General features: G+C 38.3%; 2 protein-coding genes across 2 annotated transcripts; both read left to right on the top strand.

Annotated features, from left to right (window-relative positions):
• Positions 1-17,411: 17,411 nt before the first annotated feature.
• On the top strand, positions 17,412-30,421 carry NMI (N-myc and STAT interactor; the record flags this gene model as incomplete). The annotated part of the gene is made up of 7 exons (XM_084256127.1): positions 17,412-17,456; positions 18,484-18,579; positions 21,372-21,534; positions 25,593-25,699; positions 25,787-25,973; positions 29,427-29,533; positions 30,239-30,421. The coding sequence occupies 7 exons, from the start codon at positions 17,412-17,414 to the stop codon at positions 30,419-30,421; spliced, it is 888 nt and encodes a 295-aa protein (XP_084112253.1).
• A 6,916-nt stretch (positions 30,422-37,337) lies between these two features.
• RBM43 (RNA binding motif protein 43) lies at positions 37,338-48,413 on the top strand (the record flags this gene model as incomplete). The annotated part of the gene is made up of 6 exons (XM_084256021.1): positions 37,338-37,412; positions 39,345-39,808; positions 40,190-40,382; positions 45,172-45,382; positions 46,936-47,024; positions 47,652-48,413. 6 exons carry the CDS (start codon positions 37,338-37,340, stop codon positions 48,411-48,413), a joined length of 1,794 nt encoding a protein of 597 aa, XP_084112147.1.
• Between the last annotated feature and the right edge of the window lie 3,713 nt (positions 48,414-52,126).

Here is a 52,126-nt window from a genome sequence, read left to right as displayed (position 1 = left end):
ACAGGAAATTAGAATGTGTAAGGCTAATTGGACTGAAATCACTAAGGCGATTAATGTAAAGTTTTGGGAAATTGGGTTCAAAAGTCAGATGTATTTTACTCTGGTTGGATTTTTATCTTAAATCCAAAGTTGGGTTTATAAGGTTTATAAGTGTGTGTTGGAGGAAAATTGTGGATATGAATTTGTAAAAACAGTGCCAAACTCAGGAATGTTTTTCTTCCTCTTTCATGTTCTTCTCTATTTTTCTTTTTCAGTTACTTTTACATGGAATAATCAAGTTCTCACTAAAACATTTTGAGTGATAATCCTGTAATCCACAGCTATGTTAAAGTCTTATCCTTCTTTCTGGACCTGGAAAAATTGCCACTGTTCTACTTAGTAGTTTTTCAAATATTTCCAGATTTCATGTCATAGCCTATAATTCTTTAAGGTGTTTTTTTTTTTTTTTTTAAATTTTCAGACATAGTTGCTATTCTTCCAGGGAGGAGGACATCTTAGGGGCAGGACTGTGTATAAATAGGAAAAGAGAGAGGTCAAGGGCATAAATTATTTCATGCTACCTTATTCAACAAATAGTCACAGTTACTCTGTGTAAGACTCACCACCTGAGTAACTGTGGTAGCCACTCTTCCCACAATGACCACAAGTCTGGTGGAGAGAGTGGACATAAGTGCTAAAACAGTGGGCTTGACTCTACGTAGACTCGGTGCCCAATAACCAAGAAGATTGTTGGAGAAAAGTTGTGTTTTTCATTCAAACACAAAGGATTGCCACATGTCAAGAAATAGCAAAAGATGGCCAATCATTTATCCCCTCATGCCTTCCTCTTCCTCCTCTTCTTAACTTGCTGCTTTTGGTAGTTTGGTCCTGAAAGCATGTTGTACATTATCTGCAGAAGAGGACCAGGGAAATTGGTTCTTCTAACACCCTTTCCCTGAATCCCTTAATTTCACACTGCCTTCATGGTGTTTTTGGTATAGATCTATTCACATGTTGGGCAGGGCACTGCATTACATTGAATGACATATGGAGAATTAATTTTCAGACACTTTTTTATACCATCACATTTATCAAAGTAGATGAAAAATAAGGCTGTTGTTGTGTTGCAGCCTCCTCAACTACAGCCCCTTTCTTCTACATTTGTCCAGAGAAGTGATGCAATTTCTTCAAAAATTTCTTGGAAAACAGTAACTTTTTTATTTCTCCCAGGGATATTACTTTGGTTTATAGCCAGAAAAACATAGATTGGCTCTTGTTTTAATTAGCATTTATTGAACAATTTTTTCCATATTATTTTCTTCTGGGATTCTTTTCACCATACATGTCTAATATCTAATGTTTTTGTAGTAGTAGCATGCTGCAAGAAGGTTCAGACAAGTGGCAACCCAGAGATTAATAAAAGGTAAAAGATTTTCTACTTTTTTCCAAGAAATTTTTATGAAATTTGAGAAAGTGTGATTTTTCCATAATTTCTTATCTGTACCATAGCAGGAATTTCCCTTGTGAATAAGATCTCTTCTTTCTTCCAGAAAATAAGTTTGTTGCAAGGAGGCTATTTAACTACGTCAGGGAGCTGACGGAACTCCCATTTCTTTGAGTCATGTCGCGTAACTCAGTGGGAGTCAATTCCACAGAATTTTAGTGACAATGATCTCACTATTTTATGCTTCATGTCTACATTTTGATTTATGTACCAAGGTTGCTTTCCCTGATGAACAAAGTTGTCTAAGAAACATGTTCTTGCATTCTGCAATGTCCCTTTTTCTTGTCACTTAGACATGAATCATACTTTTCATACTTGGCATGTGGTACTTACTAATTAGTTCAACCAGTCAAAGAAGGTCCTACTCCATATTTTTACTGGCACTTATTTGACATCTGTCTGCAGCTATTAACTGGTAATGTGTGCACTTTAACTGAAACCCTCAGTCAATAGCAATACAACATTCCTGGAGGAGACTGGACCATCATAGCAAGCATGAGGGTCCTGCTGCTCTTCTGTTTCTCAGTTAGAGACAAGGAGATAGGCACTTAGATAATATTGTCCCAAGAATGAAAAAAATGAAAGTTCTCCTAAAGTATTTACCTCATTGGATGACCAAGGAAGGATCAAATTTGTGTCTTTAGTAATTGACTGTGGGGCTTTGGTGTGGTCTAAGCCATTTGTCTTGTGCCAAGATAACTCAAAGCCTTATTTAAAATGTTTGGACCACCGGGTCTCCCGTGGTGGCAAAGGTGGTTGAGCACAGCGCTGTGAAGCTATCTGCAGCCTCTGCAGTGTGGGTTCAATCCTGGCCGGTCGGCAAGAATCCCACATGGCATGGCAGACCACTCCTGCCTCACCCACTGTTCCCCTCAGCAGTGTTTTTCAGTCAGTCTGCCTGTTCTGTTCTCTGCTCTGTCTCTGGTGAATTCTTCACCCTCCTGCGTGTCTGACCTGTAGCCCGGTTCTTGTATGTATGAATAAATAAATCTTTAAAAATAAATGTTTGGATCACCTATAAAGCCCTTCCATACTTAAGTTTACCAGGACATTTGGGTAGGAATGGAGTTGATGGACTCTATTGTTTATAAAATCAAGAGTACTGATAAAAGAAATGAAGTTTTAAAAGCTTCTTCTTCTATTTTGGTGCTGAATTTCGTGTGTGTGTGTGTGTGTGTATATATATATATATATATATATAGATATATATATATATAATTGATTTATAGTAAGACACACCTGAAACCTTTATAATGTTACACTACACTATTACTTCAACAAAAAATTTTAAGAGAGAGATTCTAGTCCTGACATGGCTCAGGGTGATCCTAAACCAAATTCACTCGAGTGTACATCGGATGGAATGTCAATCTGGCTATTAGTTTATGCAGACCATGTTAGATGGGGGACATTGCCGTACACTTGTTTACTTCATGGCATGAAAAAATTATACCTCTAACATGCAAAACAAACAAATAGAGGCTCATTATTTAGCTTGATTTTTTAACTTCATAAAGTTCCATTTAAGTTATCCTTAACCCAGGATCCATGAATTCTCAGGAATCTATAGATGACTTAGAAGATAAGTGAGATCCTTGATATCTTATACCTAATTTTCTGATGTTATCAATATTTCTGGGATGAGGGCCCTTAGTTCTTATCAGTCTCAAAAATATCTGTCACTCTCTCAGTCTCTAAGTGATTTGAAATGACAATATTATGATATATGAAGTTCCCAATTATTCAATCAACTAACTTTCATTAATACATATAGGATAATTGCCTACATATGGCAATATATTTGACACTTAGGGAGAGACAAAATGCAATACAACTCTTGTTTCAGAAGATTATCATCTTCTGTGACAAATTGCACAATAGTTCCCCAAAAGAAAATTAAGCTTGCAAAGTTGGAAATGTGGCTAGTAAGTGATACGGGTAAAACATGCTAAGCTAATTTAGTGGGTGGTATCGCTGCCCTTGGGGGTTGTTGACAAGGAGTTTAAGTTGAGCCTGGAGATACATCAGCAAAGCCTGAGATTAAAATTTAGTCATATGCTCAATTTAGTCCATATCAGACATATGTTAATTATTGAAATTGTTTTTGTGCCAATTGATTAGTTTTCGGTAATCAGTTACAAAGCTGTGCTTCTATGGCTTTGGCTGTATCTGTCACTCTAACAGGAATCCCCAGCCTTTCCCTCTAACTTTCTAGGATCCAGCAACTGAAGGATTAATAGCTGACCCCAAAAGAATTTGGTAGGGCATCACTCCAGCACTCTCCTTGGGCACTCTGGTGGTTATCAGTGTTCATGCTGATTAGTTTTTAGTTTTGTGAATATCGCCACTGCATTTAAAGTGTGATATGGGGCCTCCCCAGTGGCGCAGCGGTTGAGCGCTGGGTTGCGAAGCTGCCTGCAGCCTCTGCAGCGCCGGTTCAATCCCCGGCTGCTCCCCGGCCACCTGAGGAGGGTCCCACATGGCACGCAGACCTCTCCTGCCGCCCGCTGCTCCCCTCAGCAGTGTACTTCGGTCCTTCTGCCTGCTCTGCTCCCCGCTCTGGCTCTGGTGAATTCTCTCACCCTCCTGTGCTTCTGACTGTACCCAGTGCTTGTATAAATAAATAAATAAATGTTTAAAAAAAAAAAAAAGAAAAGAAAAATCTTTAAAAAAAAAAATAAAGTGTGATATGTGTTTGTTGAAAATTCACTTGTACAATTGTGTGACTGAAATAATATTAAGGAGAGGGGGAATACATCAAGAGAAGGAGATGGTGAAAAAGAGGAGGAGCACTTTATTGATAAGACTATTCTGGAGTTGGGCAGTTCCCGTTACATACAGAGAAGGGATGTAATGGATGATAAAGCTAAAAGGCAAGCTGTACCTAGCCTGTTGTGGAAACAGCTGGTGTTGGAAATTGTTGGAAATACAGGAAGAAAGGTATGTCTTATACTCTGGAGTTTGGACTGTGTGCATTAGATGCCGTCTACAAGACTTGTTCTTACTTGTCTTGTCCAATTCCAGACAAACAACAAAACAAGTTTGGCAGCCCAGAATACATAATGTGCATAGTTCCAAGGAATAGCAGGAGGTGTTATACAGTGCATGTTCACTATATGCAATTGCCTTGTCCCCATGGATACTAAATTTTATTTATTTATTTTAAAAGGTTATTTATTTATTTATTTATTTATTTATTTATTTATGTGTAGAAGAACTGGGGTGTAGGCGAGAAATGCAGAGTTAGAGATTCACCAGAGACAGAGTGGGGAGCAGAACAGGCAGATCTACTGAAATACACTGCTGACGGGGGCAGCAGGTGAGACAGGAAAGGTCTGCTCTGCCATGTGAGTTAGCTCCCTGGCTGGGGCTGGAACTCAAGCCATTGTGGTGGTAGTCCTCATCAGGACTTAAGCCCTAGGCCACCAGGGAAGCCCACCTAAATTTTATTTAAATAATTTTAAAATTTCAAATCATCTAGTTAATTTTTCCTATTCTACCATCACCTCTGAAAATCAACTCTTAATATTTGAAGCTTAAAACCAGATGACAATGTTAATATTAGGAGTATTACTTTATTTTTATTTACTCTTTATAAATCATTTTTATGTTTGTTAGTTCATTTAATCCTTATGAAATACCCTATTTTTGTAGCAAACATTATTATCTTTATTTTACATTTGAGGAACCTGGAAACTGAGCATCAGAAAGTTTAAGGGAAATAATATGAGAACTCACATTTTTGAGCACTGAGTATGTGCTAGACAAATTCCACATGCCCAAGTTCACAGAGCTAGTAAGGGTCAGAGCAGAGATTCAGTCAGGTTCTCCTGGCAATTTTAAAGTGGTTCAATTTCCATGACAAGTCAACCAACCAGCTGTTTTCATACGTGAGAGAACTTCACTTTAGAGTGTTGACATCAAAATTAGACTTTTTCCTCAAAGTGTTGAAAAACAGTTGAGGTCAACCTCCCAAAAGGCAATAATATTTCCACTCCAATTCATAAAGTTACCAAGCAATAAGATCTGAAGGACATTTTTTTTTTGTTTTATTTTTCTTGGGGGATGAAGCTTGTTTTTATTTATAATTTTTCTGGAGGAGTTTAAGTCCTTAGAGGGATGTCTCTGGCTCTATTAATCCAACATAATCAAACTACCCCATGCAGATATTATGCTATTAAAATGAGAGTTGCATGTGAGATCATTCTATCTTGTTATATTATACACTAGGACAAACCATTTAGAATAAATTGAATAATTAATGAAAGAGAAAAGAATATTCCTTTCAAGGTTTCCAGATACACTAATCTTATTCTTTTATTCTGGCTTTTCCTTACTTCCTTCCCACTTTTTTAGGGGGCATCATTTTGACCTGTTTCACCCTAATGGTTTATTCCTTCCTTTCCATTTCAGAAGAGTGGTAATGGCAGCTTAGCTGAAGACAAAGATCTATTGCTCTCTGAAGGAGGTGGCATGGAAGACAGGAACAGCTGTTCTTTCTACCAAGGGCACCTAGAAATGTCTTGCCTTCCATCTGTGTACCACTAATCAGAATGGCAAATAGGAAGAGGGGTTTGTGTTCCCTGACTGAGCCAGAATGGGGACCACAGACCACTAGAAGACTGTTTCTGCTCACTCTTTGATCTTTATGTGAACTGGTTAATATAATAACTTGCTACTCAAAAAGTAATCCAAGAATTAGCACTATTGGGCCTCCCCTGGTGGCGCAGGCGGTTGAGCACAGTGCTGTGAAGCTGTCTGCAGCCTCTATAGTGTGGATTTGATCCTGGCTGGACAGCGAGAAACCCACATAGCATGGCAGAACTCTCCTGTCTTGCCTGCTGCTCCCTTCAGCAGTGTATTTCAGTCAGTCTGCCTGTTCTGTTCCCCACTCTGTCTCTGGTGATGCCTCTCACCCTCCTGTGCATCTGGCCTGTACCCTGGTTCTTATATGTGTGAATAAATAAATCTTAAAAAAAGAAAAAAAGAATTAGCACTATTAGCATCATCTAGCAATGCTGGGAATGCAGATGCTCCATCTCAATCCTATGTGATCAGGTTCTGCATTTTAAGGAAATAGCCAGCTGATTTGGATGGGCATTACAGTCTGAGAAGCACTGGTCTACAGGAGATCCTTTTGCTCAATTTTTCTTTCTTGTAACTGTGAGACACATTTCAAAGGCAATCACTCATAGGCATATACTATACTGAGATAACTTAGCAGAAATTGTGTCCCTCCAAACAACAAGGTTCACTTAGACAAACCAGAAAACAAATTTAACTTAGGAGTAATTGAGTTTTTTTGCCTGGTATGTTTTTAATACCTTGAATAGATTAGTGAACTTCCTTGTTGCAATGACTTGATCTCTCTTGCAGAGTACCATTCAAACCCGGGAAATAATCAGAAACAATTACTCAAGCACCAACCCAAATCTTGTTTCTTGGTATTTCTGAATTACTTATACAGCCCCTGAGACAAAAACAAACCACGATTTTCCAATTCAAAAAATGAAATTGTCAAACAAAATAAATTTCTTCTGTTTTGTTAGCTGTTTCACTATGTTAATGTATGTTCTTTTAAAAGCTGAAATCCTTGAATAGTCACATTAATTTATCTGGATGTTTTGCTCTACACTTACACTGGGGTATTTGTTATAACGTAATCAGAGTTTAATATTTCAATGTTTCCAACATTCCAAGGCCACGTTCTGTTTAAAGTGTCTCTGAGAATCTTATTCTTTGAATTGTTTCTCCCCTGTGATTTTATGTTCAAGTCAAATGATTGGGTTTACCATACCATCAGTTCATCCTAAGAGAATTCTATCAGAAGCAGTATTCAGTTTGCAATTAAACAAGTAAAACCAAAAAAGCAATATTCTTATTTATCCTTAAAATAGTTTTCTTACTGTAATATTGAGGTTTACTGCTTAGTATCTTACAGACTTGGATATTCAGTATAAATGCTTATTTTTAAGCCTCTATTTTATGAGAAAAACACTTAATTGTTCCCCTTTCTAGCACTGTTAAAGACAGTAGTTTCATTCTGTAAATACTTTAACAAAAAAAAAAATTTCAGACAGATTATGTTTATATGATAAATCAGTGGCACAGGCAAGATTTAAGAAAATAATATTCTTCATTCTCTAATTCTATTATTTTTATTTTACTTGAATTTTAATTTCTAAAACTTTGATCTGTCTCTAATATTTTATCTATACAGACATATTCACACACATTGATATGAAAGTCAGAGAGATGATAACACTGGGTCCTACTCTTGGGTTTAGGCACTGGTTAAAAATAAGTATGTAGTAGCACTTGGTGTAGTCACTATGTGATAACTGTAAGTGACACAAAGAGATTTTTTTAAAAAATGGTTAATCTTGAAAGTATTTACCTAGGTAGAAAGATAAAGGAGAAGAAATGTTCAAGAAAAAAATTTAAAAAAATTTCACTAATGGATAAAGTGGTAATGGCTACTATTTATCATAGGTAAGACACTGTTCTTAGTCTTTGACATGAAACAATATCTCATTCACAATAACTCCATTTCACAGATGAGAAAACTAGACTGAGAAACTTCAGTAACTTGAAATTGCTATTCAAACCAACATTTGATATCAAAAACATGCTCTTGATTATTTAATATTGGGGTCTTTATTTTAAGGGATGGGGTCTTTATTTTCCTTTACTTTAAAAAAAATCTGTTCTCTGTCCCCCCCCAACACACACACTTATTGACATATAATTAACACAACATTGTATGAGTTTAAGGAGTACAGCATGATATAATACACTTACATATTGCAAAATGTGTGTGTGTGTGTTTGAATCTATAATTTACAGGGTAGTTTAGGAATTCATTGCCATCTGGTGGGGGAGATAAATGTGTGACACAATATACATGTCATAACAGTGTGGTGTAGACTTACATGAGATACCCAGGGTATCTAATGTGGGACATAATATTGATTGAGTATGTGAGAGACAGTCAAGTAAATAATAACTTTTATATTAGCAGATAGCATAATTTAGTGTAGGAGAGGAAACAATTTCCCTTGACCCTCAACTGACTCTGACTGAGTCTAAAAATTAAATGGACAAATCAGTTTAATAGCAAAAAGTTTTCAAACTTATTTTATGTTTTACATAACAAAGGAGACTTACTAACAGAATAAAGATGTAAAGAAATAATTAGATCTGAGTATTTTTGTGCTGGGTTTGATCAAGAGTGGGCAGTTGTAGAGGAATATGATAGGTGAAGGAGTACAAGGTAAGTGTAATAAATGTGTGTGGGGGGTTGAATTTTAGCAACTCATGTTATGGTTCTTGTTGGTGTTGCTCTGGTCCTTTATTTTCTGAGATTAGAATACTCCTTTCCTCTAGGTGTAGGGAGGGCACCTCTCACAGAAGTGCTTTATGACCTGTTCCAGAGGAAGGAATGGAAATAGGGACAGGGCTACCTTCCTGCTACTTCTGTTTTCGCAGTCAACTTCTCAATCAACTGCTTAAAATAAACAATATGCCAAGGTGCCATATATTAGGATATTGTGTCCTGAACCACATCTTTAGTCAAGCATTACAAATTGGCCCATTGGAAATGTCAAGATTTTAATAGCTGCTCCATGAAGAAAAAAAAGGGACTTAATGATTAAATTAGTTTGATAAATTCAAGATTATACAAACTTTTAAATGGGTGCTTAAACTTCCCCCTGCAATACTTCTTAAACCTCATAATGTGCTGATGTGCACTGTGAGTCTCCAAAGGTAAATTCATGTAGAGCATTTGGTAATCACTTGTGGCCATGGATTCCTTCACTGCGCACAACAGAACAGTGTGTAGACATGGATTTCACAGTCAAGAGTTGAGTACGGCCTCAGCGTCATCACACAGGAGCTGCTTGATTTGGGCTAACCTTTTTAAGTTTTAAATTCCTTATCTGCAAAGCAAGCATAATACCTTATTTGGCAAAATAAACAGGTTTATAAAGTGCCCAGGAATTCTCACAAGATGTTATCAATTACAGTTATTAATAAGAATATGTTCAGGAGTGGAATTCATCTTTAGAACCCCTGCACTTTGTAGAGTATAGGAGCTGAAGCTGAGTTGAATCCAGACTTTTACATATGGCTCAACTTTAGCATGTGGGTAGCTAGAAAGGCTTCTCTACTACATTCTTTGCCGTTTCACAGTAGCTGAATCAAGATGAGGTCAGTCCTGTTCTGGGAATGACCCTGTTGCTTAGTGTCTTCTTATAAAAAACAAAAATGAAGCAAAAGAAAAAATGAAGTTAAACTAAATGACATGTAGAGTTCATGCTCTCTAAAGTTCTAAGATTAAACAGAAGTAATTCTTAAGTCACAGCAGATGAAAATTTGTGCCAACTGAAAAGATGAAGCACAAGGAAGTCCTTATTATACACTCTTTAATTCAGGAAGGCCAATTTAAACTGATTCCCATGAATGTTCTTCATAGAACGAATTTGACCTCTGTTAATCTGTTGTTTTTAAATACTGTATCAGTTGTTATGAATAACTGCTTAGCTCTCTAAGCTAGAATTTATGACTGGAAATCATTTTTATACATCCCTGCCTTGACCCCTAGAGAAGACCAGGTTTGTGTAGGCTTAAGAAACACACAATTCTTTAAATAAGTCAGGTGCTTTTATTTTCAAAGGAAAAGATCACAATAAGTGAATTTATTTGCATGTTTCACAGCAAAATAAAAGATTACAAGAAAACTTTTCAAGAGCCATGGGCAACAGAAACCAATTGAATACCACAGTTTTCCCAACTTCATGACTCAGAAGACATTGCAAAAGACACAAAGAAAAGTTGATCTTGTGCTGGTTGTAAAAATTTATAGATTACGGTTATAAAGACCAATAAATTCCAATGAGAGTTACAATTTGGAAGACAGTCTACTTTGATTTTATTTGATTTTAATCCACTTTTCAACAATAGGTCTAGTTATGCACACAAAGAGGGTGGTTTATAGAGTAGGTACTAAAAAATTAGTGTTTATGGGAACGTCAGGCATATTTTTGGCATAGATACCTTTAAACCAAAAACAAAACAATCACTTTATAAAAATCGAAAGTGAAAATAGTCAGGCTAGTGCAGCTCCCAGCCCCGGCGCAGCAGCACGACGCTTCCGGGCAAGGTGGGCGCCCTGGGCCCTGGAACCCCGCGCTCGCAGGGCTAAGGTAAGTGAGTGGGGCTCTCAGTTCGCCAGGTGCCATCCCTGCTCCTCGTAGTCCCGGGCTAGAGCGGCCCGGCTGGGGAGGGAGGCTGGTTCCGCGGGGCCGGGACCGCGCGGTGTCAGCGCCAAGGGGGCAGCGGTTCTGAGCCCCACACCTGTCCTGCAGCTGGGTAGTGACAGCGGCATCTCTGGGGGGCGGGGGTTGGGGGGCGGGGAGGCGCGCCTGTCTCCCTGCCCGCGATCCCTTTTTTGTGCTGTCCAGGCCTCTGACCCTTTTCTTCTAAGTTTTCTTCTTTAGGGAAATTGAAACTAAAAATGGTTTGTGTTTCCCTACGGTTCTTGTAGCGTGTCTGGAGATAGTTGTAAGGAAAACGGATTCCTTAAGGAGCCTTACGCTGCTTGGCAGGCTCAGAGTTTGTTCTTGGCAGAGGTGCAGTTTGGCTGTAGAGCCTCATTTTTCAGAAAATGTAGGGAAACTAGGAGGTTTCCCAGTCAGTGTAACATGCTTACGTTCATAAAACAAAAACAAAACAACAAAATGCCACCAATCCAATCCTAACTGTGTTTCACAATCTTTCTAATCACCTCCTCCTTACCCTCATTTACTTTCTTTTAGCTGCCAGGCATGCATATTGAAAGATTTTACTCAATTGGGCATCACAGTGATATAAGAATATTAGGAAAGTAAGTGGTAGATAAGAGATTTTTTTCATAAACTGCCATAACAAATTACGAAGTGGATTTAAAAAACCCCACAAATTTATTATTTTAAATATATCTTAAAAGTCTGACCCACTAGACTAAAATCAAGGTGTCTACAGGGTTAACTTCTTTTCTAGAAGCTATTGGGATGAATGTGCTTTCTTGCCTTTTCCAGATTCTTCAGGCTGCTGACCTTCCTTGGCTCAGTGGTGCCATTGTAGATCTTGAAACCCAGTAACTACACGTTTCTGACCAATCTTCTGGGATCACATCTTATTTTGACTACTCTTCTGCCTTCCTCTTTCCCTTTAAAGAGCCCTGATGATTACATTGGGTCCCAGGGATAATCCAGAATGAACTCCTTATTTTAAAATCATCTGATTAGCAACCTTAATTCAATCCACAAAATTAATTCTCCTTTGCAGTGTAATCTAACATTCACAGATTGAGGGGATAGGACATGGGGATCATTCAGGGGGTTATTACTCTGCCTACTACCTGTTTCTATTTTTTTTCTTTTTTTTTTTTTTAACTTATTTGTTTTTCTGTTTGCATTTATATCCCATATGAAGACACAAGTATCTGGATATCAAAGAAATTCTGTAGTAAACCATTTACATGAGTTAAATGTAACGAGAGCTTTTATTTTAAGCTCTAAAGAATATTGACTTTAAAAAAGCAATTCAATGAGGGCTTCCCTGGTGTCGCAAGGGGTTAAGCACTGCACTATGAAGCAATCCACAGCCTTTGCAGCACAAGTTCTATCCCCGGCCAGGGAGAAACCCACATGGCAAGGCAGACCTCTCCTGTCTCGCCCACTGCTCCCCTCAGCAGTGTATTTCAGTCAGTCTGCCTATTCTGTTCCCCACTATGTCTCTGGTGAATCCTCTCACCCCCTGCATCTCTGGCCTGTACCCCAGTTCTTATATGCATAAATAAATAAATCTTTAAAAAAAAAAGCAATTCAGTGACATGGGAATTCCTAATTTTATGGAAACATAGTAAGAGAGCTTCATATACATGGAAGTCCTGAGCAGAACAAATACCTGGGTCAAGACACCCCATGATCCTATACACATTGAATGTTTTCAGTGTGTAAGTTGGCATTGTGCTCTGAACAGATGAAAGAAGTGTATGTGTCCTTGGCCTCAAGATCATGACCATCTAATCATGGAAAATTGCACAGATACACAAATAGTTAAAACTCCTCACAAGAGAAAGAATTGATGTCCTTTGGAGGAAACAGAATAGGCATTAGAAATTTGGGGAGGAATTTGAAGAAGAATAGAATTTCATTTGGTGGAAACTAAGGTTGGGAGGGGAGTAAGGAGAGAGACCCTTTGAGTGTCCAGTGTAGTTGGGGGACTTAGTCCAGTAGTTGTCTAAGTAAGGCCAGAAAGTAAGTTGGAGTTAGCATTGTATAAGCCTTGGATGAATGTTGAATACCATTTAAGAATTCTGTTGTTGGTGCAGTAGGGAGCTACTTATATTATGAAACTTTATTTTTTTATTCTGAAACCAAGTAGAATTAAACTTTTCTTTTTCCCAAATTATTTAAGAATAAGCTTCCAACTTCATGACATTACCTTGAAATTCTTGAGGAAATATATGCAAAAGGTGTTTTTAAAAGATGTTCTCAACATAACCAAAGTAGAATAATCAGGATATAATATTGCCAGCTGATTCTTGGATCTAATTTAAATTTTGCCAATTGTCCTCATAATATCCTGTGTAAGAATCATGTTCAGAATCATGAATTGCATTTAGTTTTGATATCTCATTGGTTTCCTTCTGTCCAGAATAATCTCTTAGTTTTTCCTTAACTTTTATGAACTTGATATTTTGAAGAGAATTGGCCAGCTTGTCTAATGTTTCCTCATGCTTGGATTCAGATTATGCATCTTTGGCAGGAACATCACAGAAGTCTTGCTGTGTTAGTGCACCTTCTCAAATGGCAGATGATTTTGAGTTATCTCATTATTTACTTTGATTATTTCATCATGGTGGCATCTGTCTGACTTTTTTACTGTCGAGTGACTCTTTTTCCCTTTAGAAATAAATGAGTGTTCTGTGGGGAAAGTATTTTGAAACTAACTAAATGGTCCTTTCCACATAACAATTTTAATTTATTTATGCCAGTTTGGACTCATAGTTTTTATTTTACTCAGTGCATTTAACCATACTGTCATTATTTTTATGCTTAACTTATTCACAGATTTGGCCAGTGAGAACCTCTTTCACTTGAAGTCTGTTGTCCTTTTTACTTGTCCTCACCATTCTTTGACCACTTCCTTGCTTTCTGGCATGATAAGTCACAGAATTTCTATAGTTTTCCTATCCTGGAATCAGCCATATCTCATAAAAAACCTTGATTTCATGTAGTAGAAAATGGTAATAGAAACCAAATTCTTGATGCTAGGTGTGCACTGCTATTGTTTTTATTTTCAGATTGGCTCATCATACAAGCTAGGGAGTAGATACATAGATAGAGGCTATATATGTGCACATGCATGAATACACATATTATATCTATACCTCTTTATCTTTCTAATACTCTATCTTTTGGAAATCATGAGGATTAAACCGATATCTCCTGTTTCAGTTCACAATATTCATTATAGTTTTCTGCCTAGAGTTTTGGTTCAAGATGAAGGTCTAGGATGAACCTAAATTCACCTCCTTCCACAGACCCAACAAGCATGCAGCTATATATGGAATAATTTACATATTTGGATTTCAAAGCCCAAATCAAATAGAATAAAGCAAATAATTAAAACAACAAAAGATAAAAGGACAGCACACAGAAAGGTAGGCCAAATTGAGATAGATTTTCACCAAGGGAGATACTCCCCACTCCCAGGCAGTGGTGAATCTGGGTTGGGAAGAATCTTGAAGGTACAAAACTTATCCCTGGTGAGTGAGGGGTGGCAGGTAGGCTCTGCCCTGGGTACCCTAACCCTTTGATTCTGCACAGTGAAGACAAGACCTAGTGTTAAGGATTAGTAGAAAAGCCAAAGAACTATATGTAGGAAATAGAGAACCTGCCCTTCAAGGACCCACATAGAGACTCACTTGCCCTGGGACTCAATACAGCAGGCTTCTCTTATTTTGCCCACTGCTCTCCTCAGCAGTGTATTTCAGTACATCTGCCTGTTCTGCTCCCCACTCTGTCTTATGTGAATCCTCTCACTCCCCCGCACATCTCTGGCCTGGACCCCAGCTCTTGTATGCATAAATAAATCAACAAATCTTTAAAAAATAGAGACACTTCTTGAGAGCCTAGCTCAGGTGACCAAGGGATTTTGCTGCCAGAATGCATGGGATATCACCTGCACAAGGCCAATCCCTCCAGACTAAGAGAGATAGTAGAGCTGCCTAATACATAACACCAACACTGAGAATCAGGCAAAATGAGGAGACATAAGAACATGTCCCAAATGAAAGAGTAAGAATAAACCTCTAGAAAAAGACCTTAAAGAAATGAAAATAACTGAGGGAGAGTTCAAAATAACAGTTATAAATATACTCACTGAAATCAGGAGAAAAAAATGATTGGACTAGAAAATTTAAGAAAAATCCTAACAGAACTTACAGAACTGAGAAATACAAGGATAGAATTGAAAAATACAGTAGACATGCCCAACAGCAGACAAAAGGAAATAGGAGCTGATAAAGAGGTGCAAGACAGAGCAATAAAATTCACCCAGAGTAACTAAATGAAAAAAGTGAAGATACCTTAAGGAACTTCTGGGACAACTTCATAGGGAATAGTATACATAGAGGATTTCCAGAAGAAGAGAGAGAAAGGGCCAGAAAAATTATTTGAAAAAATGATGACTGAATGCTTTGCTAATCAGGGGAAAAAAAGGGACAGGTACCAGAAGCCCAGAGAATTCCAAATGAGAGGAACCCCTAAAGAATAGTTTATTCCCTGTCCTTATTAATAATTACCCCCTCTTGGAGTAAAAAACCTGGCTTCTATTATCCTTCACATATTTACCAAGGAACCCTGATTCATTTTGTTAGCTTGTGACCAAGGGGTTCCCTGGAGCTCCCAAACTTGCATGCTATATAAGGATACTGCCATCCATGCTACAAAGGCAAAGCAGACTCTTAGTGTGAAAGATCTTTAAGAGAATTAGTGGATTAGAGGATTTCCTGATAAAATATTCCCATAAAACACCCCCAATTATCCATCCCTTTGTGGGCAAATACCCAGCCAAATAGTGTTGGCCTGAAGTGGGGCTGCTGATGCTTGAAAGCATGCTACCATCTATGGCATTTTCTGGAGGAGAAACACAAAAAATTAGTGAAAGGGGCCAGGCAAGTGCTCAAAATGAACAAAATAGAAGAACAAATTAAAATAACAGCTGCCATTGTCTCTGCCAAGGACAACCTTCTGTGTGTCTCTCACCTACGTGTCTCTTGTGAATCCTCTCCCTCCCTTCCCCCTGCCCCATCTCTGGTCTGGACCCCAGCTCAGAGAATTCCAAATGAGAGGAACCCATGTATCTATTAAGTATCTCCTCCAGGAATCTCCTTCCATATCTCTTGATTCCCCAGGTACAAGTCAAAACCAGAGAAGCCAGAGCACTTTTTACATGCCTACCTCCCTGTGTTATATGCCTTACCTGGCCCCTCAACTATGCCCCTTAGTTCCCAGTAGCTAGTCCCAGGTGGCTACATGTAAGCAGTGGTGGGGAAAATGGTAGCTCCCTAACAGTTGTATTGATTGATTTGAAATAAATTAGAAATAAATAAATAAATTAGAAATAAATTGATTAGAAATAAACAATTGTATTGATTAGATTAGAAATAAAGATCTGGGTGCTATTTGATCCCCTCTTTTTTTGTCACTGCTTGTGTTCACAGTGGGTAAAATTAAGATGTGACTTTTAGCTAGTTTTCTATTTTTTTTAAAAAAAACTAAATCTTTCCTATTTTTCTTACAGGAATAGACAGCTGGAATTTAGAAGATTACATTATAGACAGGTTATTAGAATACTTTTGAGAACATAAAAACTGTGGTCATATTCCTTGCTTCATTTTTGATCTGGCACTTCTTCCTCTCAGTAAGTTCATATGCAGGCAAGCATTCTTAATTTTTTTTGTGTCTTGGATTCCTCACCAATCTGATAAAAATCTATAGCCTTTTCTGAAAGGAAAATAAGCTTTTGAAAAGTATAAGACAAAATACATAGAATTACAATGGATATGTATTATTTTCAAATATCAGTAAAAACAAATATTTGAATAGTAATGTATATTAATATCCTACAACATATCATAAGACCTAGTCGTGAGCTTATAACTACCATAATTTTGAAGCAAGGTTAAACATCAACAATACTTCAAGATATATGCAACGGTTATAATATTTATGAAGATATCTGTGTTATCTTAGTGGTTTTGTCACAGATGCTGCAAATCCTATGTGACTTGTTGTCTATTTTCATACTTGAAGAGATTGCTACGTTTCAGTTAGAGGTTATTAGAAATAAAGATGTAATTTTTGTTTCCTATCCATGGGCTTGGACTCCAGAGGAGCGTGAAATGCCAGAGATCTCCTACAACTGTGGAAGAAGCATGTTTTGGAGTCTTTTTCACTTGTATTCACATTCTGAGAGTACAGTAGTGAGAACTAAATTAAATGAAAACCTTTGAAAAAGACTAGAAACCAAAACAGTAATCTTTTAAAATGTAGCATCATATTATGATTGAGGTGTGAACTACAAAAGAATGTTAATGCCCACTATTTTCTATTGTGCTATAAAAAGCAAAAGATTTTTAGAACCATTTTATATATGTATAGGTGTAAAAGTTATTTGAAATATGAATTCCTTTGGATATTAGCTACATGATAGCAAAGACTTCGATGATAGGACAGAGATATAGCAAAGAAAACGTTTCTTTTGTAAAAGAGTAAAAGTTGTTACTTTTTGAATTTGTGTGTATGTACTATTTTTTAAATATTTATTTTTATAGCAACTGATGGCAGTTGGGTATAACACACACTTTCTTAACATGAATTGCCTAGAAGATGGATTAATGGAAGATGAAGAAAAACAGGTAAAAAGGAAAATTACTGGGAATTATTATAATTAACTTATATCTATTAATTTTATAATGAAGCATGTTTTATTTGTCTTTTTCCACCATTACCTTGAATTGGGAGTATATTAGGGTTTTCAAACTTTATTACTTCCATTATTCAAACCTTAAAAGAGATATCTTTCTACTTTTTCTTTCACAAGACTTTGAATATTAACTGCTTTTTTCACTCCTTTGATTTGCAGCTGGAAGTTAAGAGCTCAAACCCTGGAGAGAAGGGAGGCTCAGGTAGTTAATTCACTTATCCACAGCCATATGCTTTTCTTGACAAGGCAGCTATGCTGTGGGAATCAGAAATTTTCTTCTATTGCCCTCGAGTAACATGTCCACAATTACAGTGCAATTAAAAGTCATATTTTAGTCACAAAAAGGAAAAGAGTTGGTAGAGCACTGAATTAAAATTGAGAAGATCTAGGTCTCAATCCTTGTTGTACTGTAAAAATTTCTATGACTTTGGTCTCATGTAAAAGATGAGACCTTGTTGGTGTTGGCTGTGGTTGGAGAATAGAAAAGTGATGATGTAAAGCATTCAACAAATGTATTATTCATGTGATCACATTTTATTCTTATACTGTCTAATGCCTTTCTTTGCCTTGCTCAGGATGAGGGAGATTTTGTTTTATTCATTCATTTGAAAAAATGAATTCAGCATCTCCCTAGTGGCCTAGGGGTTAAGTCTCAACACTATCATGCTGTCACCACTGTGGCATGAGTTTAATCCACAGCCAGAGAGCTAACCCACATATGGTGCAGCAGACCTCTCCTATTTTGCCTGATGCTCCCCTTAGCAGTGTATTTTAGTACCTCCACCTGTTCTGCTCCTCACTCTGTTCTGGTGAATCCTCTTACCCTCTGCACCTCTAGTCTACACTCCAGTTCTTTTATGCATAAATAAATCTTTGAAAAAAACCTAAAATTTCTTAATTAAAAAAAAACAAGTTCAGAGGCTGTTTAATTTTTTACTACTCATTGATTTTTCTTTTAGATGTTAATTGATGAAATTGCAAAAGAAAATATTCAGCTAAGGGAGGCGATCCAAAAACTTGAAGCTGAGTTACAGGATACCACCAGAAACTCCCAGGTAAATCCTTTATTTTATGTATCATATTTTTGATGGATACCCATTTTTTAGGAAAAGCAATTTAATTATAAAACTTCACTTTTAGGGCCTCTCTAGTGGTGCAGGGGTTAAAGTCTCAGCTCTATCAAGCTATAGCTGTCTCACTCACTGCTCTCCTCAGCAGTGTATTTCAGTAAATCCACCTGTTCTGCTCCCTACTCTTCTCTGATGAACCCTCTCAACCCCTACCCCTCTGGCCTACACCCCACTTCTTGTATGCATAAATAAATTTTTAAAAATTCCTTAAAAAATTCACTTTTAAAACATTATTGTCATATGTAACACCAAACTGAACACAACCCAAATGTTCCTCCCTAGTAAGATAGATTAATAAACTGGGGTGCATTCCCACAGTGGAATACTGCACTGCAATGTGAATGAATGAGCATAACTATATGTAGCAACTTGGATCAATTTCATAACTGTAACCTTGGACCAAAAAAGACAAGATAGGACATACTATATGCTACCTTTTTAACAAAGGACAAAACCAGAATGTTAGAAGTTAACATACTAGTTAACTGCCTTTGGGGTAGGTAAGAACTGGAAGGGAACCCCACAAAGGTCTCTATGATGTTGGTCATTTTTTTCTTTTTATTGAGCTGAGTGCTGGTCACCTGTGTGTGAAACACTTTGCAGAATTTCATTTTGCTGTACACTTAGGATAATGTGCTTTAAAATATTTATGTAGGGCCTCCCTGGTGGCGCAGCGGTTGAGCGCTGGGTTGTGAAGCTGTCCGCGGCCTCTGCGACGCCGGTTCGATCCCCAGCTGCTCCCCGGCCACCAGAGGAGGGTCCCACATGGCACGCAGACCTCTCCTGCCGCCCGCTGCTTCCCTCAGCAGTGTGCTTCGGTCCTTCTGCCTGCTCTGCTCCCCGCTCTGGCTCTGGTGAATTCTCTCACCCTCCTGTGCTTCTGACTGTACCCAGTGCATGTATAAACAAAAACAAACAAACAAATAAATGAATATATAAAAACATGCCTCTATTAAAAAAAAAAGAGAGACCAACAAATAAAATATTTATGTATATGTTAATAAGTAACAAAAAGCAGTCATTTTCAACCATTTTGGGATCAAATTCTTGTTCTCTTTTTGAAGTTCTTTTCTTGTTATCCTCATTAATGATGAAATAGTAATTTAATTGAATTTCACAGTTTAAAAAAATTGGATGTGGGACATCCCTGGTGGCACAAGGGTTTGAGCACAGCACTATGAACCACATGGTGCAGTAGACCTCTCCTGCCTCGCCCGCTGCTCCCCTCAGCAGTGTATTTCAGTAGATCTGCCTGTTCTGCTCCCCACTCTGTCTCTGGTGAATCCTTTCATCCCCCTCACCTCTGGTCTGTATCCCAGTTCTTATATACATAATAAATCTAAAAAAAATTTAAAAAATTGGATGTGTATCTTCCCCTTTTTAATGCTTTCCTAAATTTCCTTATATTTGAATTTGGCACAACTTTCACTCCTTTTTTCATCATAACAAATCATGTTAAAAAAATACTTTCCTTGGATTATTTAAAGGTTAAAGTGTGGTTCACCTTTTTTTTCTTTCTGTTAAGGGGGATAGGATATTGAATATCAGGAAGTGAAATTTCCTGTGTTTATAAGACCTAGCCTGTGATGAATCTGGTTACTTCTTAGACAGGAACAAGAATCATTTAATCTCAGAACTCAAAGCCTTTGACAAACCATCCAGCTTAGTTGACCTACTTTAGCGAGGACTGAAATTCTGGTCCAGAAAGTGTAAGTGAACTGCTCTCTGACATAGAGTGCTCAGGACTAGAATCAGATACTCTCACATCCACTCCATAAAGCTCTTGATTTCTCAATATTTACTAGATATTTTCACATTATTGGCAAACACTGCCTTTCCTCAGACATTGCAGATTGTTCTGAAATTGGATTTATGATAGTCAGAAATTCTACTGAAGTTACATGTAAAAATAAAAAGTAAATATAAAATTAGAATCAAATGATTCATTGAATATTTCAAATTCCTTTGCCATGGGGTTTTATTTTATTTTTACTTTATTGCAGCATGTAAAATAACCACGAAAACTTTAGAAATGCAAATACCCAGTTTGTTTATTTGTGTGCAGATATGCATGATTGTAAGCAGCTAGGTATAACCACTGAACTTTTATCTTCTAGATTAAAAATCATGTCAATAGTGTCCCTTCAATTTTTTTATAACCCTTAGTTGTGGTCATGGCTAAAAATTTCTTGGGCAGGTGCTTGGCTGGGAAGGGAAAATTTCTAATTAATAAATTTTAAATTATATAATGTGAAATCTTTCTTTTTGTATGAAATTATCTGGGTCTACTATCAAATAATCATTGTATATATCCAATTCTATTTCATGCCACTTTGTAGTGACAGTATAATGTTTAATGACTCCCATGTGAGATAGACTATTACTGGCATAGTTATTTAAAAGGTGCTTACTTACAGGAATGATGTAAGCTTTAGAATCAAACATCATACAATATTCACTAATTAAAACATTGATTAGACAAAGTGAGAGATTATATGCTTATGATTTTGTCTGTGAAATAATATTAAGGGATCAGCATTTGATTATATTGCTGAGTACTTACCAGGGAAGAGGCAATGCTAAAAATATTAAATAAGACCAGATTCAGTTCTAAAATCAGTGGAGAATGAATTATTGAATGATGAAATCATATTATCATTGGGTGACTTCAGTTATTTCTTGTCTTGATAATAATCAAACAGTTCTGTTTGAATTAGATTAAAGAGGATATTCCTGAAATGAATTTGAAATTCACAACTACAGAGTATCCTGAGAATGATGGCCAGTTTTTCAATGTCTCCTGCTCTTTTCAAGTGAGCTCGAAAGTTCCTTATGAGCTACAACAAGGACAAGCTCTTGTCACCTTTGAAAAAGAGGAAGGTATGACTGACTTTTAGAAATTTAACTGTGTTACTTTTGGAAAGTACTTGGGTTTTCAAAAACCTTTCATAGATATTTGGCTCTTTATGTTTTCTATATGTATCATTTCATCTCATCTTTTTACTAACAACCTGAGGTGGGTATGATTAGTCCCATTTTACAGATAAGGAAAGTGACTCTGAAATGTTAAGCAACTTGAATATGATTACTTATTCTGAAAGTACTAACTCTAAGACTCAAGCCAACTGTTGTTATGTCCAGTACCACCATCTTTGTTCTCCATGTGCTCCCTCCAAATGATGGCACTGATAATCATGTTTGAAGGTTGTAGAGCTACGCACAATTCTCAGAGACTTCTTGGCTCTCCCTGGTGCCACAGGGGGGTAAGTCTCAGCACTATGAACCTATCAGCAGCCACTGCAGCATGAGTTCAATCCCCAGCTAGGGAGCTACCCACCTGGTGCAGCAGACCTTTCCTGTCTCGCCCGCTGTTCCCTTCAACAGTGTATTTTAGCCAGTCTGCCTGTTCTGTTTCCCCACTCTGATTCTGGTGAATCCTCTCACCTCCCCACACCTCTGGCCCACACCCCAGCTCTTGTATGCATAAATAAATAAATCTTAAAAAAAAACAATTCTCAGAGTGCTCCTGGGCATTTCTTCATTTTATACTCATAGAACTATATGAAAGGAACAGGATAAGACAGTTGCTGTTTATTTTGAATAACCAAGAAAAGGGATTTCTAGGTGTTTAACTGATTTGTCTAAGGCCACACAATCTGTAAATGGACATAGACTAGAAGTCAGAGATTTGGAATAGGGTCTGATGTTTGCTAAATCTGCTATGGTGTGGTATCATCTTCAGAGCTGGGGGTGCCTTACTGAGAAGGGGCTTTTCTCTTTCCTAGAAATGTGACTTGGGTTGGTTGGGTTCTTGAAACATCTCAGATTTTTATGATAGGCTTTGTGGTAGTACCTGCCTCAGGAAGATGCTATGAAGTTTTAAAGGAAAAATGTTAATAAAATAGTTAACACAGGGGGCCTCCCTGGTGGCACAGCAGTTGAGCACTGGGCTGTGAGGCTGCCGACAGCCTCTGCAGTGCCAGTTCGATCCCTGGCCGCTGGTGAGGGTCCCACATGGTGCGCAGACCTCTCCTGACTTGCCCGCTGCTTCCCTCAGCAGTGTATTTCCTCAGTCAGCCTGTTCTTTTCCCTGCTCTGACTCTGGTGAATTCTGTTACCCTCCTGCGCTTCTGATGGGGTGATGTCCAGTACCAGTGCTTGTATAAATAAATAAATAAATCTTTAAAAGAAAAATAGTTAACACAGTGCCTAATACATAATAAACACTTAATAAATATTAGCTGTTGTTATTGCTACACATTAGAAATCTTCCAGATAAAGAAACAGAAGCTTAAAGAAGATAAGGAACTTGCCCAGGGTTTGTGTAGTTAATAAATTGCTTTGTTGAGAGCCAAATCCTGGGTATTCATGTACTTTTTTTTAAGCCAACGTTCTTCCAAGCAGGCCACCCTTGAGTCTTCATTCTTGTTTTTGTCTTTTTATGGGGTGAGACCAGATGGGCTTCACCTTCCAGTGATCTGAGAATCTGTGATTATGACTCATGTCTCCTGACACGCAGCCATTCACTATACACTGAAAATCGACATTAAAAGAAAGGCTTTCTAGTAGGTCATTGTATGTATAAACTTCATTCACCCCTGGTCCACCCCTGCAGCTGAGGTTGGAGGAGGAGACCAAGAGCCACATTGGCAGTTGACAGTGGCAACTGGAATATAGCTGAGAGCAGGAGTACATGGTAGGGTTTCTGTATAGAAATTACCTGGGAACTTTGAATAGGATTCTTTTAAGAAATATCTGTGTCACTGCTTCACCCATTCGCTAGCTCTGAGGTCCAGTTCTCTTAGGACAACTCTGGATTTATTATTTTTTTTAAATTAATTTATTTATTTATACAAGCACTGGGTACAGTCAGAAGCGTGGGAGGGTGAGAGAATTCACCAGAGCCAGAATGGGGAGCAGAACAGGCAGACTGACGAAGAAGTACACTGCTGAGGGGAGCAGCGGGCGGCAGGAGAGGTCTGCGCGCCATGTGGGACCCTCCTCTGGTGGCCGGGGAGCAGTCGGGGATCGAACCGATACTGCAGAGGCTGCAGGCAGCTTCGCAGCCCAGCGCTCAACTGCTGCGCCACCAAGGGAGACCCGACAACTCTGGATTTAAACACAACTAAATAGGAGTGGGCTTTGGATGACCAGAGTTAGGAAAGATGAAACATACTTGGTCCCTCTCTGCTGTGTCAGATCACCAGATGTTGGATATCCAGTCCATCACTATAAACTGAAAATCAACACTAAAAGAAAGGCTTTTAATGTTGAAAGGCTTGGGGGGAGAGAGAGGGAAGGAGCAACAGCTGACTATTACTTCATTGATGATTTCTGTTGTTGTTGTCTGTTGTCATAAACAACAAAAAAGTCATAAGGCAAGTTTTCCAGTCATAATGTTGTACAATGAGTCTGAATTCCCACATGACAACGCCCTGCCTTCTCGTCCTCTTTCTCTCTTCCTCCAGCTGTGAAGTGCTATCAGATAGTCATAAACACGTGTGAGGTTTATAAAGCCAGAAGTGAGCATCGCTTAGCTTCATAACAAAGTAGAGTAAGCCACTCTTAATGTTAACAATTTAAGTATTATAAACTCTAATGTCACACAATTAAAAGTAAAAACACACTCACATGTGTTTTATTTATTTATTTATTTATTCAAAGATTTATATATTTATGTATACAAGAACAGGGGTAAAAAAAAAAAAAGAACAGGGGTACAGGCCAGAGGTGTGGAGGGTGAGAGGATTCACCAGAGACAGAGTGGGGAACAGAATAGGCTGAAATACACTGCTGAGAGGGAGTAGCAGGCGGGCAACTCAGGAGAGGTCTGCTGCGCCATATGGGTATTTCCCTGGCTGGAGATCGAACTTGTGCTGCAGTGGCTGCGGATGGTTTCATAGGTTGAATCTTAACCCCTTGCGCCACCAGGGAGGCCCTCACATGTGTTTTAAACTGACATACAGTTGATGTTTGAGGTTCTAATAATTTTTGGTATAGTTATATCCTTGCTCTCCCATTTGCATGAATAAATTAGACTTGCTAGCTTTGTCACTGGATAATGAGACTATTTACTTTTTAATTAATGATTAATTAATTAATTAATGAACATTTTAGCCCAAGTAGGATTTCTTGTTAAATATGGCCAGGGAAAAAATAGCAGACTCATTTTTTATATTCAAGCTTCTGTGGTACTTAATATGTAATCCTTGGGAAAAACAGAAAAATGTGGTGCTTGTAACATACTGAGGAGCGGTGACAAACGATAAATAAGATTGTCAGAATGACACTGACCTAAAGATGCTTTCCCAGCTTACTCAACATAGAAGGAATTTCTGGCTGTGCATTAAGCTACTAGGGGAATTCTCTGCTAATTCAACAATGAAAAAGAAAGGTGTGTACTAAAATATTATACAGGCACCTCCCTGGTGGCCTAGGGGTTAAGTCTCAGCACTATCACCACTAAGGTCTGGGTTCGATCCCAGCCAAGGAGCTAACCCACATATGGCACAGCTGACCTCTCCTGTCTTGCCCACTGCTCCCCTCAGCAGTGTATTTTAGTAGGTCTGCCTGTTCTGATCCCCACTCTCTCTCTCTTGAATCCTCTCATGCCCCCTCACCTCTGGGCTACATACCAGTTCTTCTACACATAAATAAATAAATCTTTAAAAATAATAAAATAAAATATTTTACAACTTCAGGTTTTATAAAGTTGAAACATCAGATTTGTCTAAAAAGTTGAGTATAGAGTTTGTTGAGAATTTCTTCATTGTAATTTTTGCTGATAAGTTTTGATATTATTATATCTTACTATGGTGGCAAGGCCATTATCACTTAGGAATCCCAAAAAAATTAAAAAATTTGATCCTTTCCAATTAAAGAAATTAGAAATATAGAAGATAATTTGTTCTTAAAAGTGTAAAAATTTTATTTTTCAGTTGCCCAAAACGTGATCAGGCAGGGGGAACATCACATACTGGTAGAAGATGTGGATGTGAAAGTGATGGCCAGTCCAGTTCCCTTAAACTCAGGAGTCAGATTTCAGGTACCACGGTGATGAAAGCTTTTTAGAATTCAGCTAAACATAGACACTTTTCTCATTCATATTTTTGAAAATTGCACAATTTTACAGGTTAATGTGGAAGTTTCTAAAATGAAGATCATTGTTACTGAAATTCCAGATGACTTGCCTGAAAATCAGATGAGAGACAAGCTAGAACTGAGCTTTTATAAGTCCCAGAATGGAGGCGGAGAGGTGGCATGTGTGGAGTATGATAGGCAGTCTCGGCGTGCTGTCATCACATTTGTGGAAATTGGAGGTATTCCCACACTTAGAAAATTAAAAAATAGTCTACTATTAAATTATATTCTTCCATTTCTGTCAAAAAAATTCCTCTTCTACATCGTTTATTTGGGAATGTATTAGCATATTAATTGGGGAGATTTTTAAAAATCTTATAAAGTGACAGAGTCCTGAAAAAGATTTCTGTGAATGATACTGAAAATGAGACTATTAAGAGCAACAGGTACATAAATCTTAATATATTCTCACCACCTGCCAGAATGGAGGTGTACATGTATCTCCTGTACATATATCTCCTGTACATGTATCTCCTCTGATCACAGCACAACTTTTGAGGTAGATGTTATATTCATTTTATTGATGAGAAAACTGAGCCCTGGGGAAACTTACCCAAGCTCACACAGTGGGTACATATCTGTTATATATTATATATATATATATATATATAACACATATATATGTGTATGTGTATATATATAACATATATGTATGTGTGTGTGTATCTGTTACATATAATTTTCTCTTCCATCTCACCTATTTCACTTGAAAAATTTCTCTTAGGAAGAGGAATTGATTCCAGGGAACACAATTGGGATGACTAGAAAGAATTTCTAGATGTCTGATTTTTTTAGTTATTTCTGTTGGACTTTTATCAAATCATTTTATGGAGTTTTACATTCTTATGATTAAAAAACAGAAGATTCAACAGCTATTTTTGTTTATATATTCCATGGGTTCTCAATGTAAAGTCTCTTGCTCTAGTTAATTCTCTTGGGCTTGTAGAAATAATAGAAATTTAACCACAATGTTCAATTAAAAAACATTGACAGCTTTCTTCATGAAACAGTAATATTAATATTTGCTTTTAAAAGAATTTGTTGGAATTGAAAAACATATACTTAGTAAAAGGTGAAACATTTCCTTAAATTTCCCTTTTTCCTATTATATGTAGTTTGTTGAATCTCTTTCCAGATCTTTCTCTGGGCACACACAAACACACCAATATGCTTTTTTGACTTGGGCTGTTGGATAATGTTTAGGGCATCCTGGCAGTGTGGGTTATTGCCTTGCACAGTACAGCCGAGGAAGTTCTCTGCCATTAACGAAGATTTAGAGCCTAACTGAATTTGCAGTGGGGGGATGCCGGGGAGAGCCATCGAGAGCAGCTCTGCCTTTCACTCTTCCAATACAAGCTTTTATTACAGATATGAACAAAGGAACAAGTAAATAGTTGGCAATTGTGTTCTTGCTTATACGGATTAATAAGTTACTGCTGGAAACAGGTTTTCCTGGTTAGTAGGGAACTTGCGCACAAGCCAGTATCTCCTCAAAGAACAGGAGTCAATTCTGGGAAGTTCTGCTTGCAGAACTTCTAACGAAGTCCTGGAACTCCATATGCAAAGTAAACAGGTGTTCTCCCAAAACTCCAGCTCCCTTTAGGGCAGCAGGCTCCCAACAGATTATAGTTAGAGACCCAAAGGGAACAGATTTTTGAGGCTGCCTTATATATTGTTTCAGAACTGTACAGCAACTTGCTGGAAATTTCCATAGTCAAAGATTTTAATTTCTAATTTCATATATTCTATTTTTTGACATTATTTGGTCCATCTCTTGTACTTAAAAAGCCATGGGAGACTTATTTTATAAACCAGAATGCAAGTTAATACTCTATAGTGAGAGATAACACTGGCTTATATGCAGCAAGAAGGAAAAATAGTTCTGAAACTTACAATAGTTAACATCTGAAATATATGAAAGTATCTGAAGGTAAGATAGATATGCCAGAAACACGCCTTGCAAGCTGTGTTTTACTGAACTTTCACAACAACATCTGAGGTAAGTACTGTGATTCTGTATATTTTGCAGGAAAGGAAACTGAGGCCTCAGTTAAACAACATAGCTAAGGTCAGGTAGCTAATGAGCAGCTGGACAGGGGCAGAGCCATTTGACTCACCCTACACTTCCCTTTTTTCAAACTTTCCTTTTTATTGTGGTAAAATATAGATAACACAAAATTTATAATTTTAACCACTTTTTAAATGTGTACAATTCAGTGGCATGAAGTGTATTTACAGTTTGGTGCAGGGCTTCCATAATGGCACAAGGGGTTAAATCTCAGCACAACGAACTATCCACAGCCTATGCAGCACGAGTTTGATTCCTGGCCAGGGAACTGACCCATATGGCGCAGCAGACCTCTTCTGCATTGCCTGCTGCTCCCCTCAGCAGTGTATTTCAGTACAACTGACTGTTCTGCTCCTCAGTCTGTCTCTGGTGAATTCTCTTACCACACTCCCCTGCACTTCTGGCCTACACCCCAGCTCTTGTGTACATAAATAAAAAAAAATACAATTTTGTGGAACTATCGCCACTATATATTTCCAGAATTTTTTCATCATCCCAAAGTGAAACTGCATACCCACTGAACAATAATTCCCCATTCTTCTTCCTCCCAATCCTTGGTAACCACTATTCTATATTCTCCCTATATGGATTTGCCTATTCAATTTTTTTAAGGATTTATTTATTTATGCATACAAGAACTGGGGTATAAGCCAGAGGTGGGGGAGGTGAGAGGATTCATCAGAGAGAGTGGGGAGCAGAACAGGTAGGTTGACTGAAATACACAGCTGTGGGGAGCAGCAAGCAAGACAGGAGAGGTCTGCTACACCATATGGGTCACCCCCCTGGCTGGCCAGGCACTGAACTCCTGCTGCAGTGGCTATGGCTGCCAGTAGCAGGGAGGTCCCAATTTGCCTATTTTAGATAGCTTACATAATCGGAATTACAGAATATTTGTCCTTTTTATGTCTGCCTTATTTCACATATCATAGTACTTCCAAGATTCATCCATGTTGTAGTCTGTTTGAGAATGTCATTCTTTGTTAAGGCTGAATAATATTCCATTGTATGTATAGACCACATTTTGTTCATTCATTTGTTGATGGGCATTGGGTGGCTTCCATTATTTGGCTATTGTGTTTGAGTGTCTCTTTGAGCCCCTACTTTAATTCTTTTGGGTATATATCTAGGGGTAGGATTGCTAGGTCATATGGTAGTTCTATGTTCATTGCTTTGAGGAACTGCCATATTGTTTTCCATAGTCATGCACCACTTTTTATTCATACCAGCAATGCACCAGCGTTCCAAAGTCTCCATACCTTCAGGAGCAAGGGCCTGCACTCTTAACCACTGTATTGTATTACCAATTCAAGGTGGACTGATAAGAGGAGAAAAACAGGTTATTGGTTATTATTAAAAACTCTTTCTGTTAAACTTTATACAATCTTGACATTACTTTTCTCCTCTTAAAAAAAAAAATGCTGCTAAAAATAAAGTGGACCATAGAAATTCTTTTAAAAAGTAATCACTCAATTCACTGTTTATCGTGATTTTATTCTGTATGAAAGACATTTTAACTTTAGTTAAAAATGTTTATGATATTAAAAAGCAAAAAATTTATTTCTAGTGGCTGACAAGATTTTGGAAAAGAAAGACTATCCTCTTTATATAAATCAAAACTGCCACAGAGTTACAGTTTCGCCATACGTAGAAACACACGTGAAAAAGTTTCAGGTAAAGTTACCTCTTTTCTCCCATTTTGGGAACTTACTGCTTACTCCTGCCTCACAAAATGTAAAGCTGGGACTCTGTTATTGTTTGAATCTTACAGTGAGGGATATCAAAATTGTTGTTCATATCTGCTTGGTGGAGAATGAGTTTATCTTTTTAAATGTGACTTTAATGCAAAACTGTCTTATTTAACTTACTGCATAATTTTTAAAATTGAAATTTCTTAGGTAATGGCACAGAGATATAGCTATATTTCTCTCATGTGTCTAAAATCATTAAATATTAAAAATGATTCATCCTCCTCATTTTCTCTGAACCCATTATTTTTACTCCAGATTTGCTCCTTTTTCTTTTCCTTCTCAGGTATTACATGGCTCTACCTAGTCTACCATCCTGAAATGAGAACTCTTCATTTTGTTTCACCCTCAACATTCATCTAGCCACTAAATCCTGTCAGTTTCAACTCTGACTACCTCTTCAACTGATCTTTCTGTTCCTCGAGTTGCCCACTTTTTCTCTATTCACTATATAATATAGCCACCAGAATTATTCTTCTATAACTCAGACCTGATTCTGATCTTCCCTTGCTTGAAAAATCTTCGAGTTTCCTTACCTCATCTAAGAGAAAGTTCAAAATATTAAGCATAAATTAAAAATATGTTTACAGTTTAAATCTCTTGAAAACAGTCTTTTTGTTTTCCTTCTTAGTTGTTTTCAGGAATATCTAAGCGAACGGTGCTTCTGACCGGAATGGAAAACCTTCAAAAGATGGATGAAGAACTTGTGGAGGATTTAGTCAACATTCATTTTCAAAGGGAAAAGAATGGAGGGGGAGAAGTAGATGTTGTCAAGTGTTCTCTAGGTCAACCTTGCATAGCATACTTTGAATAATAACCTCATGGAATTACATGAAAATTAGAGCTTTAGAGCCCAAATCACTGCCAGTATTGGACAAAATTATCATCCTTTTCCTTAAAAATGAAAACTTTAATTCATTAACATTCATTTATTCTTGGATAAAAAATGTGTTTCTGTGTTTTTTAATTCTTCTTTGTTTCAAACTGTACTGCATGTTTACAGATGCAATAAGTGTTTGTGCCATGTATGTTGAAATCAATCTTAAGTGATCCAATCACCCTACTGTTGAATAGGCACATTCTGTCATGGGCATGTGGGCTAACTCAAATTTGGCCCCAGACCTACCAGCATGCAGACCTGATTCAACATTTTCCAAAAGAAGTGTTAAATTCAGCAGTTCCTGATTACTGTAAATTTTTCTGTATTTTCAACGATCATTTTCCGGTATTTCTTAGAGCTGACTGTGGTCTTTTTCTTGAACTTTTTTTTCACTTGTAAAGAAAGAATTTTCTTTCTTTTTTTTCACTCTTCATTTAAAGAATTATTTTAAGGAATTAAAAGTCTTGTAATAGAGAACTAGTGATAGAATAAATACAAAGCTAGTAGCTCATCACTTACCATGCTGGCTGCTGGGAATGCCAGAAGATTAAATACATGTTCCTATCCTTAGAGACTTAACATTTAGTTAGAGCAAGACCCCATTATATTGGCATTTCCACCATCTTTTTAATGTGCACAAATTTTAAATGAAAAAATTCAAGGTTCCTATTCAGAGAAGGTAAATTTTGCTTTGGTAAAGATCATTTGGACAGCTTTTATCTTAATATGGTATGTTTCATGAAGAGCCAATAGCAGGTTTAAATTCATATTAGAATACTGATAGACATGATATGCTTTCAGTAAAAGTTCTAAATTTAAACCTATCCAACGATTTAAGCCTACTAAAACACAAAGAGAAAATCTAAAAAGAAAAGAAAAGCTTGGCTTTTTGTTTCTGATATTTTATTTTTAGATTTTAAAATAGTTATGCTGTCATCAGAAATACTCATTCTTACACTTGTCTTTGGAATGAGAGAGAGCATTAAAACTGGAAAGTTTATAATAAATCTTCATATTCACCATTTTGGAAAAAAATCTCTCCTGGTTCAGTTTTTCTTTTGAAATAATAGGCAATTTTACCTCCCCAAAATAATAAGAAATTTTTAAAGAACTTTATTTTAATTGTAATTTTTTAAAAAGATTTATTTATTTTTATACAAGAATTGGGGTACAGGCCAGAGATGCGGGAGGTGAGAGGATTCACCAGAGACAGAGCAAGTAACAGAACAGGCAGACGGACTGAAGTACACTCCTGAGGGGAGCAGTGGGCGAGACAGGAGAGGTCTGGGTCTGTCCCACCATGTGGGTTTCTCCCTGGCCGTCCGGGAATCAAACTTGTGATGCAGTGGCTGCAGATTGTTTCATAGGTTGTGTCTTAATCCCTGCGCCACCGGGAAGGCCCCCCCTTTTTTTTTTAAATTGCTATAACATTGGTTTACATCACTGTATTTGACTTAGGGGATAGGTTCACAGCTCTCTTCAACAGTATGTTACCACACCATACCCAGTGTCAAAGCATCCATAATCCTCCATCACAGGCCATAGGACCCCTCTCCCCCTTTTACCCCCTCTCTCCACCTCCACCCTCTGCCTCTGGTAGCCTCGATTCTACAGTTAGTTTCGTTACAGGGCAGGGAGAGGGGCAGCCCAGACCCTGCAAACCTGCCTAATCTAAATGGGTTCTGCCACCCGCCACATCAATACAAAACATATGCGACTTTAATGGGAAGGAACTTTACTACAATTAGGAAACAATACAGGAAAGCAAAGAATATAGTTTCTAAATCAAGTACCCAAAGTTACCTGTCCCCTTGTGGGCAAAAGTCCACCCAGACAGGACTGGCCCAGAACAAAAGCCTGCCACAAGTCTAAAGCATCTTCCAGTGGGGACCCACAGAAAAGGATCAGAAACAACCAGACAAGTCTGGAAGGAAAAGAGCAAATCAAAATCACGACAAAAACCGCCATTGTCACCTCCCCACGGGTCTCTCACCCACATCTGTGTCACCCAGTCCACGACCAAAAGGCAAGCGCAGTTTCTTCACGTGTCTCTCAGGTCCATGTGCCTCCTCCAGGTCTCCTTCTGGCTCCATCCTGCTTCCTTCCTTCCACAGTCTCCTCTGCAGCTTCTTCTTTCCCTGCTCGGCTCCACCCTCCATTCGGGTGGGGCAGGGAACCTGGAACCTCCCCCTTTCCTGGGGACCACCCTGTTACAGTGTCAGGACTTATTCTGGTTTAGTTTTGTCTGTTCCTTTCTTTTGTTTTTTTATATTTCCTCTGTGAGTGACATCAAAAGAAACTTAATTTCTACTGGTGCAGTCTTACCAGCACAGAAGTTATCATGAGTAGGCTGTGGCAGACTGCCAGTAAATTTTTTTTTCTGATATTTAGGACAAAATTTGAAAAGTCATTATTTGTTTCTTTTGGGATACTTCTTTAGGTAATAATATAGATAATTTCATTCAGTTCTAAATTTTCACAATGGTTTTTGATAACTATTTGTGATCTAAGAAAATTGTACTTTTTGATTCTTTTTACCATTCCACCCGTGTGTGAAAAATCTTGGTCTCTCGTTCATTTCTCGAATTTTAGAAATATTATAGGAGTGTTGTCTTAGAAAATTTACCAAGGCATAATATACTATTAACATATTGAATATTAATTGAGGAGGTTAGTGTGTGTCTTGGATGAAATAGCTACATTAATTAAGCGTTTAAAGACATTGTCTATATGATGAATAAGGAAAGATAAGTATGTGAAATTACAAGTTCCCCTTGCTGTTTGTAAAGATTTTTTCAGTTAAGACAAAATAAGTAATGCTATAGTGACAAACTCCTAAATCTAAAGCTCTAATGAAATGAAAGTTTAGTTTTCATTCATGCTGAATGTTCAACCCAGGTTTGTAGGACTCTGTCCTAATCACTTAGTCCCCATGGAGAGAGGCTTCCAATTTATGGAGGTGAGGATAGTGAAATCTGCGGTGTCTTGCACTAGCAATTAAACACCATGACTATTGCCATTTCTTCTCACATCTCATTAGCCAGAAATAGTCACCTGGCCTCAGTGAAACATAAGAGGACTAGAACATTTTTTCTTGTAAAAATGAGCAGAACCAGATAAAATTAAACCAGAATGATAATAATAGTCCATCCTGTCCTACTACTAATCAAAATTTGGATCATTCTTCTTTACACATGAAATATATTCACACCTGTCCCCAAAGGTGAAAAGCAAAAGATTCCCTCCAACCACAGCATCAAACTCAAAGTAAATGAACTCTAGGTAATTGTTGAAAGTGTGCTACCCTAAAGGGAGCTGGAGTTCTCTGAGAGTATCTGTTTACTTTGCATATGGAGTTCCAGGAGGTTAGAATTTCTGCAAACAACTTCTTCCCAGAATTGACTCCTGTTCTCTGAGGATATACTGCCTTGTTCTCTACTAACTAGAAAAACTTGTTCCAGCAGTAACTTATTCATTTGTATAAGCATAAACACAATTCCATGCTATTTTCATGTTCCTTTGTTCATATCTTTAGTAGAAGCTTGGGCTGGAGAGTGAAAGGCAGAGCTGCACTCCATGGCACTCTCCCACCCTCCCTCTGCTGCAAATTCATTTAGACTCTGAGTCTTCTTTAATAGCTGAGAACTTCATCTGCTGTCTGGCACATAATACTGTCAGAACAATGAACTCTGAACCAGTAAATAAACTGAAGGAACAGGACCCCACCCTATGCTACCAACATCTCAGATTTTTTGGAATAGAACTCCCAGTGTGCATGAACTGGATTTCCTAAATCATGTGGCTGGAAAGGAGAAAGGAGAAAGTAAATATATTGAGGTGAGCCAGGGAGGAGAGGAGTCATGTGGAGAGTGTGTCCTTTCCCCCTAACACTTTGGCATGCAGTCTCTTCAAGGATGATGGCAGCTGCTATTTTGACCTGGAGTAGATTTTCTAGTTGGATAATGCATGGGGAATTTCAGATCTCTTCACCTCTCTGAGCCCACTGGGATCTACCCAAATCATACCTCTTTTGTCTTTGTCAAGATGTGCCCTGGACAAAGATCTTTGAACACACTAAAAGTCTGCTTCTTTGCCTTTTTTAAAAAAAAGATGTATTTATTTATGCATACAAGAACTTGGGTACAGACCAGTGGTGTGGGGGGAAAGAGGATTCATCAGAGACAGAGTGGGGAACGGAACAGGCAGATTGACTGAAATGCACTGCTGAGGGGAGCAGCAGGTGAGACAGGAGAGGTCTGCTGCGCTATGTGAGTAGCTCCCTGGCAGGGGATCGAACTCGTGCTGCAGTGGCTACAGACAGCCTCATAGGTTGTGTCTTAACCCCTTGAGCCACCAGGGAGGCCCTAATTTTGACATTTTTTAAAATCACTTACCTCATCTCTTTTCTTCCACTACCCCCCTTGTCTTTTGCCCCTCCTTGGAGCATGTTATAGATTTCTATTTGAATCTATGTAGCCTGAATTATAATTCTTTGATCCCAAATAAATATACTTTACCTTTTTAATGGTCTCCTGAATTTTTAGGTTAAAAGCATATACAAGTTCAATGGTCACTCTAGGTCAGATTCGGGTTTAGTGACACATCTGTGTAGGCCACATTCCTGACTCTCATCCTAGATTGTTTTAGAGAAGATCTCAATTTGGATTAGGTGATAATGTGCATACAGTTAATCTCTGATCTTCCGCCAGCTTCAGGGACTACTTCTAGTTCCTCTTTTTATGTTTTTGTCTCTTCTGGTCAAATGGAATCATGCAATATGTGCCTTTTGTGTTTAGTTTCTTTTAGCATGATATTTTTGAGCCTAATTCTTAATTATGTATTCGTATTTCACTCCTTTTCATTGCTGAGTAGTATTATATTGTATAGGCATACATATAATACATGATATTATATTGTATATAATACATATTGTATATGATGAAGTGTGTGTGTACAATATAATAAACACACTACATTTTTTTTTTATCTTTTATGCAGCTGATAACCAATTCACTCATGTGAATTGGCTATATGTAAAATGTTGTTATGAACATTTGCATTAAGTCTTTGTTTTCATTTCTCTTGGGTAGTGTGAAACCAAGCTTAGGCGAGGTTTCACCATTTTGTATATCCTCCACCTTGATATGTTAGTCCTTGTACAGCCACATTCCGGAGATAGTTTCAACAGTCACAACCCTCACTCTACTTGGTGATGAAAAAGCAGACCACCCCAGCTGCCAATGAGGGCAGTATTATCCATAAATGGGACAGCATCTCTAACTGTCCAATCAGTTTGAAACTGTAACCGAGAGCACCAAAAGGCCTTTGTAGTAGCCAATGAGTAATTGCCAGATTGTTTCAAAATTCGCGCCTGCTTGTGACCCTATTTAAGACCCCTGCTTCTCTGTTCCGGGCTCTTGATATCTGCCACTGCGCTGGTAGGTGCCATAAGCCCGGACTTGAGTCTGTAATAAACTCCCTTTTGTGTTTGCATTGGCTATCTTTGGATTCTTGGAGGCTATGCTCGCCGAGTCTGCTGATCTTGGGCACAACAGGTAGAAGAGAAATTTCTTGCCATATGGTAAATTTGTATTTAATTTTTTGAGAAACTTCTAAACTGCTTTAAAGGGTAACTATAATATTTTTATATCCCCACCAGAAACATAGGCCTATTCCTATTTTGCCACATTCTTGACATTTGTTATTATTTGTCTTTTGGATTATTGCCATTTTAGTGAATGTGGAGTGGAATCTCGTTGTGATTTTTAACTTGCATCACTTTAATAACTAATGATGTTGAATATATTTTCACGTGCATATTATCCATTGGTAAAGAATGTACTCACATTTTTGTCCATTTTAACCTTTTTTTTAAATTTTGAGTTGTAGTTGTGTGTTCTGGACACAAATCCTTTATTAGACAGGGGATTTACAAATATTTTCATAGTTTTCCTTTATTCTACAAGGCATATTGGGTGATGTTAGTAAAAATTCTGTTAGTGGGCAGAATGAAGGGCAACCCAGGTCCCCCAAACTTTGCATGCTCTGAATAGGTTCTACCATCTGCCACATAAAGACAAAGTGTACTCTTAGTGAGACCTTCAATAGAAAAGTACATTAATAGAATCAGTGTGCAATAAAGAGAGGGAAGAGAAAAAGGAGAGCAGTTTCCCAATGTAAAACCCAGTATTACCCATCCCCTTGTGAGTAAATGCCCAGCCAATCAGGGTTAGCCCAAAGTGGGGCCACAGAGGCTGGAAAGCTGGCCTGAGGCACAAGTCTAAAGTACTTTCTGGCTGTGAGTCATAAGAAGGCACAGAAGGGGCCAGGTAAGTCTGCAATGAAAGGAACAAATTAAAATACAAGTCAAGAAAAAGACTGCCATTGTCAGGCTCCCCAAGAGTCCCTCACCCACAACTCTTCTAGTGTCTCCTGAAAGCCCAAGGCTAGAAGTAAGCATGGCTTCTTCTTTGCTCCACAGGCCTCCCTCCAAGTTTTCTTTCCAAGTCCTCTCCCAAGTCCTCCTTAGCTTCCCCTTGCTGCACAGCTCCACCCTTTATTAGGTGGAACAGGAGCATGGAAGCTCTTTAAATTATTGTTACAGATTCAGTTATTTAAGACATCAGTTTTGTCACAACATAGATTTTGTTATATCCTTAGCAACTTCCTAGTGCAACTGTCTTCTATATGGTAGGTCAGTGCTGCACTTTCCTTCAATACGTGTTTTCATGAGCAAAGAAGAAAGAGTCGAAGACCAGTGCTGGCAATGAAATGTTTCCACTCAAATATGAAACATCAGTTTTCTCACATTTCATTGTGCCTAACAGCAGGGGGTGAGGAAGGGCTATCCATGTCCCTGTATGGAGAAGAACAAGGACTATTGATGAAAACTATCAATGTCGATCATAAGGGGGAAGACAACAAGGTGTTTTCAGAAAGGGGTGAGGACTCTGAAGATGGAATAATAGGGTGATGCAATAGTAATTAACAGGGTGAAGGGAGAGACAAATTTAGATGGAGTGATCAGAAACAGACTCTAAGGAGGGGTCATTTGGGCAAACCAGTTAAGTGAAGATCAGGGAGGAAACCTCCAGAAGGAAAAGCTGTTAAAAAGCTCCAGGCTGGATAGCTTGTTGATGGTCTAAACAGAGGGAGTGAGGACAATGCTGGGAGATGTGGCTTGAGAGCAGATTAAGGCTGTTTTTTTCTCCCCATAAGGAATGCAATTTTATTTAAAGTATAACAATGGAGTGTTTAAATAGGCCTCAAACTTGATTTATATTTAAAATTTAAAGTGTAACAATGGAGTGTTTCAATAGGCATCAAACTTGATTTATATTTAAAATTATTATCCTGGGCGTGGTATTTGGAATGGGTTGAAGGGGAAATTGAGGGAGTGAGCATGTGATCTGGGTGGTAGAGGTGAAGGTGGAAGGGAGATGAAGGAAAGACTGATACTGGGTGTTTTGGATTGGTGGTTAGTGGGATGGGCTAACAGAAGTTAAGATGAGCAATTATTCTTGAATTTGAACTCTTAGGTGGCTGGTGCTACTGTTTACTGAAGGGGAGGAAGGGAGGAAATAGAGTTCTGCTTGGTCTTTTTAAATCTCATGTGTGCTTATTACACACCCATGCAAGCATTTTGTGAAAGGGTATCTGAAAAAGAAAATTAATTAGATGTCCAGGTGGAGAAGATCAGGGTGAGGCTGGAGGAGGGGGGTGTGTAGGAGTGAAAGAATTCAGCAGAGACAGAGTGGAGATCAGAACAGGTGGATTTATTGAAATACAGTGCTAAGAGAAGCAGCGGGTGAGATGGGAGAAGTCTGCCCAGGAAGGAAGATTTGAGGCTCTCTTGTTTTCGTGGGCTTTCTGATTTGGGGTGCCAGTTTGCACCAGTTATCTGCTGGGATGTGTGGTCTTTGGTACAGGCCTTTGATTCAGAAACACTCTGGCCTCTGCTTCTGCATTCCTACAACTGGGCTGGTTTTTCTGGTCATGGTGGTCAGGTTTTATGGCCTTGTCCTCAAGGCAGCTTTATCTATTTCCTTATCTATTCCAGCCTCCCAAACTTGCCTGCTGGGTCAGGAGTGGGGACCTAGTTTTTAACCTTCTTCAATTGTACCTACACATTAGGGAATTACATATAGATTGTTAGAAGATAAATGTGGGCATATTAAACATTTTAAGAGGTTATTTGAATAAAAACTATGCAATAGGGCAACATCATACAGGAAATGGTTAAGATCATCCCTCTGACTAGAGTCAGGGCAAGATTGATACATGGAAATGGGGAAGCAAGAAAGGCAGTTTTTGGATTGCCTCATCACTTAAAGCCCAGCTGGCTGGCTGACTGATCATCCTAACCTCGAGACATTTATAGGTTTAGATTTTGATTTTTCTCTGTAGGATACCCTGGCTTTAGAGCCACATTAATCTAACAGCATCCTTCTTTAACAGGAGCTGCCTCATTCTGTTGTAAAATCATGTGGCCTGGGGCCTTGTAGATGCACCAACAGCTATATAATAAAGAACACTATTCATGGATAAACTGAGTGGCTCCCAGTTCAAAAAACATGTGCATTATAAACAGTGCACAACTGGATTACTGTATCTTAATTTCACTTGTGCACTAAAACTTAAGTTCTGAAAGTGAGATCCCTAAGTCTAAGGATACACACAGTTTTACACTTTTTTATACTTTATATTTTAAAAGGGACCAAACTCCTTACAAATGTTTGCACCTGTCTACCACTGCAGCAACATTGATGCTTCCTCACAATATGACTTTTTATTTTTGTGAATCTAATCATGAATAAAAGGGAACTATTTATGACTTCTGTTTTATTTCTTTATTTAGGAGTGTATTGAGTTTCTTCATATTTGCGTCGACTTTACCCTTTTTCATGCTCTTTTTGGCTCTGGCTTTGAAGCTGTATACGACTGGGGTACCCCTAGACTCGAGGGTCGGAGAGGGGGCCAGGCAAGGATAAGACAGCAGTGCAATCTCTCTGTTAACAGAATCCGTGCGTTTTTCATTCCTATCCGATACTGGCCTTGGGCTGCGGAAGTGACAGAGAGGAGGCAAGATGGTTGGGGAGAGAATGAGGTGTTAGGAAAGACATCCAGAGTCCACAGAGCACCAGGACAGACGCGGCAGCCAGGGAATCCCCAACTTTCTGCTCGGGAATCCTCCAGGCCTTCCTCCAGAAGTGGTTTCAAAAGTTGTGAAATTACCGCGGGCGCCTGGCCGGCAGCAGCCTTCCCAGGCCCAAGTCCCCTGCCTGAAGTTGCAGAACAGCGGGGAGGGGAGGAGCGGTCCTGGTATTGTCTCCAAAGTAGCAGAAACAAAAAAAACGAAACCAAAAGCTGCCGGTCTGCTCCCGCTCGCCCTGAGCGCGCGGCTAGAATTTGGCCCCTCTAGCAGCCGAGGGCACCTCTTTCCTCCGCCATGGCAAGTTGCTTTTGATTTGGGTCTTACAGGGCAGGGTCGCCCCCCTACCGTGGCCAAGATCCCTAGAAGGATGAGGAGCCCGGGGTGGGTGGGGGGCGTGGGCGGGCGAGGGTGCGGGCCTGGCCTCTGGGCGCGCGGGGGAACCCCGAGCCGCGCAGAGGTCCCTGTCGCCGCGGCCAAGCCGCCGGCAACATCGCCCTGCTGTCTGCACCTTCCCCCGACTATTGTGTCGCATCTGAAATTCACTGCAGGCGCCGCGGGGGGCTCCGCGCCCGGAGCACTGAGCGCGCGCGGCCGTGCGCATCCACGCGCATCCAGTGCCCTGTGACCGGGGACACGGGGGTTTCGTTCCGGGGTCACTTCGCAGGCAGTGTGAGGTCTCCACTGTGGGCCTCCCACAACTTGGGGGACAAGAGCCGAGAGAATTACCCAGAAATGGAGGCTGTAATTTTCCTTTGAAAAGGTCTAGTAAGGGCTCGAGTTAGGAAGGCATCCGGTGTCCTCTAGCTGCCTTAGTGGGAATGCGTCTTGCTGTGACCTCCGTTCTTTCTCCAGACACAAAGGGCTCTGTGTTTTCACCATCTGTGCCGGCTACTAACAACAGTTAGCAATTTCAGGATTTAGTCTTTCCTTTCGTGTTCTCTCCATCGTGCTCTTAAAAGGAGTGGCAAGAACTTTAATTTCTGGTCTGAAATGCTAGGGTCCCGGGAATGCAAAACCAAGTGTTTACCGGGTGCCAGTAAAGGCAACGTCAACAAAATTAACTGATTTTTCAGAAAAGAAATAGAAATGAAAGCAGTGAATACATCTCAAGTATTTCTCACGAGTGTCTTACAAAAAAAAAATAACCGTTTTTTGTTCTATCTTTTCGCTTTCTCTAGAGTGATCAGAAGCGTTTCATAAAATATATCACTGTTATTAGGAAAATGCCATCATCACCTTACTACATTGGCTAAAATGTTGCCCCTGTTTCAAAATTCTGTATCTCTATGTGGTAATTCTTAAAAGGACTGTTTCCAAAAAATCTTTTTCATCTTAATTGTGGATAGCCATCATTATTCATAATTGACCTCAATAAAATTATGAGTGTTTGCCATACTGTCTCAAATTTATGAAAGAAAGTTAAGGAGGAAAATAATGGCAGGTTATTGAAATACTTTTTTAGATTCATAAAAATCAGTGAGTTCTTACAAAACAAGACCATGCCTTGAATGCTATCTCCTCATACTCTGTGGAAATAATGACACAAGAAGTTTCTTTGACTTCAACGATAAATTACATATATTGAATTAAGAAATATGGCATTAGTATTGTTAAGGGCAGAGGTGGAATAATTTAAATTGAATATTTTTCTTTGACATTGATCAAGAGCAAACAGGAAACTAATTCACTAGCCATTTACCCATTAAGGTTGGTGTGGACTGTTAAAGCCTGATATATAGTAAATTGAGACAAATCTATTAATTAAAATTTCCTGGAAACCTGAAAAATCTGTTTTGTCATCTTCTCTGGTAGGAAGAACTAGTTTGGGATAATCACATTGTGCTACTTGGGGCTAGGATGGAGAAACTTTTTATATTTACTGTTTGTGCAATCTATTTGTCTGTGAATGTTATGGAAATTCTCCATTAAATGTAGCTTTCCTACCACACAGCCAATAGATTAGTATGAGTTTTATTTTAATGAGATACTCCTTTTGTTTTGTATGTCCCAAGATGAGCCCTTGTCATCCCTCATCCTCTGTCTTTTTGCTTTTGCCGTGAACTTTTATTTTGCATTTTTAATTTAATTTTACCATTCATTAAAATTTGTTCTTGGTTTTTAAGTCCTCTTTTTCATGAAGTCTTCTTTGACTGCTTTAGCCATAATTAATCTTGTCCTGATCTTGCATGGCACTTATTTTGTATTTTAGCATTTTATTGTGAATGTCTTTGTATCTTTCTCAAATTGTTGGGTGTTGTTCTGTTTCCTGCTGTGAAGAAATAGTTTTCCCTCATTCTGTGCCTACCAAGCTCTGTTGAAATAGTTAATTTATGTGTCTGCTACCCTTTCAGAGGCCCCATTCCTTTTGTCTTTATGTTGATTATCCTAAAGCCTATCCAAGACCCCACACATAAGTACTCAGTAGTAGTGGAACTGAATTTCAGGCAAGGTGTGTGCTTTATGTCTTTGCATGTGTTGTCTATGGTGCCCAGCATAATGCCCGGCAGAGAACGCATGTTTACTTAATTCTGTATTTGTTAGTTGATTAACTAATTGACAAGATACAAGATACTGTATGATACTCTGTGAACTGAAATATGCTGTTGCATCAGTTATATTTTTCCACATTATTTTTATAGCTATCAAAGAGATGCTGAGCAAATGCATATTCTGGAGTGTAGTCATCATTCATATTCTATTGAATTCCTACTATAAAGTGAGGGCTTTAAATTTTATTGATTATTTTTGTAGCGTTCCTAACAAAATTTTGATAGTATTTCTGATTCTCTGTAAGAGATTATTCTACCTTTCCCCCCAACTTCTGTTAGTTTTTTCTTCGTTCTAATTTTAACAGTGTTGAATGTTTCCATTTTATTCTGTAATCATATTTATATCTTTGGTATTTTGCAGGCTCAGTAGAAGTAGTCTAAAAGTTGAGAGTTTACTTTTTTTTTAAAGATTCATTTGTTTATACAAGAACTGGGGTACAGGCCAGATGTGAGGGAGGGTGAAAGGATTCACCAGAGACAGAGCAGGGAACAGAACAGGCAGACTGACAAAATACACTGCTGAGGGGAGCAGGGGAGAAACAGGAGAGGTCTGCTGCGCCATGTGGGTTTCTCCGTGGCCAGCTGGGATCGTGGCTGCAGAGACTGGGGACAGCTTCATAGTGCAGTACTCAAGCGCCTGCGCCACCAGGGAGGCCAGAGAGTTTACATTATTATGCCAATAGTAAATACTGTTATAGCAGGGCCTTAACCAGGGTGCTGTGGTTGTTTTTTCTCATTTTGGTGCAATGTCATGTTTTTTTCCCATCTTCTACTTATAGGAAAATGTTTTTAATAGCCCGGTCAAATGAATTATCTTTTATTCCAAATTGTGTTACACATTAGTTTGTTTATGGTTATTGCAATATAAGTCTTAATGAGAGGCAAAGAATTTATTACAAAATCAAAGTGAGGGTTCCAACCCAGGAAATAGTTACACTAATTTACTTTGTAAGAACTGCTCCTACAAGCACAAATTTGAGTTCAGTTTAGATACCATGTTACAGAATAGCATACTTGTGGAAGAAAAAAAGGAAAGGTGAGTCATTGATATTGATGCAAAAAATGTAATTTTTTTGGCAGGGTGCCCTTGTTTTCTTATAAACACAGATCGCTTGACTTCTAAGTTATCTTCTAGAAAGAAATATTAATGATATTTATGTACAGAGAAGGGCAAATACTCCAGTTTAATTATTTTCTTGACTTCTGAAGAATGCATGGTGGAGCTGCAAAGGCTGGGTCCCCATTTTTAAAATCTTTAGTTGGTTTCTTGGGGTTTTGTGGAGGTTGGAAGTTTGTTTTATTAGCAAGTGTCACATTCTTGTGTGGCTGCTTCACAGAATAGAGCCTGCTCTGATTTTAAATCTACCAGATGGCTTTGCTCTCTTATTTGCTAGGAGATTCCCAGATCATTCATAATATGTTCACACTTAAGATCTTTAGACATGGGACCTTTTAAAGGCTCTAAAGGGAGGGGAACTTGCTGTGGTGTGCCAGCAACCACACTAGTAAGTCATATTCTCCCCAGAGTGTTCATTCAGACTTTTTTTTAAAAAGTAAGATGTTTTTTTCCCAGAGTTTGTCATCTAGCTGCATTCATGTATGTGCGTGCTGAAGCATGGGCGTACACTCATGGAGGGCGGGTAGGGGATATGGGACAACTGGCACAATTGCTTTACTATTAGCCTTTCAGTTTTTGGTCAATTTTTTGTTTCTGAGGTTCTACCATGAAGGTTGTTACATTTCCACTGCAACTCTTTTTTTTCATTCTAGTTAGTTCCTTCCCTCTGTCTTACTCTTGTACATACTTTGTATATTTTCAGTCTTCCAGAAATTTGTTGAAACATTTCCCATGTTGATTTCTCCCTTTTACTGGGTTTATTCTCTTTTTTATTCCTTTGTTTTTATTTTGAGACATTCTTGGGATGGACAGGACATTGCATTCATAGATTGTCTTCCCAGTCTGGAAAGTTTGAAGTAGTTTGTCTGTCACCAGTGGAGTCCTGCTTAAGGTACAGATTCTGTTACAGGGCTACCCCAATGTGAAATGGGTTGGCCTGACTATGGGTCCTCACCCGCATGCTCTTCAAGCCAGCAATTCCTCTGAACTGAGAGCTTCAAACATCTTTGTAATTCATTAACCATTACCAAGCCCATGAGAGAGTCTGGGGGTGATCCTCCCCAATCCTCCTTGGGGGTGATTTAGGATAAATTATGTGTGTGCTCTGGCATAATCAGGCTGGGCTAATTATATAAGCATGCGGAGCCATTTATAGGTGCATTTTCCTACATGGGACCAGTGAACAAATTAAAACACTTAAACAGAAACCCCTTCACTGAATAACCCAAGTTCAAAGAGAGAATCCAGGGAAGGATCTGCTTGCCTTTGGTTCTGTGTGCCCAGCATGGTGGCAGGGCCTGCAATAGCATATACTCTCTGTGGTTGAACTTCTTCTCAGATATGTGCAGGAAAGCAGGCTTTACTCCATTGCAGTCCTGTTACTGCCAGGGTTTTATTTTTTATTTTTTTAAATGTGACTTGTTCCTGATCATGACCCAAAGAAGTAGATATGTTTCTTATTTGGCTTATGTACTTTTGTTTCAGGATTTAGAAATCATACAGATATCTCTGGATGATTGGCTTGACCTTTTGATTATAATTAAAATATTTTATCTCCTGATCTTTTTCTTTATGACTTTCATTATTTTTAGGCCTTTCTAAAATCAGACACTCAATAACTGGTGTTCTTCTCATGATTAAAAAAAGGTTTCACTTTTTACATTTAACTCTCAAGTTCATGTAGTTTATGTTGGCATGTGGTGTGATTTAAGGATCTTTCTTTAATATATTTTTTCAAGTATCTAATCAGCTGCACTAATATCTGTATTGAAAAAAGGCACCTCTCACACTGATATATGATGTTGCCTTTATTAATTCCAATTGTATATATTTAATATTTAAAGAGTATCTTACTCTCTTCTAGGCATCCACTTTGAATGTCAAGGAATCCAAATCTTCTGAGAGAACAATTGTAGTTGCTGGTCTTCCTGTTGGTCTATTTAATAACCACTTACTGACTACTTTAGTAAAGAGTCACTTCCAAGACATTAAGAATGAGGGTGGAGTAGTAGAAGATGTAATATATCCAACAAGAACCAAGGGAGTTGCATATGTGACATTCAGAGAAAAAAAAGGTATTTCCAAATCATGTTTGTATCCTTGGAAACATTTCTAAAATGAAATTAAAAATTAAATTTCATTAAAATGATTCATAGGATTGATAAAGTTTAAAGTAACTTTAAAAATATTCTAAGTATAAAATGACATCATATTAGCAAGAATATATGTGAAAAATGATTTATGATAATGTTGTTGGGGGTTGCAAATTCTTTTTTTTTTAAGGTTTTATTTATTTATTTTTGCATTGAAGAACTGGAGTGTAGGCCAGAGGTGCAAGGGGGCATGGTGAGAGGATTCACCAGAGACAGTGAGGAGCAGAACAGGCAGATCTACTGAAATACACTGCTGAGGGGAGCAGTGGGCGAGATAGGATAGGTTGGCTGTTCCATATGTGAGTTAACCTAGGAGGTGTTTAGATGGGTAGTTGGGAGCCAGTTCGTTTAAGTAGCTTATTGGTCAAGGCACAGTGTCTGGATTTTTATTCTGGGTGAGTTAGGAAACCACTGGAGGGTTTTTTTTTTTTTTTAATTTTAAAAGGAAGGTTTATTAGGAAAAGGAGAAAGAAAAAAAGAAAGACACCTGCATAGACACAGGTGGGTCTTGAGAATACTGGAGGTTTTTGAACTGAAAAAATGTGACCATTTTATGCAGATGCTCAGTTAGGCAGCTGTGTGGAGAATAGGAGCTACTATTCATCACCAGTCTTGCTTAGGGTGGTAGCAGGACAGGTGACTGAGAAATGCTTGGTATTGCTGATGATCGAATAGGATGCATCCTTTCTTTTTTCTTTTTTTTTTTTTGTGGGACCCTCACCGGCAGCCGGGGATCGAACCGGCGCTACAGAGGCTGCAGGCAGCCTCGCAGCCCAGCACTCAACCGCTGCGCCACCAGGGGGAGGCCCAGGATGCATCCTTTCTTGAGCTGGGCAACACTATACTTTTGGGAGAGTTATAGTTATCAAGAATTGAATTTTGGGCACTGAGACACATACTTGCATAGTGAATTAGAGATTTTCACAGCAGAGGGAGAAAGGAGGTCCTGGCTGAAAATAGAATTTTGGAAGTGACACATATATAGATGATACATAAAGCTTGGAAACTGTTGAGCTCACCTGGGTGCTGGTTGTAGGTTAGCAAAGAGATTAGAGGCTTGAGACCAGTGGTGTGAAATACCTTGGGAATGGAAAGAGAAGGAGAATTAGCAATGGAGCCTGAAAACTTCAACTGGTGAATCAAAGGAAAGCAAGACGGGTGGTAGCTTGGCTTCAAGAAGGTCAAGTCTCCTCATGGCTTTAATTAACAGAGTAGGGAATTTACTTCTAGGTTTTTGTTTGATATAGAGATGCTTTTTTTTTTTTAAGTTTGATTAAGGTCACATTTACAAGTAAAATGAAATTTAATGTGTTAACTAAAAGGGAAAGCTATTTCCCTTAGAGAAAATCTTACTGTGAATTTACAGAAAAATCTTATGCTTTTTAAATAATAGAGGTGAAACAACCTTATCGGTATTGACATGATTATTAATGTATCATGCCACCAGCACTTCTGATGGCAGTGTTTCTACTTAGTTGCAGAGAATATTATTAGAAAAAAGAAACACCATCTAGCAAAGAAAATTGGATCTGCTCAACTCACAATCTCTCATTTTGGTGAAAAGGTAAGGTGTGAATCAGTTAGTTTTTGCCTGCTCTGATTTTTGTTTCTATATGTGTTACTTAATGCTTTTAAAGTGACAGTGAACTTTTGCACTGTCATGGATGATGTTGGGTATCTACCTCAGGACTTATTTTGGGGGGAGATTAAAATGAACATCAAAAGTAGGACATTCCTGGAGAGTAAGAAAAGGTGAAAATAAGAGCAAAAAGTTACAGTTTAATACATCAGTTTAAAACTTTATTCTGTAAGAAAGCCAGAGTTCTAAACAGCCATCTGATGAACTTTGGGCTTAGAGAGCACTTTAGGGGGTTCCATCCACATAGCAGAGCCCGAATAGTTTATGTCTATAGGTTCTGCTTAAAATTTGCTTCAGAAAAGCATTCTGTATCTAAAAAGTACTCTAATTTGGAGTATGTGATGAGGGACTGTGTATACCCACTGGTAGATTATGATCTTAATGGAATTGTGGATCCCTTTGGTGGACTGCTGTGGCACAAGAAGTCAGTCTGGGTTAAGTTTCGGGCCTGGTTTAAGGCAACTGCTGTGGAGACTGAGAAAGTGGCAGAAAAAGAATGGGCTTATCTAGTCTCTCCTCGGCTGTTTTAATTTCTCTCTCTTTGAATTTTAGGTTTTTAGCTCTGTAAATGCGACCCTTGATCTTTCTGTTTTTCGAAGTCAAGTCAGCCTAATAAGCCTGGTAATGGACTTGAAAATGGAAATTCCACATTTATACTTCGGTCCTTTAAGATCCAGTGGAAGAATCTCCATTCAAGGATCATTTCTGGATTTCAAAAGACTCAAAGAATCTTTGCTACTAAAAGCAAGTTCTCTTTTAGAAGAAAACAGGAATTTTATCAGTGAGGGGGAAAAGTGGCATAGAGAGAGTCCCAGAAGGAGTCTACAGAGAAGTAGTAAATCTCTGGAGTCACCTAGACCATCACTACCTGAAAGTACTAGACATGGAGAAATGCTTGTCCTTGACACAGATGTTTTCCTTTACATGAAAAATAAGCACAGATTTTATGAAAGCACATTAAAAAAATTTCATATGCTATGTAAGGAGAGAATCGATGGTGAAATTACCACAATTTGTATAAAAAGTACACAAGATGATTCTCAATCAAACAATGAAAAACAGGTGAAAAAGCTCATTGAGAAGTTTTCACATGATCTTCATTTTAAGCTTAGAAAAGAGACATTTATTTTGGAAGGAAAGGAAGAAAGAGAGAAAAGAACTATCAAGTCAGCTTGTGAACAACTAGGTTTAAGGTACTTTCAGGTCTTGACTAATTTTTATAAGACACATATTGACATTATAGGATCTTCTTCTGACATTTACTTGTTTAAAAAAGAGGTCATGAAATTAATAGGGCAAAAGGTTAAGTTATAAAATCTCAGTGATAGCAGTGATTATGGCTGCTGCTTTCCCCTTATTGCTTCATAAGTGATGGCAGGAATTATGATATTAGGTTTGCTCACATGATCTCATTTAATCCTTACCACCATCCTTCATCATCGGCATTGTTATTGTCATGTTATAGAAGAAGAAAGTAGATACCTGATATAGTAAAACACTTGTTTGAAGTTATCCAGCCAGAAAACGATGGGCTGTGTTTAAACCTAGTTGATTTGAATACAAAGATGATATATAAGGTATGAAAACTTGAAAGCATCTCACTAAACTGTAAAGAAATCTCACTTTCTCTACAGCTCTGAATTCTTAGAAACAAAAACCAGCCCATTATAGATATCTGGGCACTGCAGGGACCCTCCATTGCTAACAAAATACAAACATCTTTTTTATCTCAAAGTAGACAAGATTATGATAATGAAACTTTAATCAGTAGAAAGGTATAGCAAAATCTCTGTATATGTTTTCATTTTTCTCAGTCATCTAAATTTCAAATATGCAAGCAATTTCCATTTCTTTAAATACAACTATTTAATTTCTGTAAAAGTGAACACTTTTTGTAATGTACTGGAAACTGCTGTTTTTATCAAGTGCCTGAAAAAGTTTCTTTTATTTAAAAAGATGTTTCATTTTTACATTGTTTCTAGTTTTGTATTAGTGTGGGTCTATTCAGGAAATAGATACCACACAGTAAATGAAAAAAGAATTGTGAACTATAACAGGGGTTGGAATATAAGGAGGAATTGGTTAATAAGTGAAAACTGCATAAGGAAACCTTTACTAAAATTGGAGTTGGGAAGACCTGTAGAGGGAGCAGTTACACATTATCACTCACCATTATTTCATGGGTTTATCTATTTAATGTGTATCCCAATATTAGGCTATCCTTACGTTTCCTAATAATGACATTACCAGCTGCTCAAGGAAGATTTATCCTTTCCCACAACAGCTCCGCTGCTGAGAAGTACTGCTGCTCAGCCAAAAAGACGCTGTCACCACCCCGGGCATGCACTTTCATCCTATGAACTCTTGTTCAGAACAGTCCCTCCTGCTGCCCCCTTTTTTCTATATAAACAGGCTCCCTGACTTTTTTTTTTTTCAATTATGGTCTGCCTTAACGTGCATGTCATGAATTGACATTCTTTTGGCTATTCCTGAATAGATTAACTGACTTTTTGTTTAAGTTGATTTAAGATATAAAGAGGACCCTAAAAATATAAGAATGACAGATATAAGGTACAGTTTAGCTAGAACACCCAAGGAATGCCTTTGCCCCTCCCCCATCTCCCATCATTGTTTCCTGACCTTGCTGGAGTATTTGTGCCAGAGGATCTTGCTAGAAATCTGTCTAGAGTTCATGAGGAACCTGTTAGCAGGAGAGGTCTCAACAAGGACACTCCATTACAAAATACCTGAAGGGGTGAATGGGGAGCTACTGGTGTTTGGGTTCTGCACAATGCCCTACAGGCACTGAGCGCTGGGGTGTCCTTGTGTCCTGGAGGCTGGACAGTGGAGAAGCTGTCCATATTGCAGAAATTAGTTACCGAGGGATACCTCCTTTCGTGCTTGAGGTACTGGATTACAAAGAGCCTTGTCAACTGGCTGGAAGCTGGAACAGGACTCCTTTCCTCATGTGATGTCTGTCCAGCGCCCTCTACTGAGAAAACTTAATCCTGTCAGCTACAAAGAAAAAAAAAAAAAGGAAAAAATATTTAAAGGACCCAGACCCATTTTTAAAGGTTTGGGATAGGTTGACTTTGAAGCCAAGTCATTAAATTGCTAGGTGGCAGAAATATTTGATACTTACCAAGGCTTTCGCTAATAGCTCAAATTTAATACCAGTTCTTTCGGAAGAAAGAACTGGATCAGAATATTGAGGCATATTCTATGATCTGATGGACAATAAATCTAAATTGATTTACAAGTATGGGTGTAGCAACTTCTGCTTGACATAATTAGGTATTCAAGCATTTTTATGTACTGCTTTCTATTTTAGAGTTTGTTTATTATATTTATAATATGCTATTTGTGTAATCAATTTTCATTCTTAATAAAAACTGACATTTTTTAAAAAAAGATGGTGATTTTATTAATATCCATTTTTAAATGTTACTGATTCCCAGCCAGGTGATATGAATTCCACCCTATTTTATTTTATTTTTTTTTAAAGATTTTTATTTATTTATGCATACAAGAGCTGGGGCACAGGCCAGAGATGGGGGGCGGAGGAGAAGGGTGAGAGGATTCACCAGAATCATAGTGGGGAACAGAACAGGCAGACTGACCAAAATACACTGCTGAAGGGAGCAGCAGGCGAGACAGGAGAGGTCTGCTGCACCATGTGCGTTTCTCCCTGGCCTGCTGGGGATTGAATTCGTGCTGCAGAGGCTGTGGATTGCTTCATAGTGCAATACTTAACCCCTTGCACCACCAGGGAGGCCGGTCACCCTATTTTAAAGCCTAAAACCTGCTGTATGCATGCCTTTGTGAGAAAACCTATCATTTAATTAGAATAAATTGTTGTTCTTCAAAGAGGCTGCAGATAATAGAACTGTTACAAAGTTAAAAAAGAAGATGTAGGAGTTTCAGATTGTGCTGGACAAAGGAAAAGAGCATGTGGAAAGGACTTTGAGGCATTTGGGTAAGAAACTCATTCAGGAATTTTGAGTGAGCTCATCTGCTTAGGTAATCATTTTGCTGGATTTAAGAATCAACAGTGGACATAAGACTGAAATGTCCACTGTGAACAGTGGCTCCTTAGAAGTCACTGCCCAGTCTGGCAGGCAGGCAAATAAGCTATTACAGTAGTGCAAGCTGTGGAAGTACTTGAGAGCTCAATTTTTACCTAGATATGTGAGCCATATCCAAATTATTAGCATAATCTCATGAAAGAAGATAGTGACTGTGTGTCAAAGTTTATTTATCTTATTTTTGAGAAGTAAACTAGCAGAATGATAAAACTGGTTCAAAAAGAATAGAAAAAAGTGGAATAAAATTGTCAGTTGGGAAAAGCAGGTGAATAAAGATTGTTGAATTAAAACCAAAACTAATCAGTATCCTATATTTCTATGAGACTGATTTGGGGGATTATTTTCTCTGCTAGACAGAAAGGAAAATAATCATACTTTATCAGTTTTTTTTAAGTCAAACTTCCAACTTTACATAGTTGTAAAATGTCATTGTATTAATTATGATATTATGTGAAACCGAGTTATAGTCCCTAACCCACAAATGGGCTTACTGGAACATGTCTAGCATGGCATTAAAAGACCACATAATTATTTTTTGCCTTATTTCTGTGTTTTTGAGTAATTTTCATTAACAAGAGTCAGAAAAAGCTTTCTAGAGGCTGGGAGCTGATTCATGGGTGTTAGCTCAATGACAGGATAAGAAGGGAGGTCAAGATAGCACTTGGTTTGGTAGATGACTTTCCAGATGGCTGGATTTTAACAACGTAGTGTTTATAACTTTCATTTGATGAACAATATTCCTCAATAGGAGACTAACACATATAAAAATATAGAAGAGAGAAATGTCTAATTTGCTTTGTGGAATTCTCCCTGTAAACTGTTAGTGGCAAAGGATGGAGTCCAAAACAGGAATTTAGCTATCCTGCCAGGAGTTTAACATGCTAGGATCATTTCCTGCTATAAAAACTGATCTAGGAGAATAGAAAGGCTTTCACCTCAGTG

This window comes from Talpa europaea (genome assembly GCF_964194135.1).
Source record: "Talpa europaea genome assembly, chromosome: 1".
NCBI classification, from domain to species: Eukaryota; Metazoa; Chordata; class Mammalia; order Eulipotyphla; family Talpidae; genus Talpa; species Talpa europaea.
This window is presented reverse-complemented; position numbering and strand designations above follow the sequence as displayed.